The sequence below is a fragment of the Chiloscyllium plagiosum genome, unplaced genomic scaffold (assembly GCF_037043375.1).
Source record: "Chiloscyllium plagiosum isolate Xiang-an unplaced genomic scaffold, Cpla_swu_hap1 HiC_scaffold_33, whole genome shotgun sequence".
Taxonomy (NCBI): Eukaryota; Metazoa; Chordata; class Chondrichthyes; order Orectolobiformes; family Hemiscylliidae; genus Chiloscyllium; species Chiloscyllium plagiosum.
In genome coordinates, this window is record NW_028270171.1 from 19,544,937 (window position 1) to 19,612,042 (window position 67,106).

Genomic DNA, 67,106 nt, shown 5'->3' on the forward strand with positions numbered 1-67,106 from the left:
CTAATCCTCCATCCATGAGAATATCTTGTCTCCAACGCCTTGGCTGTTTATTTTGTGGGCATCATTTACTGTCCATGCGTAATTGCCCTCAAGAGGGGACAGATGGAACACCTTCTTACACCACAGCAGTCCATAAAGTGTAGATATACTCACTGGACAGTGAAGAAAGGAAGATTGAACTGGGGGTGCGTCCACACCAAGAGGCTGTGTGAGTCTCCATGGTTGCGGGAAATGAAGGAGCACATTCAGGTACTCATTAAATATGGGACCAGGGTCTTCAACCCTATAATAGCAGGGCATTGATTTCCTGCTTGCTCTCAGCACAAGGTACCTCCACATATAATGAGATTTCAACCTTGTAGTTTCATGAGAAAAGCTGATCTGCACCCAAGTGGAACTGATGCCAGCCACTGACCCTAGACTGCATCACAGGAGACCCTGTCCAGTGAGTGTATCTACACTTTATGGACTGCTGTGGTGTAAGAAGGTGTTCCATCTGTCCCCTCTTGAGGGCAATTATGCTGAGGAAACGCGCATTGTAGCAGAATGACCAGTATTTGGGTTGACATGAAAGGGGATATTGGATGACATCTGTCAGGTTAAATGATGCATCAGAGGAACCCAATTTTGAATCCATGCGTTTTTCTACAGTGGTGAAATGGAATTCACAAGGTTCCTTCTCCTTCCTTTCCCACGCCATCGTTGCGTCTTGGTGTATGAGGAGGTGCCATGCTGAGTGGTCAGGCAGCTTTGCCTCCAGTGGTGTCAATGCCTCTATGCTTCAGGGTCGCCTTAAGTCTGTCCTTGTACCTTTTCCTTTGGCCATCCTCTGAACATCGAACAATGAAGCGCTGGTGGAAGCAAACTTCTTTTGGAGCAGCACTTTGATGCTGATGGATGGAGTTTCATGGCGGACATTTATGTTGCTCAAGCCATCCTCCCATTTCACTCTCAGGATTCAACATAGGCAAAGCTGTCAAGGATCTTACCGTAACCTTAGCAGACAGTCCAGATTTTACTGATGAAGGGCTTATGCCCAAAACATCGATTCTCCTGTTCCTCGGATGCTGCCTGACCTGCTGTGCTTTCCCAGCAACACACTCTCGACTCAGATTTCACTAGTCAACACAAGACCTTCATAGGCCAGTAACATTGTTGACCTCCTGAGGTCCCTGTTGTCAAAGACCCCTCACATCTTGTCGAAGACCGTGCTGTCACAATCACTTTGCTGCTGAACTTCTCCATCAGTGGTGATCCAGCCTGTGACACCCAAATCAAACAAAAAAGTTCCTGGAAGTGATGGTCACCAACAATCTGTCCTGGTCCACCCCACATCAACACAACACTCAAGGAAGCCCAACAACATCTCTAATTCCTCAGCAAGCTGAGGAAATTCGGCATGTCCACAATGACTCTTACCAATTTTTAACAATGCACAATAGAAAGCATCCTATTTGGATCCATCACAGCTTGGTATGGTAACTGGTCTTCCCAAGACTGCAAGAAACCACAGAGAGTGAACACAGCCCAGTCGATCATACCAACCAGCCTTCTATCCATTGACTCCATCTATACTTCCCACTCCCCAGTTCTACCTGCTCTCCTCATTGCCTCCGGTGATATCTCCTCCACTGCCTCCAATTTTATAAACCCCCACCCTGCCCTGCCTGGTTCTACCTGCTCCCCTCATTGCCCTCAGGAAAGCAACCAGCATCACCGAAGACCCCTCACAACCCAGTTATACTCTCTTCCACCCTCTTCCATCAGACCAAAGATGCAAAAGCCTAAACACATGTGCTATCAGATTTAAGAACAGCTTCTTCCCCGCTGTTATTAGACTTCTGAATGAATGGACCTCTCAAATTTTAAATTTAATGTTGGATTTCGCTCTCTACGCATCTTCTCTGCAGCCACAACATTGCATTCCTCGCTCTGTTCTATTACCCGTATGCCGTATGCCCTTTGCATAGTATATCCTCCCTATACTGCTCGTAAAACAAATCTTTTCACTGTACCAAGTACATGTGACAATAATACATCAAATCAAATCAAAAAGCCCTTTGGGAACAATTGGCTGAAGAGACATGGAAAGTGCTGCACGGAAGTCCAAGCCATTCTATCTACATAGACAGAGTGGGAGATGCTCCATTGGCCAAGAGGAATGTCAGTAGACAACCTTCCAATCCACACCATATTGCTTGCTGACACAAGCTGGTAGGTCAGCTCGGATGAGGTGGACACATGGATAGATGCTGAACAAGTTAGGGGTGATCACACAGCTTTGTTTTACCCCAGTTTGAATGGAAAAGGTATCAGAGTCAAAAGGTGTGGTGCTGGAAAAGCACAGCCAGTCAGGCAGCATTCGAGGTGCAGGAGAGTCGACATTTTGAGCATAAGCTCTTCATCAGACAGTCCTGCTCCTCGGATGCTGCCTGACTGGCTGTGCTTTTCCAGCATCACACCTTTTGACTCTGATCTCCAGCATCTGCTGTCCACACTTCCCCCCAGAAAAGGTATCAGTTTCAGATCCTCCGCTCAGGATGTGGCTGGTCACATTGCCATGCAGGAGCCTCGTGATAGCGACAAATGCCAACAGGCATCTGAAGGGCTGGGGATAGTCCATACACAGGGCCTCACCAGTTTCAACGGCAGGGATGGTTATCCCACAGGATCTAGGCTCTCGGCCAGGAAAGAGGTAGGGCAACCTATTTTCAGTGCACACTTCCTTGGCCCCTCCCCATTCTGGGTTGTGTAGAGGCTTTCCTGTCTTGATGCAGCTGTCAATAGACCTCGCTGCCTTGACAACTGTCACACCCCCGCCATCCATCTGCGGAATCCTGTCTTGGGGTGGAGGAGGGCCTACCACTGTTGCCATGGAGCTTTGCCTGTTGGAGGCCCGAGCACTTTGTTCATAGAATCAGAGAGCACAGAAGAGGCCCTTCAGCCCATCGAGTCTATACCATGAAAAAATATATTACAACTGACGCTGATCCCACTTTCCCACACTAGGCCCACAGCCTTGAATATCATGGCACTTTTTAAAGGTTGTGTGGTTTCCAACCTCAACCAGCCCCCCAGTGCATTCCAGAGTCCCACCACTCTCTGGATGAAAACATTTTCCTCAAATCCCCTTTAAACCTCCTGCTTTTCACTTTAAAATGATGCCCACTCGTTATGGGGAACAACTGTTTCCTATCCACCATGTCCATGCCCCTCATGATCGCAGATACCTCAGTCAGGACCGCCTCCACCCCAGCGGTCTCTGCTCCAAAGAAATCCCCCACCCAAGATTCTCCAGACTGTTTTCATCGCTGAATTGCTCCATCCCTGGCAAACATCTTGGTGAATGTCCTCTGTACCCCCTCCAGTGCAAATCTTCCTACAGCATGGGGACCAGAACTACACACTGTACTCCAGCTGTGGTCTAGCCAAGTTGTTTAACATGGGGACGCAAGTGCGGTCAGTTCCACACAATCTTTTTTTTAGATTAGATTACTTACAGTGTGGAAACAGGCCCTTCGGCCCAACAAGTCCACACCGCCCCGCCGAAGCGCAACCCACCCATACCCCTACATGTACCCCTTGCCTAACACTACGGGCAATTTAGCATGGCCAATTCACCTGACCTGCACATCTTTGGACTGTGGGAGGAAACCGGAGCACCCGGAGGAAACCCACGCAGACACGGGGAGAACGTGCAAACTCCACACAGTCAGTCGCCTGAGGCGGGAATTGAACCCGGGTCTCTGGCGCTGTGAGGCAGCAGTGCTAACCACTGTGCCACCGTGCCGCCCACGGTAGGTGTTGACCAAGTTCAGTCACATGGCAAACCGTGATGAGTAGGCCACTTCCCATCTTCAGCCTTTGGAGCCATGGCCCTCATCATCCTGCTCTTCCCTTGAGGAATTCTTGGGCTGTTTTTAACCAGAACCCCATCCACTTGACTGTACCACCATGGGATAGCCTAACAGGAGTGTGAGGTCTGTATGGTAACACTCTCTGTGTCATTGACACACACAAATCTCTCCACCACATCAAGGTAATGGAAGTCCGAGCCATCCTGTCTATGTAGGCAGACTGGAGATGCTCCACTGGCCCAGAGGAATGTCAGTGGGCAATCTTCCAATCCACACCATATTGGATGCTGACATGGGCTGGTAGGTCAGCTCAGATGCTGAGCAAGTTGGGGGATGATTTATCAGTTTCAGATGCTCTGCTCAGGGCATGAGTGGTCATATTATCATGCAGGAGTCTCATTCAGAGAGATACTGAAGATTGTAATGAGGTCAGCTAGATGCATCTCATAGAATATGAGTTCCCTGATTGGGGCTGTTAACTTGGTCCAGTCAGAGAGCCCTGGTTGACAGATATAAACAGGCATGTCAGAAGTTCTGTTCACTCTGAGGAAGCCAGATTAGCGTCATATATATGCCTGTGTAAATAAAGGGTGGCTTGGTGACAGGATAACGGCCTTTGTGGAGTTATTTCAGCTACAATTGACACAAGACAACATGCAGAAGTTGGCAGCTGCTAGTTCCTCACCACCCCCCAGTCTTTCCCCAGCAGTTACTTGTTTCTGCTCCCACCTCCTATGCCATGTGGCCACTCCCAGCCAATCCTGTTCACCCACAAATTGGCTGCTCCCCCTCCACCCCACAGGCTACTCGCTTATTTGTGGTTTCCTCCAATCAGGGGCTAGTTGCTTCCTGGACTTGTTGTTGATAGGCTGACTGATGAACGAATCAGCAGGAAACATGGGGCTATATCAGCTTGTGATTAGGTGATCAGCTCCTTTCTAAACCTCTCCATCTCAAGTAATCCAGAGACTCATGTAATGTTCTGGGGATCCAGGGTTGAGTCCCACCATGGCAGATGGTAGAATTTGAATTCAATTTGTTAAAAAACTCCAAGTAAAATTTAGAATGCAGAACAGGCCCTTCAGCCCTCGATGTTGTGCCGATCTGTGGAACCAATCTGAAGCCTACCTATCCTGCACTATTCCATTTTCATCCACGTTTATCCAATGACTATTGAAATGCCCTCAAAGTTGGCGAATCTACTACTGTTGCAGGCAAAGCATTCCATACCCTTACGACTCTCTAAGTAAAGAAACTATCTCTGACACCTGCCCTATATCTATCTACCCCCAGTTTAAAGCTATGTCCTCTTGTGCTATCCATCACCATCTGAGGAAAAAGGCTCTCACTGTCCACCCTATCTAACCCTCTGTAAGAGGTAATTTCGGTTTAAACTTTAAGATGTGCCTGGACCACAGACTGATCTATAATAAAAGACAAAACCTTTGTTTCTTTTCTAACAACCATTTTATATACTCAAAAGTAGAGTAGTTTAAATTGTGCAGAATGCTGACAATTTGTGAGCTATAGTGAAAGCGAGCAGGCTCTTGATTAATGAAGCCATTCACACAGCAGAGAAGGATGAGTCCTTCGCTGATAAGACTCCAGGATGGGAGTGCGACTTGAGACATCTGTTTCAAGATTAAAGCTTTTGACTGATAAGACTACAGGGTGAGAAAAACAACAAACTTTGGAGACTCTGGAGCCTTTTGTTGCAGACTTTGTGATAAAAATAATGATGTTTTTAAGAATGTGAACCTCATGGCTTGTTGGAGCCAAGGAGAGGAGGGACTTGTCCTATAAATAATGGAGACTTTGTAAGCCTCAGCGCGCCTTTTCTTTAAGGGTGCCCGACTCTGCAGACTTGACTTGTTAATAAAACTTTGTTTTCCTGAATTTGTCTAGAGCGATTATTGAGAAGCGATTTTCGTTTCTAACAACTTGGGGGCTCGTCATCCGGGATCAACACTCCGGCCGCAAGGAGAGTTGAGGAAGGATATCGGAGAAGGTGCACCCTGCTGAGTTCAGCAGTCCCTGATTCCTTGCTTGTCGCCCCGCGCGGCTTGAGCGAGTGATATCCGGGAGGCTCAGGAAAACAAAGGAGGGGTGTACCCGAGGCAGTGGGGACGGTTAACGATCGAGTAATTTCGGTGCACCGAACCCAGGTAAGAAAAAACTTGCGGGGACCGTGTTTCCGGAGGACTGGGTACCTACGGGGTGCCTGTGGATTTTTTTTTCTACAGAGACGTGGGACTCAGGAATCTGGAGACCGGGGCTCGCCTGTGAGGGATTTTGCAGAGACCGTGTTTGAGGAGGAACGTGTACCTACGGGGTGCCTGTGATTTGTGTCACAGAGACGTAGGACACAGGAATCCAAAGACCGGGGGTGCCTGCAAAGGAACCTGGGCGATCACGGGACTGAAGGTCCGGGAATTGGCTACGTTGTGATAGATTATCACGGGAAAAATACGAAGTCCTCGGAAATGGGAAATAAGGGATCTAAGGTGATTAAGGGAAAGGTAGGCTTAAACAGGGACAATGACACATACCCCGGGGTACCTGACGATAGTCCGTTAGGGAGAATGCTAAATAATTGGGATCAGGCTGGAAGAAAGGGAAAATCTAAAAGGAAGATGGTAAAATACTGTCAAAAGTGGTCCCAGAAACCTATTCAGGGCGACTCAGTGTGGTGGCCTAGATTCGGTACTGACGAAGACTGGGTCCGGCAAGCCCTCATTTTATATGTCAATTCAAAACCTGATGTTAATCTGGAAGAAAGTGATTATGCCCTTTGTTGGCTGCCGGTTACGATATCTTGTCAAATGCAGGTAACTAATAAAGACTCGAAAGGGCAGAAAGAATGGGACCCTTTAGATCACTTACCGCCGCCCTACGTGACCCGGTCTGCCCCACAGAATGTTCCTTCGGGTGACGAAGATTCAGGGGAAGGGGAAGAAGATGGGGAGGAATCACAAACTACCTCAGGGGTACAGACCAGATCTCAAGCTGAAAAGGGTCACAGACAAAACCCTGTCTCGATTGCAAGAATGAATCCACTCCGGGAAGTGCCCATGGGGGGCGAGGAAGGAAGGACGGGATATGTGAACGTTCCCTTGACGAGTACTGAAGTACGGAATTTCAGGAGGGAGATGAAGGGTCTACTAGAGGACCCCATGGGACTTGCTGAACAATTGGATCAGTTCCTGGGTCCGAATACTTACACGTGGGAAGAGATGTGTTCCATCATGAAAACATTGTTCTCTAGCCAGGAGCGTCAGATGATACGACAAGCTGCGCTCTTGGTCTGGGAGAGAGAGGGGGGAGAAGGAGGGGAGCAGAAGTTTCCCCTCACCGACCCCGAGTGGGATAAGAACACGGAGGGAGGACGGCGCAACATGAGAGACATGCGGGAATATTGGATAAAAGGAATAAGACACGCAGCCCCAAAGGGGCACAATTTTACCAAGGCCTTTGGTAATCATCAAAACCCGGAGGAAACCCCTACGGACTTCCTAGACAGGATTAGGAAGAATGTGCAGCAGTTTGCTGGGGTGGACCCTGAGACGGACGTGGGGCAACAACTCATACGGGTAGAGTTTGTATCAAAGGCCTGGCCGGACATACGAAAGAAGTTAGAGAAAATGGATGATTGGGATAGTAAATCTTTAAGTGAATTACTACGAGAGGCGCAAAAGGTGTTTGTGAGAAGGGACGATGAGAAGCAAAGGAAGGCGACAAAGATAATGATGCAAACGGTGCAACAAATGACAGCTGGAAGAAAGGAAAAGGGAGAGCCGTGGCAGAAACAGGAAAGGGGAGAGTCGTAGCAAGAGCAGAGGAAAAGAGAACCATGGCCGGAACAAAGGAAGAGTGGAGGAACGCGAGACCGCGACAGGGAAACGAAGAGGACACTCAGATGTTACTATTGTAATGAAGAGGGACATTTTAAACGGGAGTGCTCCCGCTACAAGCGGGAGGTGAGGTCGTACGCCCTGATGGAGGAAGATTAGGGAGGTCGGGGGTTCCTACCCTTGGGGCAAAAGGACTATCGACAGGAACCCCTGGTAAACTTGAAAGTAGGGCCCCTAGGATCGGAGATCACATTTATGGTGGACTCGGGAGCCGAAAGATCAAGTATAATCCAAATACCCCCCGGCACCCGAGCAGGAGGAAAAGTTATGGGGGTATCTGGAATTGGAGGACAGAAATTACAAGTCCCAGTGGTAGAGGACGTGGAAATTGGATATGAAAACAGAACTACTAAACGAGACCTCCTTCTACTGCCATCGGCGGGATTTAATTTGTTAGGAAGAGACTTGCAGGTCAAACTAGGGATCGGAACGGTACCAAGTAACGGGGAAATGGTGGTAAGGTTGTTCGCCCTCACCGAAGATGATGATCAACAAATAGACCCGGAAGTTTGGTACCGAGAGGGGAATAGAGGGGGTCTAAACATCAAACCTCTCCAAATCACCATGTTACCAGGAAGAGGCCCGGTAAGAAGGAAACAATACCCGATTGCTATGGAAGGACGGGAGGGGTTACAACCTGTGATAGAAAGATTAATCACAGATGGACTACTGGAGGAATGCATGTCCCCTTTCAATACTCCAATACTCCCTGTGAGGAAGCCGGACGGGACATATAGGCTGGTGCAAGACCTGCGGGGGTTGAATGAAGTAGTCCAGGCTAGATACCCGGTGGTACCTAATCCCTACACGTTAATGAGTAAAATTCCCCCCGAACATGAATGGTTCAGCGTAATAGATCTGAAGGATGCTTTTTGGAGTTGCCCCCTTGACGAAGAAAGTCGGAACCTTTTTGCCTTTGAATGGGAGAATCCCTTCACAGGACGAAAGCGACAGTTAAGATGGACGGTCTTGCCGCAGGGATTCACGGAGTCACCCAATTTGTTTGGACAAATACTGGAGCAGATCTTAGAAGGATTTCAGTGTAACGCGGAGAATCAATTGCTCCAATATGTCGATGATCTCTTACTCTCAGGACCAAGAGACGAGGAGGTACGAGCAGACACCATTGCCCTGTTGATCTTCCTGGGGAAACAGGGTCTACGCGTCTCCAGGACAAAACTCCAGTTTGTGGAGCGAGAAGTAAGATATCTGGGCCATCAAGTCAGTAAGGGGCACCGCCGTATCACGCCAGAACGAATATCAGGAATTACGGGTATGCCAATACCCAGGACGAAGAAGGAAGTCAGGCAATTCCTGGGACTAGTAGGGTATTGCCGGATATGGATTGAAAGTTACACCACTTTAGTAAAATTTTTGTACGACAAACTGGGACAAGAAGGACAAAAGGTGGACTGGTCAGATGAGGAGGAGCAGCGATTTAATATTATTAAAAATAAACTGATTCGAGCTCCGGTATTGGCTTTACCCACCCTGAAGGAACCGTTCCAGTTATATGTTAATAGCGCCGGCGGAATTGCCCAGGGTGTGCTCACTCAGCTGCGGGCAGGGAAACGTCAGCCGGTTGCATTTTTGTCAAAAATGTTAGACCCTGTGTCACGTGGATGGCCGACCTGTATACAGGCAGTGGCAGCTACGGCAATGTTAGTAGAAGAGGCCCGAAAACTTACCTTTGGAGGAAGGATCACAGTATACTCCCCACATTCGGTTAGTGCCATACTGGCTCAGAAGGCTCACCGCTGGTTAACAGACTCTCGCATCCTAAAGTATGAGACGATTTTGATGACCGGGAACGATCTCAATTTTGCAAAAGATCTCAGTTGCAACCCAGCCCAGTTTCTGTACGGACGTCCTGCAGACGGGGAACAGGAGCATGATTGTGTGGAATTTGTGGACTTGCAGACCAAAAGCCGAGAGGACCTGCAAGAAGCCCCGCTGGGTGAGGGACAGGAACTGTATATCGACGGGTCCTCCCGGTGCATCAGTGGAGTACGATACAGTGGCTATGCTGTTATAGATGGTGCAACGAAACGGACGATTGAGTCTGGACGACTGCCCGGGAAGTGGTCAGCCCAATCCTGTGAGTTGTACGCCCTCCAGAGGGCCCTGAAGCTGTTGGAAGGGAAAGTGGGGACCATATATACTGACTCAAAGTATGCATACGGAGTCGTTCATACTTTCGGGAAAATCTGGAAAGAGCGAGGATTGATAACTTCCCGGGGAAAGGAATTAGCTCACGAACAAATGATCAGCCTAACGTTGGAAGCCCTGGCGTTACCTACGGAACTTGCAGTAGTCCATGTACCCGGTCACCAGAAGGGGTCGACACCGGAAGCGGTGGGAAACCGGCTGGCAGACGAGGAAGCCAAGCGGGCAGCGGTCGAAAAATCCGTCCAATTGTTAACGTTAATACCGTTGAGGGAAGGGCTCGCTAAACAACCCGTCTTCACCCAGGGGGAGATTGATAAAATGGATCAATTGGGTGCCCGGCTAGATACTAACGGGAAGTGGACGGTTCCTGATGGGAGACAAGTACTGAACAAACAGATCACCCGGGGTATTCTGCACCGATTACACCATCAGACCCACTGGGGGGTGCAAGCCATGTGTGACACAATCCTGAGAGACTATGTATGCAGGGGGATATACACATTAGCCCAACAAGAAGTAGTCGGATGCCCCACTTGCCGGCGTATTAATCAGAAAACCATGCGTTCTATGCCAGCTGGTGGTCAGCCCCTAGCGATTAGGCCATTTCAGAGGATCCAAGTTGACTTTACAGAATTACCCCCAGTACAGAGATGGAAATATCTGCTAGTAATAGTAGACCATTTCACTCACTGGGTAGAGGCTTTCCCAACTGCCAAAGACGATGCACCAACCGTGGCCCGACTGTTGTTAGAGAACATAATCCCGAGATATGGCATAATGGAATCTATCGACTCCGACTGTGGGACGCATTTTATTTCTAAGCTACACCATTTGATCTGTAATGCCCTGGGCATCCAATGGAAATTCCACACACCCTGGCATCCTCAGAGTTCGGGTCAAGTTGAGAGAATGAATGGCACGCTCAAGACCCAATTGACTAAGCTGATGTTAGAAACTAAGTTACCCTGGCCAAAGTGCCTGCCCATTGCCCTAATGAGGATACGTACGGCACCTCGCCGAGATGTCGGGGTTTCCCCCTATGAAATGCTCTTCGGATTACCGTATTGGAGTAAGGTTGATGGATGTCCCACTCTACAAGGGGGGGATGTATTTATCCGAACCTATTTACTGGCCTTATCCCGTTCTTTTGCAGAACTCCGAAGGAAAGGTCTCCTGGCTCAGACTCCGCCGCTCGACTTCCTCCTGCATAAGGTGGAGCCCGGAGATTGGATACTTGTTAAGACCTGGAAGGCCGAAAAGCTCCAGCCGCGGTGGGAAGGACCGTTCCTGGTTCTGTTAACAACTGAGGCAGCTGTTCGAACGAAAGAAAAAGGGTGGGTCCACGCACCAAGGATAAAGGGGCCCGTTCCGCCTGAAGAAGAAAGCACCTGGACATGCGAACAAGGGGACAAGCCGTTGTCGGTAAAACTGAAAAGACAGCAATAATGAACTCTACTTGGACTGTATTGGTGGGGATATTGATCAGTTTACTCCTGTATGTGGGGGAGGGTGAGAGGAGATGTGACAAATGTCGAACTACAGTAAGACTTGGGATTCGAATCTATTCGGGATCATTTGTGTCCCATTCCTATGTGGACGATAGGTGTTACGATGTGAGTGCACGCCATGAATGTTGGGAGGATGGGAGACCCTATTATCAGGTATATAATAAAGGATACGGTGGCAAAATCCATGGATGCCCTATAAATGACCGCTGGGTGTGTATTAGCAAAACTGGGAGGCGGGACCTATCCTCCGTGTTGCTCAGGGAGCAGGTTGACAGAGTCAAGGAGACCAAGATACAGATCCCTGATCGGGGGTTGGGGAAAGAGCAAGACCGACAGGGAACGGTCGTGCTCCCTAAAGTGCCATCTGTATACGAAGAGGTAGAAGGACAGATTAAACTCCCTGATGTTACACAAAACCTGTTTATTGATCTCACCTCTAGAATAGCCACTGTTTTAAATGTTAGCAATTGCTGGGTCTGTGGGGGGCCGCATATGTCGGAACAATGGCCGTGGACTGGTCAAAGCTTAGACATAGGGGAATTGCTGCAAACCACTTGGACTCGTGACAACGACAGAAAAAGCCAGGGGTGGAGACTGACAAACAGCCCTGAGGGCCAGTTCTGTATTGAAGGCAAGGGGACCGTGAAGGTAGGGATTAGCCCCTGTCAGAATATATTGGATGCAACCACGCGAGTATGGTGGCCTGAGAATATTGCTTGGTACATTGCAAACCGAGATCATCAAAATTGCATTCGGTTACGTTCTGATTCCTCCTCTTACGAGCTAAGTGCTGACCCTTCCGATGGCATGAAAAGAGTGTGGAGCGGTGGTTGTCAGGGGAATCAATGCTGGAATAATCCTGTCCAGACTCTGCCACGGGGTCAACAATCCGAATACTGGAATTGCAGTGGTCCTGGTCCTTATGAGGGCGTCCCTGGGGTAAAGGAGTTGTGGGATGACGTTGTGAGGCAGGGAGGGCCTGCTCCAGATGGCCTATTTTGGATATGCGGTAATCAGGCATACTCCAAACTGCCCATGGGATGGGCTGGGGTATGCTTCCTGGGTCTAATACGACCTGCGTTCTTCCTATTACCCCGGGAGGAAGGCGATGATTTGGGAGTTAAACTCTTTGACTCCCTGCGTAGGTCGCCAAGGGATATCCAAGTCGGTGATTGGGGGGATGAGTGGCCACCGGCCGGATTATTGAATACTATGGGCCGGCTACTTGGGCACAGGACGGATCATGGGGATATCGTACTCCTATCTATATGCTAAATCGAATTATCAGGCTCCAAGCAGTCGTAGAGGTCATTACTAACCGGACTGCCCTGGCCCTAGAGCTGTTGGCTCAGCAGCAGGATCAGATGAGGGCTGCTATATATCAAAACCGACTTGCCTTGGATTATCTGTTGGCCTCGGAGGGGGGTGTGTGCGGGAAATTTAACCTGACAAACTGCTGTCTAGAAATTGACGATAATGGTAAAGCGGTTTTGAAAATTTCCGATGAAATTCGGAGATTGGCCCATGTGCCAGTACAATCTTGGCGTCCTCTTAGTGGCATCGGATGGTGGGATGGTCTCCTAGGTGGTAGCTGGTGGCGCACGGCGTTGCTGGTGGTTGGGGGCGGCATGATTCTTCTTCTCGTATTACCCTGCCTAACTCCCTGTATTCAGTTTTTAATTCAGAAAAATATTTCCCGACTCCAGGCAGTGGTGGTTCCACAACATGGGACACGGGAACTTAAAGTGATGTTGCTGCAAAAGACCAAGGATTTCCCGGGCCCTTGAGGGAAGGGGGGGGGCTTATCTTGGTCAGGCACATCTTAAAGAAAGAAAAGGGTGGAATTGTAAGAGGTAATTTCGGTTTAAACTTTAAGATGTGCCTGGGCCACAGACTGATCTATAATAAAAGACAAAACCTTTGTTTCTTTTCTAACAACCATTTTATATACTCAAAAGTAGAGTAGTTTAAATTGTGCAGAATGCTGACAATTTGTGAGCTATAGTGAAAGCGAGCAGGCTCTTGATTAATGAAGCCATTCACACAGCAGAGAAGGATGAGTCCTTCGCTGATAAGACTCCAGGATGGGAGTGCGACTTGAGACATCTGTTTCAAGATTAAAGCTTTTGACTGATAAGACTACAGGGTGAGAAAAACAACAAACTTTGGAGACTCTGGAGCCTTTTGTTGCAGACTTTGTGATAAAAATAATGATGTTTTTAAGAATGTGAACCTCATGGCTTGTTGGAGCCAAGGAGAGGAGGGACTTGTCCTATAAATAATGGAGACTTTGTAAGCCTCAGCGCGCCTTTTCTTTAAGGGTGCCCGACTCTGCAGACTTGACTTGTTAATAAAACTTTGTTTTCCTGAATTTGTCTAGAGCGATTATTGAGAAGCGATTTTCGTTTCTAACACCCTCTGATTATCTTATATGTCTCAATTAAGTCACCTCTCAACTTTCTTCTCTCTATCGGAAACAAGTCCCTCAGCCTTTCCTCATAAGACCTTCCTTTCATACCAGGCAACATCCGAGTAAATCTCCTCTAAACCCTCTCCAAAGCTTACACATCCATCATATAATATGGTGACCAGAATTGTACGCAATACTCCATGGAATTAAGAGTTGAATGATGACCATGAATCCATTGTGGATTGTTGGAAAAACCCATCTGGTTTACTAATGTCCTTTAGAGAAGGATGCTGCCATCTTCACCTGTTCTGGCCTATATGTGACTCCAGACCCACAGCAATGTGGTTGACTCTTAATTGCCCTCTGGGCAATTAGAGTTGGGCAATAAATGCTGATCTAGCCAGTGACTCCCTCATCCTGTGAATGAATCGAGAAATAAAGAGTGGTGATGATTGGTTCCGTCACCACCACCTTAAATTGGTTGGAGGGGAAATTTTGCTCGCATCTTACATTTTGAGCATTGCTCCAAAGTTGCCCAGTATTGAACTCTGCCTGCTGCACCCTTCTTATAGCACAGTGGCTCACTGGTTAGCACTGCTGCCTTACAGCGCCAGGGACCTGGGTCCGATTCCAGCCTTGGGCAACTGTCTGTGTGGAGTTTGTACGTTCTCCCTGTGTCTGCATGGGTTTCCCCTGGGTCCTCTGGTTTCCTCCTACAGTCCAAAGATGTCAAGAGTAGGGTGGATTGGCTATGCTAAATTACCCATAGTGTCCAGGGATGTGTAGGTTAGCTGGATTGGCGAGGTTAAATGCAGGGTTATTAAGATGGTGTGGGTCTGGGTGGGAAGCTCTTTGGAGGGTCAGTCAGACTCGATGGACTGAATGGCCTGCTGCTGCACTTTGGGATCTTATGATTCTATATGCTGGGAATTTGAAGCTTGCTTGCACAGAACTTAATTAGCAGGGAAAGCATAGTTCTAATTTTACTGAGCGAATGCATGCAAGTCTTTCTGGTGTCTGCCACCAGGAAGCTCAACCCACCTTTAACAGTTGGGGAAATTAAATGCAAATTTGCATCCCATCATTGGAAACCTGAGCTTTGACTGGGAGCAGTGCAACATTCCACTCGTTGTTTGAACAGGCAATGAAGGGACAGCAACATATTTCCAAGTCAGGTTGGTGAGTGGCTTCAAGAGAAACTTGCAGGTAATGATAATCCTTGCATATGTCCCCCTATTCCTTCTAGATGGTACAGGGTTCAGGTTTGGAAGGTTTTTATTGCAGGAGTCTTGGTGAATTTCTGCAGTGCACCTTGTATAAGTCTGTAGAACATTGCTGTGTGTCGATGGTGAAAGGACTGAATGCTGGATAGATTACCAGTTAAGACAGTTGCTTTGTCCTGGATGGTGTGGAGCCTCGTGAGGAACACTAAAACTGCATTTGTCCAAACAAGCTGAGGGCATACCATCCCACTCCTGACTTGTGCCTCGTTGATCATGGACAGGCTTCTGAGAGGTAGCAGGTGAGTTCCTCACTGTATACTCCCAGCTTCTGACCTGTTCTTCTTGCCACCGTATTTAAATGTTCTGGTCAATGGTAAATGTTCAGATATTGACAGTGGGAGATTCTGTGATGTTAATGCCATTGAATCACAGATGGAATCATAGAATCCCTACAGTGTGGACTCAGGCCATTCGGCCCATCAGGTCCACGCCACCCCTCTGAAAAGCATCCCACACAGACCTCCCCCCTCAACCTATCCCTGCATTTCCCATGACTAATCTATCTAACCACATGATTGTGGCTGATCATCCAACTCAGTCCCCTGTTCCCGCCTCCAACGTTTGATCCTTTACCCTTAACATCTATATCTAACCCTCGGATGCTGCCTGACCTGCTGTGCTTTTCCAGCACCACTCTAATCTAGACTCTGGTTTCCAGCATCTGCAGTCCTTGTTTTTACCTATCTATATCTAACTCCTTCTTGTAAACGTTCAACGTTTTGCCCTCAACCACTTTCTGTTGCAGAGAATTCCACAAGCTCTCCAGTCTCTGGGTGAAGACATTTCTCCTCACCTCAGTTCCAAAAGGGATACCCCGTATCCTTAAACTGTGACTTTGCTTCAGTTTCTGGGTTTACCCTGTCTAGTCCTGTTAGGCTTCTTTGAGATGCCCCCTGAATAAACTCCACAGAGGCCAGTATCCCATTACTAAGTCACCTTTTATTTACACGTGAATATTACTGGCCCAGTTTTCCAGAGACAGCTCTCAGAGTGAACAGATCTCCTGTTTATTTTTTTTTCTTTTCCTTTTTTTGCGACAGTGCTCTTTTTTTCCCAGCACCCATGTTGTGTGTGTGCAGGTGTGAGACACAGTGAAAGACACAAGGTGCATGAATCTTTATTCAGTTTCCACCACCAGGAAGAAAGGAAAACACCCAAGTGGCCAGTGACAAGCACTGCCCTTCACATCAAAGAGCTCCTTTTTATTATCTTTTTGTTTATTTTTGCCAGAAAAAGGTTTCTGATGAACATCAGAAATTCAGTAGAACACCAGGAACGTGATAAAGGATGTTACATGAGTAAAGAAAAGCATAAAAGATTAGCAAGTCATCTAAAAACAATCCAATGGCCTTTGAAATAACTCCAGAGGCCGGTTTCCTGTCACTGAGTTACCCTTTATTTCCATGTGGAGAGTCTTTGTCAATGATCCAACTCCCTCAGAGCCAGCTCTTAGAGTGACCAGGGTGTCTGACACTCTTGTTTATCTTTTTTTAATCTTTTTTTCTTTTTTGTATCTTTTTGTTTAAAAGCCCCCACACTACCGCCTGACTGCGGTAGTGCTTATTTTTTTCCCCAGCACCCATGTTGCGTGTGTGCAGGTGTGAGACACAGTGAAAGGCAGTGTGCACGAATCTTTATTCAAATTTTCACCACCAGGAAGAAAAGAAACACCCAAGTGGCCAGTGACAAGCAGAGCCCTTCACATCAAAGAGTTCCTGTTTGTTTTTTTTCTTTTTTTTTCTTCTTTTCTTCTTATTCTATTTCCACCACTAGGAAGATAGGAAAACACCCGAGTGTCTCCTGTTTACTTATTTTTTAATATTTTATTTCTTTTTCTTTAACCCCCACACTACCGCCTAACTGCGGTAGTGCTTATTTTTCCCCAGCACCCATGGTATGTGTGTGTAGGTGTGAGACACAGTGAGAGACACAAGGTGCACAAATCTTTATTCGATTTCCACCACCAGGAAGAAAAGAAACACCCAAGTGGTCAGTGACAAGCAGTGCCCTTCACATCAAAGAGCTCCTGTTTATATCTGTCAGCCTGGGCTCCCTGATTGGACCAGATTAACAACCCCAATCATGGAACTCAGATTCTACGAGGTCCACCTAGCTGACCTCGTTACAATCACCACACCATCCTTCCATCTTCTAACCTCCAGTTAAAATTGCCCTCTTCAACCTAATTTCTCTTTATGCGTCAGTCCTGCCATTTCAGGAGTCTGTCTTGTAAGCCTTCTGGTATTTGACCTTCTGGTAAGTCATGGTTGCTGTGAATCTACCTCAACTCCACTTGCCTGCCTACCCCAAATTCCTTTGACTCCCTTTGTTAGGCACATTTCAATCTATCGCTGCCTTAAAAATGTTTAAAATCCCACAACACCAGGTTATAGTCCAACAGGTTTATTTGAAAGTACAAGCTTTTGGAACACTGCTCCTTCGTCAGGTAGCTCGTGGGGCAGGGTAATAGGGACACAGAATTTATAGCAAAAGATCATAGCGTTATACAACTGGTGTGATATATTGAACTAACTGACAATGTGACTTGAAAGAAGTTCTGGGATTTACACATTAATGAATCAAAACCTGCAATTGATTCTAAAAGATGAAAGACTTAACAACAATCTAGGTTTGTTCAATATATCGTATCAGATGTATGATACTATGATCTTTTGCTATAAATTCTGTGACTTATGATCCTGACGAAGGAGCAACGCTGTAAAAACTTGTGCTTCCAATTAAACCTGTTGGTCTATAACCTGGTGTTGTATGATTTTTAACTTTGTCCACCTCTGTCCAACACCAGTGCCTCTACATCTTAAAAATATTTAATTGTTCTACCTCAATCAATTTCTTAGGAAGAAAGTTCCCAAGATTCATGAGAGTAAAACACTTATCTTCACCTCCATCTTGAACAGGAGACCTTTATTTTTAAACAGTCTCCATTATTCTCTCTCACAAGAGGAAACAATTGGCATTCATCCTGTCAAGTCTCCTCATGATCTTTTATGTTTCAATAAGATCACATCTCATTCTTTTGAACTGCAATGGATACAGGCTGGGCCTGTCCAAATTTTCCTCATAAGACAATCCCCACGCCCCTACTCCCCCAACCCCTCACCATCCCAGGTGTCAGCCAAGTGGAAATGTGTTTGCCTTCCTTCTGAAACAAGCAATAAAAGTTCTTCTCTGATTTATACCAGTTCTCCACCCACCATTCCTCCTGTTCCTTGGTGCCATTTTCCAACAGTCTCGAATGTTCAGATGACCACATCTGTTTACTCCTTTCAAATCGGAAAAAACATGGGGCCAAAGCAGGGCAGAGGAAGTCAGGGGCTGTTGTGCAGCATCATCTTTCCCTGAAGCTGAAAGTATCTCACGCTCCCAGAAAGGGAGTTTCCTCAGAATTGCGTACGTGATGCAGACCGTACTCACCAGAATGTCGAGCCCGATACTGAAGCAAAGCCTCTCCACTGTGACGTGGGTAAATGCCAGGAATTATTAACACACGCTTGACTTTCTATAGAAATCTGTCATGTATGAAATGAACAATTAATGAGCTTGGGGTTAAGTTTGGTCCAGATTTTAATACCTGCCTTATTTTACCCCCACTGCCTCACAATTTACATGGAATAGTTATCATGGCAGAAACCAGCATCTATGAAGAGCCTTGCACATCCTCAGTATTAAGTTTTATTTCTACGAAAGCTGGCCCCAACAATTTTACTTGAATTCATTCATTGGATGAAGGCATCGCTGACTACGCCAGTATTTATTACCCAAAATAAGAGTCATGCATCAGCCAGAGTTTGGCAGTTTCCTTCCCGAAAAGGCATTAGTGAACCAGATGGGCTCTTCCCAACAATTGACACATTGTCATCATTAGTCCCTTAATTCCAGGTAGTATTTTTTCCATTGAAAATAAATTCGACAAATCACTACAGCAGGATTCTAACCTATAGTCCCCAGGATCAATAGCCCAGTGATAACACCACTAGGCCATTCCAAACTCCCATAATGCTGGGCTGGAGCATCAATCTAGACTTTGTGGTCAAATTTCTAGAATTAGAGTTTAGCACCTGTGTTCCCTCCAACTCAGATATGGTGAGGCTCACCCAATGAACCAGAGTCAAAGAAAGTTGCGGAATTTTTACCAGATTGTCATGATCTTATTGAATGGCAGAGCAGGCTCGAAGGAGCCAATTGGCCTTGTTCGTCGTTCATATGTTCGTAGTGCAGTGTAATGAGTACTGCGCTTCCCTGGGACCTGCAACGCAATCTCAGTCAGCAACATCTGAAACTGGATATGGTATAAACGCACAGAGCGCCCAATTCAGTTTGGGTTTCAAGGTTAACAGATGATGATTGCCCCAATCATTAGCACATACGCAATCTAGTCCTTTCCCCTTCTTATACACCACAATAAAATCACTCCAAGTCTATCATTAGAGGAATGTAAAAGCAAAATGAGGCCATTCAGCCCCGGAAGACTGTTCTGATGTTCAATGAAATATCGGTTGATCTCCAAACTAATTCCTTATATTCCCTGCTACCCTAACTTTATTAATACTTCTGAATAACCAAACAAAATCTCCAAATTAAAATTGACCATTGATCTAGCTGTTTGTGCATGAAAGTTCCAAATTTCTATAATGCTTTGTTAAAAAGGTTCCTAATTTCATGCTTGAAGTGACTAATTTTTAGATTGTATTTCCGAGTCCAGCTCTCCCCAACCAGTGGAAATAAATATTTCTCTCTCTCTCTCTCTTTCCTATCTGTTCAACTGAATATCTCCAAAACTTTGATCAAGTCACCCCATAACCTTCCAAATTCCAAACAATAGAAGTCTGGTTTGTGCAATCTCTTCTTGCAATGCAACTTTAGGAACTCAGGCATCATTCTGACAAACCTACATGACTAATTGGTCCACTCAAAGTTAATACCTCTTTCTCAAATGCACTGCACAGTAACTCTGAGTGTGGTCTAACCAGGGCCTTGTACAACTAAAACATCATGTTCCTTGCCTTGTGTTACAGTTGTCTACCATTCATAGAGTCATAAGGTCATAGAGATGTACAGCACGGAAACAGACCCTTCGGTCCAACCCATCCATGCCGACCAGATATCCAAACCTAATCTAATCCTATTTGCCACCATTGGGCCCATATCCCTCTAAACCCTTCCTGGTCATATATCTATCCAGCTGCCTTGTAAATGCTGTAATTGTACCAACCTCCTCCACTTCCTTTGGCAGCTCATTCCATACACATACCACCCTCTGCGTGAAAACATTGCCCCTTAGGTCTCTTTTATATCTTTCCCCTCTCACCCTAAACCTATACCCTCTAGTTCTGGACTCCCCTATCCCAGGGGAAAGACCTTGTCTATTACTCTATCCATACACCTCACCAGTAATAGCAAAGTCCACCCTGGAACCACAGTAGACAACGTTATCACTGCGGGGAAGTCTACTATCAACTTATCGGACCACAGCCTTTGACCGGAAGAGATTGAAGTCCTGAGTAGTGGTCTCAACTTCTGCCCCACCACTAAGATGGACCCGTTAGTTCTGGCAGCAGACATAGAGGAGTTCATCAGACGAATGAGATCCGGGAATTCTTTCAAGGTGCCAGCAGTGATCCTAATGAGTTCACTGAGGAACTGGAACAGTCATCACAGGGATCTGTAGAGGAGCGACCAAAGAAGGTGTCAAATTGGACCCCACCGGAGGGCCGCTGCCCTGGGCTTGACATGTATGCTCAAATCGTTAGGAAATATATAAATGCCAGATTCATCAGCCGTACCCACAAGGTAGAGCAAAATATCACCCGTTCACAACGCAATGCCATCCAGGCTCTCAAAACCAATCACAACATTGTCATCAAACCAGCAGATAAAGGAGGAGCCGTTGTCATTCAGAATAGAACAGATTACTGCAAGGAAGTGTACCGACAACTGAACAACCAGGAACACTACAGGCAACTACTGGCTGATCCGACCAAAGAATACACCCGAGAATTAAACACTCTGATCAGAACTTTGGATCCAGTCCTTCAGAGTTCCCTACGTGCCCTCATCCCACGTACTTCTCGTGTAGGCGACTTCTACTGCCTTCCAAAGGTACACGAAGCCAACACACCAGGACATCCCATCGTGTCGGGCAATGGGATCCTATGTGAGAATCTCTCTGGCTTTGTGGAAGGCATCTTGAAACCTATTGTACAGGGGATCTCCAGCTTCTGTCGCGACACTACGGATTTCTTACAGAAACCCAGCATCCATGGACCAGTCGAACCGGGAACATTCCTCGTCACAATGGACGTTTCCACACTCTACACCAGCATCCCCCACATCGCGGCAACAGCCTCAGTACTCAACACCAACAACTGCCAATCTCCAAACACCATCCTACAACTCATCCGCTTTATCCTTGATCACAACGTCTTCAACTTTGACAACCAGTTCTTCATCCAGACACACGGAACAGCCATGGGGACCAAATTTGCACCGCAATATGCCAACATCTTCATGCACAGGTTCGAACAAGACTTCTTCTCTATGCAGGATCTCCAACCAACATTATACACCAGGTACATTGACGACATTTTCTTCCTCTGGACCCAGGGCGAGGAGTCACTGATAAAACTACACAGTGACATCAACAAGTTTCATCCCACCATCAAACTCATCATGGACTACTCTCGACTATCTGTCTCATTCTTGGACACATCATCTCCATCAGGGATGCACATCTCAGCACCATACTCTACCACAGACAACCTCACAATGCTACACTTCTCCAGCTTCCACCCAAAACATATTAAAACAGCCATCCCCTATGGACAAGCCCTACACATACACCGGATCTGCTCAGATGAGGAGGAACGTGACAGACACCTGGAAATACTCAGGGATGCCCTCACAAGAATGGGGTACGATGCCCAACTCATCGAGTGCCAGTTCCGACGTGCCACAGCAAGGAACTGTAATGACCTCCTCAGGGGACAGACACGTGCTGCAACCAACAGGGTACCCTTCGTTGTTCAGTACTCCCCAGGAGCTGAAAAACTACTCCATGTTCTTCGTGACCAGCAACACATTATCAATGAGGATGAGCACCTCACCAAGACCTTCCCCACACCTCCACTACAGGTTTGCCTTTAAACAACCACCAAACCTTAAACAGATCGTTGTTCGTAGCAAGCTGCCCGGCTCTCAGGATAACTCCATGCAACCCTGTCACGGTGGATGCTGCAAGACGTGTCAGAGTGTGGACATAGATACCACCATTACGCGTGGAAACACCTCCCACCTTGTACATGGCAGGTACTCATGTGACTCAGCCAACGTTATCTACCTTATACATTGCAGGCAGGGATGCCCGGAGGCATGGTACATTGGGGAAACCGAGCAAAGGCTACGGCAACGGATGAATGGGCACCGCACAACAATCAACAGACAGGAGAGTTCCCTCCCAGTTGGGGAACACTTCAGCGGTCCAGGACATTCAGCCTCGGACCTTAAAGTGACCATTCTCCAAGGTGGACTTTGGGACAGGCAGCAGCGAAAGGTGTCCGAGCAGAGGCTGATAGCTAAGTTCGGTACGCACAGTGAGGGCCTCAACTGGGACCTTGGGTTTATGTCACATTACAGGTGATCACCATTGCACTATACACACACACAGATACTCCTACGCACACACACTCTCTCACACACACAGGCTCTCCTAATCACACATACACACACACATCCTTACAGATACACACACTCCCACACTCACACATGCACCCCCACACAGACTTAAGACACTCTGCACTCACTACACACACACACATACACTTTCTCACACTCACAACCCCCAACCCAGACAGACACACACACACACACAGACCCAAATGCACACATATATTTTGTGGGGTGAATTTGTACTTTCAGGGTTACATTGTACTTTGCTCAAAAACTGCATGCATTCATGTAAAACTCCGTTATCTCACTTTTTAGATTAGAATCAACCTAAACATCATGGCATAGACAGAGAACACAGGGGGCTAACACCTTCAACATATTGTCTAGCTATCACCATTGTTAACAGCTAACCTGAGAATGCAACATTTTAAAAAAAGGTTTTGTGATTTACACATGAAAGAAGTGAAACTATCATGGCATTCTAACAGATGAAAGACTTAACAGACAACCAATTTTTCAATGTATAATTTCAGTTACGTCACACTGTAAATTTTTGCTATATATTCTGTGTGTTAGGATTGAGCCCTCCACTACCACCTGATGAAGGAGCGTCGCTCCGAAAGCTAGTGTGCTTCCAATTAAACCTGTTTCCTGATGAAGGGCTTTTGCCCGAAGCGTCGATTTCGCTGCTCCTCAGATGCTGCCTGAACTGCTGTGCTCTCCCAGCACCACTAATCCAGAATCTGGTTTCCAGCATCTGCAGTCATTGTTTTTACCTGTTGGACTATAACCTGGTGTTGTGTGATTTTTAACTTTGTACACCCCAGTCCAACACTGGCATCTCCAAATCATGATTTTATAAACCTCTATAAAGTCACCCCTCAGCCTTCGACACTCCAGGGAAAATAGCCCCAGCCTATTCAGCCTCTCCCTATAGCTCAAGTCTTCCAACCCTGGCAACATCCTTGTAAATCTTTCCTGAACCCTTTCAAGTTTCACAACAGCCTTCCGACATGAGCGAGACCAGAATTGCACACAATATTCCAACATTGGCCTAATTAATGTCCTTTACAACCTCAACATGACCGCCCAACTCCTGTATTCAATGCTCTGACCAATAAAGGAAAGCATACCTTTGTGGGCGGCACGGTGGCACAGTGGTTAGCACTGCTGCCTCACAGCGCCAGAGACCCGGGTTCAATTCCCGACTCAGGCGACTGACTGTGTGGAGTTTGCACACTCTCCCCGTGTCTGCGTGGGTTTCCTCCGGGTGCTCCGGTTTCCTCCCACAGTCCAAAAGATGTGCGGGTCAGGTGAATTGGCCATGCTAAATTGCCCATAGTGTTAGGTTAAAGGGGTAAATGTAGGGGTATGGGTGGGTTGCGCTTCGGCGGGTCGGTGTGGACTTGTTGGGCCGAAGGGCCTGTTTCCACACTGTAAGTAATCTAATGTAAGTAATCTAATACCAAACACCTTCTTCACTATCCTATCTACCTGTGGCTCTACTTTCAAGGAGCTATGAACCTGCACTCCAAGGTCTCTTTGTTCAGGAACGCTTCCTAGGACCTTACCATTATGTGTATAAGTCCTGCTTTGATTTGCTTTCCCAGCATGCAGCACCTCACATTTATCTAAATTAAATTCCATCTGCCACCCCTCAATCCATTGGCCCATCTGGTCAAGATCCAGTTGTAATCTGAGGTAACCTACTTTGCTGTCCACTACACCTCCAATTTTGGAATCATCTGCAAATTTGCTAACTATACCTCCTATGGTCACATCCAAATCATTTATATAAATGATAAAAATTAGTGGTTGCATTAGGCTTTTTGAATATTTTCTGTGACTGCTTTTTAATCATCTATTCGCATGAATTCCTGCATCTGCAAAGCATCTTGTGATGTCTTGTGGCTGTGAAAGGAACAGATTATGTCTTTATTTTTGCCTTGCCTGCACTTTTGACCTCGACATCACCCACCGATAAAAGCATAGGGTTCCAACTGAGGCCATGTGTTATCTGACTTTGGCTTTAATCATATCTGGTTGCTTTTTTGGGAATTTCAAGGTGAAACATGTTTCAGAAGGATGCACAGGGTCAGACTGCTTCTTAGTGCTCAGCTCTGGTCACTGACACTCAGGGAGAATGTGGAAATAGGAGAAGCAGTCGGCCCCAAAGTCAACTTGCTGCTCCTTTTCAACACAATCATGGGAAACTTTCAACTTTCAATTCATGGCAGGCATGGAGGGCTATGGGGAGTGACCACTATCACAGAGGGAGCATGTAGAGGATCAGGGAGAATATCATTAAGGTATAATTTCAGGGGGCAGGGGCTGGAAGCAAAGCTCAATATAGAGGGTCTCCACATGGGGGCGATAGGTGGCAATGGACTGTTGGAGCTGAAAATGTGTTGCTGGAAAAGTGCAGCAGGTCAGGCAGCATCCAGGGAACAGGAGAATCGATGTTTCGGGCATAAGCCCTTCTTCAGGAATGAGGAAAGTGTGTCAGCAGGCAAAGGTAAAAGGTAGGGAGGAGGGACTTGGGGGCGGGGCGTCGGAAATGCAATAGGTGCGAGTCTGTTTGAGAATGTGGCTGAAGAGCTTCTGTGCAGAGGAGATGACCTGGAGGGTGCAGTGAGAGAGGGACTCACTGAAATCTTTGTAGAGGGAAGAAGAGAGCTTCTTCAAGGAAGGCATCCTTGTAAGAGGATTTGCAGTGGGTTAAAATCTTTGAGGAGAAAGTGAGGTCTGCAGAGCTGATCTCTGATCTCCAGCATCTGCTGACCTCACTTTCTCCTCAACATTCACCTAACATCTTTGGACTGTGGGAGGAAACCAGAGCACCTGGGGGGGGGGGGGGGGGGGGGGGGCAATGCAGACCTAGGGAGAATCTGCAAACTCCGCACAGACAGTCACCCGAGGCTGGAATTGAACCCCAGTCCCTGGCGCTGTGAGGCAGCAGTGCTAACCACTGAGCCACCTTGCCATACTGTATGTATGAAAATGGACTTTAATAAATACAACGGAAAGTGAAAAGGTGGATGTAGGAAAGGAGGAGGGTCAGAGTATATCACATTCTCTCTCTTTTTGATGTAATGTGTTAGGTATTCAGCAGACGGGGTTCCTTCACCAAAGTTTTGCAAATGATGCGACCAGGGCTATGGTGGAATAGACAATGGTGGCTACTGAAAGTCTGGGTCCCTAGCTTGGGTTGTTCTGGGAGGGGGTAATACACCTCCAGTAAAGTCCAGACAGAAATGTTTAAAATTCGTTTGTGGGTTGCTGACTGGCCCGGCATTTATTGCCTGTCCCTAGTTGTCCCTTGAGAAGATGGGGGTGAGCTGCTTTCTGGAGCCTCTTCAGTCCACCTGCTGTGGGTTGACCCACAATTCTCTTTGGGAGGGAATTAAAGTCTGCCACTTTATTCTGCCATGCAGTGCCCTGCACACTTACAGCAGGCAGCAAGGCGATGTGCTGGATGCTGAGAAACTGGGGACTCTGCTCCAAGGAGGGGGATGAGGACACTGAGATGGAGGAAGCTGTCCTTGTGGATGATCGAGCCCAGCTCCACTTGGTGCTGTAAGGCAGACAGGACATGATGGACACCCGGTTTCTAGTAGATGTGAGCTGGGTGCAGAAGACCATGATCAGCTAACAAGGTCAAGATGCCAGCATTTGACTTGCATTGTGGGTGCAGACTGCAGTTTGGATTCATACCCTTTGCTTTTCCTTTTACTGTCAAAAAAGGATTATGTTTGGACTTGTCTAATTGCTTGCTTGTGTATGATGTTCCCGTATTGGGCAATGAGAATAAAATTAGAATTTCTTTTATTGTCATGTATACTCACATATGGTGAAAACTTTACAATTCGCCTCTTATGGCGCCATCTTAGGTACAAAGTACCGAGGTCCAAATCTTAGAAACAAAAAGAGGAATAAAAAAGAAAAGTAGTTGCATTCGTTTTCAGTGATTCCCAGTACAAATTAGAAATAAGACATAGTTAAAACGATAGACATCACAGTCAGATAAACTAATCACACATGAACATTACGTTGCAGTATCTCAGCGGAGGGGCCACTCCACATGATCTGACCGCCCGCGCCAGACCCCACTCCAACATCCGTCCTCACTGTCCATTGTCTGTCCCAAACCAGCTCTTACCTGTTCCAAGGTATTCACCTCCCCCTCATCGGCCTCTGCCCTGGGACTCACCTCCCCCTCATCAGCCTCTGCCCCAGGACACACCTCCCCCTCACTGGCCTCTGCCCCAGGACTCACTTCCCCCTCACTGGCCTCTGCCCCAGGACTCACCTCCCCCTCAATGGCCTCTGCCCCGGGACTCACTTCCCCCTCACTGGCCTCTGCCCCAGGACTCACTTCTCCCTCATTGGCCTCTGCCCCAGGACTCACTTCCCCCTCACTGGCCTCTGCCCCAGGACACACCTCCCCCTCATCAGCCTCTGCCCCAGGACTCACTTCCCCCTCACTGGCCTCTGCCCGAGGACTCACCTCCCCCTCACTGGCCTCTGCCCCAGGACTCACTTCCCCCTCACTGGCCTCTGCCCCAGGACTCACCTCCCCCTCACTGGCCTCTGCCCCAGGACTCACCTCCCCCTCACTGGCCTCTGCCCCAGGACTCACCTTCCCCTCATCGGCCTCTGCCCAAGGACTCACCTCCCCCTCATTGGCCTCTGCCACAGGACTCACCTCCCCCTCACTGGCCTCTGCCCCAGGACTCAACTGCCCCTCACTGGCCTCTGCCCCAGGACTCACTTCCCCCTCACTGGCCACTGCCCAAGGACTCACTTCCCCCTCACTGGCCTCTGCCCAGGACTCACCTCCCCCTCACTGGCCTCTGCCCCAGGACTCACCTCCCCCTCATCGGCCTCTGCCCCAGGACTCACCTTCCCCTCATCGGCCTCTGCCCCAGGACTCACCTCCCCCTCACTGGCCTCTGCCCCAGGACTCACCTCCCCCTCACTGGCCTCTGCCCCAGGACTCACTTCCCCTTCACTGGCCTCCACTCTAGGACTTACTTCCCATCACTTGCTTCTGCACTGCGACTCACTTCCCCCTCACCAGCCTCCACTCCGGGACTCACTACCCCTCGCCCGCCTCCACTCCGAGACTCACTTCCCCCTCACCCGCCTCCACTCCGGGACTCACTTCCCCCTCACCCGCCTCCACTCTGGGACTCACTTCCCTCTCACCCGCCTCCGCTCTGGGACTCACTTCCCTCTCACCCGCCTCCACTCCGAGACTCACTTCCCCCTCACCCGCCTCCACTCCGGGACTCACTTCCCGCTCACCCGCCTCCACTCTGGGACTCACTTCCCCCTCACCCGCCTCCGCTCTGGGACTCACTTCCCCCTCACCCGCCTCCACTCCGGGACTCACTTCCCTCTCACCCGCCTCCACTCCGGGACTCACTTGCCCCTCATCAGCCTCCACTCTGCGACTTACTTCCCCCTCACCCGCCTCCACTCTGGGACTCACTTCCTCCTCACCTGCCTCCGCTCTGGGACTCACTTCCCCTTCACCCGCCTCCACTCCGGTACTCACTTCCACCTCACTGGCCTCTGCCCAAGGACTCACCTCCCCCTCATCGGCCTCTGCCCTGGGACTCACCTCCCCCTCACTGGCCTCTGCCCCAGGACTCACCTCCCCCTCACTGGCCTCTGCCCTGGGACTCACCTCCCCCTCACTGGCCTCTGCCCCAGGACTCACCTCCCCCTCATCGGCCTCTGCCCCAGGACTCACCTCCCCCTCACTGGCCTCTGCCCAGGACTCACCTCCCCCTCACTGGCCTCTGCTCCTTGACTCACCTCCCCCTCACTGGCCTCTGCCCCAGGACACACTTCCCCCTCACTGGCCTCTGCCCCAGGACTCACCTCCCCCTCACTGGCCTCTGCCCCAGGACTCACCTCCCCCCTCATCGGCCTCTGCCCCAGGACTTACCTTCCCCTCATCGGCCTCTGCCCCAGGACTCACCTTCCCCTCATCGGCCTCTGCCCCAGGACTCACCTCCCCCTCACTGGCCTCTGCCCCAGGACTCACCTCCCCCTCACTGGCCTCTGCCCCAGGACTCACTTCCCCCTCACTGGCCTCTGCCCCAGGACTCACCTCCCCCTCATCGGCCTCTGCCCCAGGACTTACCTTCCCCTCATCGGCCTCTGCCCCAGGACTCACCTTCCCCTCATCGGCCTCTGCCCCAGGACTCACCTCCCCCTCACCCGCCTCCACTCCGGGACTCACTTCCCCCTCACCCGCCTCCACTCCGGGACTCACTTCCCCCTCACCCGTCTCCACTCCGGGACTCATTTCCCCCTCACCCGCCTCCGCTCTGGGACTCACTTCCCCCTCACCAGCCTCCGCTCTGGGACTCACTTCCCCCTCACCCGTCTCCACTCCGGGACTCATTTCCCCCTCACCCGCCTCCGCTCTGGGACTCACTTCCCCCTCACCAGCCTCCACTCCGGGACTCATTTCCCCCTCACCCGCCTCCACTCCGGGACTCACTTCCCCCTCACCAGCCTCCACTCCGGGACTCACTTCCCCCTCACCCGCCTCCACTCCGGGACCCATTTCCCCCTCACCCGCCTCCACTCCGGGACTCACTTCCCCCTCACCCGCCTCCACTCCGGGACTCACTTCCCCCTCACCCGCCTCCACTCTGAAACTGCTTCCCTGCGCCAACATTTGTTCCAGGATGTGGCTCTGAGCTTGCTAGCTCCTCCATTCCCATTGCTAGCTCCTCCATTCCCATTGCTAGCTCCTCCAATCCCCTTCGGGTAAGTCCAAGTCAAAGGTTGAAAATAAAATGCAGAAAATGAGGAAACAGATGAGAAAAGAAAAACAAAAATTGGGGGGAGCTGAGGATCTCCTGCTGAAGCATCTTACTCTGTCGCCATCTTGCTATCGATGTTGCTATAAGGACAAGATGCAGGTGTCCATTAGACATTGGGGACAATATAATGGGGTCTCAGAGAGAGTCTTCAGATGGGTCTTCAGTCGTTAAAGAGTGATCAAGCTGGGAGAATAGTGTTGTATATGCACAAGCAAGTCAGCCATGCCACCTTTGTGAAGTGGGCAGCATTGATATCCTGGTAAATGTCTACAGCAGATTGCCAACACTAACCTGGCGCACAACTATAGTGAGGGCAGAAGAGATGTCAGTCGTCTGGTGGATATCCGCGAAGGCACAAGTGGTTCTGGGAACAGCACGTGGTAAGATGAGGCATGAGGCATGGAATGGGTTGGTGGTTAACAATGAATATTGATAAAGAATCTTGCTGGGGCTCACACCAAGAATCTCTCCAAACAAACTTGCAATTAGCCTCAAGAAAACAGTAAGGTGCCGATGGAGTAGGGCTTCTGAGCCCAGGGCCCGTCCACTCTAACCACTTTTCTTTTCATTTCTTTTGTTTCCTTTCTCTTTTTTTCTCTCTTTCTCATTCCTATATTTTACTTTCCTCTTGTTGAAGAGCTCAGGAACTCACAGTGACAGCACGGCAGCAAGTACATCCATTGCAGATTCATGGTGGTCAGGAAATAGCCCAGGTGGACTTGCGGTGGTCAGTAATTAGGCCCCGCGTGGACTCATTGTGGTTAGTAAATAGGCCCAGTGTAGACTCATGGTGGTCAGTAAATAGGCCCAGTGTGGACTCATGGTGGTCAGTAAATAGGCCCAGTGTAGACTCATGATGGTCAGTAAATAGACCCAGTGTGGATCCATGGTGGTTAGTAAATAGGCCCAGCGTGGACTCATTGTGGTTAGTAAATAGGCACAGTGTGGACTCATGGTTGTCAGTAAATAGGCCCAGCGTGGACTCATGGTGGTCAGTAAATAGGCCCAGCGTGGACTCACGGTGGTCAGTAAATAGGCCCAGTGTAGACTCATGATGGTCAGTAAATAGACCCAGTGTGGATCCATGGTGGTTAGTAAATAGGCCCAGCGTGGACTCATTGTGGTTAGTAAATAGGCACAGTGTGGACTCATGGTTGTCAGTAAATAGGCACAGTGTGGACTCATGGTTGTCAGTAAATAGGCCCAGCGTGGACTCACGGTGGTCAGTAAATAGGCCCAGTGTAGACTCATGATGGTCAGTAAATAGACCCAGTGTGGACTCATGGTGGTCAGTAAATAGGCCCAGCGTGGACTCATTGTGGTTAGTAAATAGGCCCAGTGTAGACTCATGATGGTCAGTAAATAGACCCAGTGTGGACTCATGGTGGTCAGTAAATAGGCCCAGTGTGAACTCATGGTGGTCAGTAAATAGGCCCAGTGTAGACTCATGATGGTCAGTAAATAGACCCAGTGTGGATCCATGGTGGTTAGTAAATAGGCCCAGCATGGACTCATTGTGGTTAGTAAATAGGCACAGTGTGGACTCATGGTTGTCAGTAAATAGGCCCAGCGTGGACTCATGGTGGTCAGTAAATAGGCCCAGCGTGGACTCATTGTGGTTAGTAAATAGGCCCAGTGTGGACTTGTAGTGGTCAGTAAATAGGCCAAGACGGACTCGTGGTGGTCAGTAAATAGGCCCAGAACAGACTCGCTACCATAGTGTCCAAGAGAGTTGGATTCCCAGCGGTGTCTGCATCCAGTGCAGATTTGTGAAGTCAGTGGCGGATTTGAGTTTGTGTCGGTAAGGTACCTGGCGGCATTAATGACATCTGTATTGGTGAGGTCCATTGGTGAGGGCGTCCATGGAGCTGAGATGGACTTTAATTCCAGCGGCAATGGCATGGCGAAGAGGACTGCACTGGGCCACATCCAGTGACAGAGCCCATAACAAGAAGGAATTTAAAACTGGACACTTTTTCTGTATTTCTTTATTTTTCTGCCTTTATATTCTATGTTTTGGTTTATTTTTCTGTGTTTTAAGATGGCGCCAGAGAGTGGCAACACCATACAACACCTTTCATTGTATTTTTGTAACAAAATATACATGACAATAAATAAATCAAATAAATAAAACATGAGGTTCAGCCCAATAATTTGATGACAGATGAAATTAGATGGTGAGAGTCGAGCCCCTGGTTCCATGTTTCAGATTGAGAGCTGCAGGCCCTATTCAGGGCCAGCATGGTGGCTCAGTGGTTAGCACTGCTGCCTCACACTGCTGCCTCAGGGTTCGATTCCAGTCTTGGCTGACTGTCTGTGTGGAGTTTGCATGTTCTACCAGTGTCTGTGTGGGTTTCCTCCCACAATCCACAGATGTGTTGGTTAGGCAGATTAACGGTAGGGAGGTGGGTCTGGGTGCGACCATCTACTGGCGGGTCGGTGTGGACTTGATGGGCTGAATGGCCTGTTTCTGCACTGTAGGGATTCTACATTAGCAAAGAACCAACCTTAAAGCAGATTACTTCCATCAACCTGCACCCCCATCAGGAGGAAGAGTAGAGAGAGGAAAATCCTGGTATTTAACAGCCAAATTGGGCACTGCATGCGGAGAACTTTAGGATTATATTCTGGATGTGTGACCCAAGAAAAGACAAAAGGCTTCCTTCTTTGAGAAGTGTAAAACACCTCCTTTGATGAAAACACAGGTCAACAGTGATCACAAGCAGGACAGTGGGGAAGAATTCTACTTAAGACCTTCCTGATTCTGTAAATGCATCAACTTAAACTTTTACAATGAGAGATGCCCCTTCCCATCTTAACTGACTTTGTCACTGAGCCTGGAAGCACAGTGGAGCTGAATGGTCACACTGGCGGACAATATAATCCCCTATTTAACAACTTAAGTTAACAACAGCTAGTAAATATTACAGTTCGGGTAAAGAATCCCCAGTGAAAGGTTCCAAGAAAACAGCGGGACAAAATAAATTAATACCGGGAAGCAGTTGACTTCACTTTTGACCTCAAGAACTTGTGCCGCTAAGCCCCACTTAACTCCTCTCCTCTGTTAGTGCTGGTACAAGCATTGCAACATCATCTGCAACATATTGAAGTAATTTTAGTCAAAAGCAAAAATTTGCAAGAAGAATCTGAAACTCAGTTTCTTGAACGTAGATCAACCACATCAGTTTCTACATTTCGGCAATGGGAGGGACAGTTAGAGAGAAGCAAATGAAGTGACATACCTAAAGAGTACTACTCCCCTGGGCTTTAGGTCCAACTTTAAACTAAAATGGAACTTGTTTTTTCTCATGGCAATCATAAAGTGGCTCTACATTTGGTTTTGTTCCTCCTGAGTTCTATATCCAGGCACAGGTTCATCCCTATCTCACAGAACAAGGAGGCAGGTCCCCAATCCAAAACCAGCCAGAGGGAAGATTGAACCCCCACAGCTGTTGGCATCAATACCAACCCTCCAACCATCCGGCCTCAACCAGGCTTCTGCCAAAGAATCTGCGGTGGCTCAGCAGTTAGCACTGCTGCCTCACATTGCCAAGGACTCAGGTTCGATTCCAGTCTCAGGTGACTGTCTGTGTGGAGTTTGTCCCCGTGTCTGCGTGGGTTTCCTTCCAGTGCTCTGGTTTCTTCTCGCCGTCCAAAGATGTGCAGCTAGTGTGGGTCGGCCATGGGAAATTGCCCATAGTATTCAGGGACGTGCAAACTATGTCTATTGGCAGCGCTAAATTGCCCTGTTAGTGTACAGGCTAGATAGATTGGCCACGGTAAATGTGGGGTTATAGTAATACAATGGATGGGATGCTCTTTCACTGCATCCTATAGATGGTGATAGCCCAGGGTCCAAGCTCCTTCATAGGGTCACAGCGGCTACCCACTCTGCTTTAATATAAAGCCTTTGGTGATACCAATACTTGATCACTTGTATGCACTTATGATCTACTGACTTAAAGACAAAATATATTTACTGCAGAGGCAATACAACAGAGAATCAGAGAATCCCTACAGCATGGAAGCTGGCCATTCAGCCCATTGATCCACACTGACCCTCCAAAGAACATTCCACCCAGACACAACTCCCTAACCGTGTAACTCTACATTTCCCATGGTTAACCCTCCTCGCCTGCACAGCCATGGACAATTTAGCATGGCCAATCCACCTAGCTTGCACATCTTTGGATTGTAGCAGGAAAGCAGAGTACCAGGGGGAGACCTGCACAGACACGGGAGAATGTGCAAACTCCACACAGACAGTCACATGGGGGTGGAATCAAACCTAGGTCCCTGGCTCCATGGGGCAGTAATGCTAACCACTGAGCCACCTCAAGTTCACTAACTCCTGTATGGAGGGATTGGAAAGATTAAGTAATTCAAAATATCAATGCACTTACAGGGCTCAACTGGGTAGATATGGGAGGATTATTTGCCCTGGCTGAGGGCATCCAGAAGCAGGGAGCACAATCTCAGAATAATGGACAGGTCCATTTAGGGTTAAAATGAGGAAACATTTCTTCTCTCAGAGGGCACTGAATTGTTGGAATTATCTGCCCCAGAGAGCAGTGTAGGGTCAGCCACTGAGTGAGTATGCCTAAGACAGAGATTGATAACTTTCTAGATATAGAGTCATAGGGATGTACAGCATGGAAACAGACCCTTTGGTCCAACTTGTCCATGCCGACCAGATATCTTGAGCTAATCTTGTCCCATTTGCCAGCACTTGGCCCATATCCCTCTAAACCCTCCCATTCATATCCCCATCCAGATGCCTTTTAAATGCTGCAATTGTACCAGCCTCTTCCACTTCCTGTGGCAGGTCATTCCATACACGTACCACCCTATGTGTGAAAAAGTTGCGTCTTATATATCTTTACCCTCTCACCCTAAACGAATGCCTTCTAATTCTGGACTCCCCCCACCCCTGGGAAAAGACTTTGTCTATTTACCCTATCCATATCCCTCAGGATTTTATAAGCCTCTATAAGAAGAATGAACAAAGAACAAAAGATAATTACAGCACAGGATAGACCTTCCGCCCTCCAAGCCTGCGATGATCCAGATCCTCTATCTAAACCTGCAGTCTATTTTCTAAGGGTCTGTATCCCTTTGTTCCCTGCCCATTCATGTATCTGTCTAGATACATCTTAAACAATGCTATCATGCCTACCTCTACCACCTCCCTTGGCAACGCATTCCAGGCACCCACCACCTCTGCATGAAGAACTTTCTGTCCAGAGGGCGGCATGGTGGCACAGTGCTGTCTCACAGCGCCAGAGGCCTGGATTCAATTCCTGCCTCAGGCAACTGTCTGTGTTGAGTTTGCACATTCTCTCCAGGCCTGCGTGAGTGTGCTCCGGTTTCCTCCCACAGTCCAAAAATGTGCAGGTTAGGTGAATTGGCCATGCTAAATTGCCTGTAGTGTTAGGTGAAGGGGTAAATGTAGGGGAATGGGTCTGGGTGGGTTGCTCTTCGGAGGGTCGATGTGGACCTGCTGGGCCAAAGGGCCTATTTCCACACTGTAAGTAATCTAATCTCCCCTAAACTTTTCCCCTCTCACTTTGAACTCGTGACCCCTAGTAATTGAATCCCCACTCTGGGAGAAAGCTTCTTGCTATCCACTCTGTCTACACCTCTCATGATTGTGTAGACCTCAACCTGGTACCCCCCTCAACCTTTATCTTTCCAATGAAAATAATCCTAATCTACTCAACCTCTCTTCATAACTAGCACATACCAGGCAACATCCCGGTGAACCTCCTCTGCATCCTCAATAAAGAATCCACATTCTTTTGGTAACGTGGCGACCAGATCTGTATGCAGTATTCCAAATATGGCTGAACCAAAGTCCTATACAAATGTAACATGACCTGCCAACTCTTGCACTCAATACCCAGTCCAATGAAGGAAAGCATAGCGTATGCCTTTTTGACCACTCAACTGACCTGTGTTGCCACCTTCAGGGAACAATGGTCGAGAACACCCAGATCTCTCTGTACATCAATTTTCCCCAGGACTTCCATTTACTGTACAGTTCGCCCATGAATTGGATCTTCCAAAATGCATCACCTCACATTTTCCCGGATTGAATTCCATCTGCCATTTCTCTGCCCATCTCTCCAGTCTATCTTTATTCTGCTGTATCCTCTGATGGTCCCCTTCACTATCTGCTACTCCACCAATCTTAGTGTCATCTGCAAATTTGCTAATCAGACCACCTATACCTTCGTCCAGATCATTTATATATATCACAAACAACAGTGGTCGCAACACAGATGCCTGTGGAACACTACTGGTCACATTTCTCCATTTTGAGAACTCCCTTCCACTACTACTCTCTGTCTCCTGTTGCCCAGCCAGTTCTCTATCCACCTAGCTAGTGCACCCTGGACCCCAAGCAAAGTCACTTTCTCCATCAGCCTATCATGGGGAACCATCATATCCCTCTCCTCAGTAAATACCGATGGAAAGTATTCATTAAGTATCTCACCCATTTTCTCTGACTCCATGTATAACTTTCCTCCTTTGTCCTTGAGTGGGCCAACCCTTTCTCTGATTACCCTCTTGCTCCTTATACATGAATAAAAGGCTTTGGGATTTTTCTTAACTTTAACACTGTTTTCTAAGGTCACCCCTCAGCCTCCGACGCTCCATGGAAAACAGCCCTAGCCTATTCAGCCTCTCCCTATCGCTCAAATCCTCCAACCTTGGCAACATCCTTGTAAATCTTTTCTGAACCCTTTCAGGTTTCACTAACATCCTTCCAATTGGAGGGAGACCAGAATTGCACATAATATTAAAAATGTCAAGGGATTGACTGTAACAGTAGGAAGAAGGTGTTGAAGTAAATGATTGGTCATGATCTGATGGAACCAACAACTTTCTCCAGCTCCTATTCCCTATGTTCTTATTAGGCAGTTCTTGATATATTGGGAGTCTATTAGGTACCCTTTGAAAAATAATGTGTCTTACCATGACAGAAAGTTAAAATAGGTCCCATTTCAGGTTGCCAGCTCTAGTGAAATGATTTGATTAGATTAGATTCCCTACAGTATGGAAACAGGCCCTTCAGCCCAACAAGTCCACACTGACCCTCCAAAGAGTAACCCACCCCCTTACCCTATATTTACCCCTGACTAATGCACTTAACACTATGGGCAATTTAGCCTGGCCAATTCACCTGACCTGCACATCTTTGGACTGTGGGGGAAAAACAGAGCACCCGGAGGAAACCTGCACAGACACAGGGAGAACATGCAAACACCACTCAGACAGTCACCCAAGGTGGGAATCTATGGGGTTGGAAGTGTGGCCGAGTGGTCTAAGGCGTAGGACTCAGGTTCCAGTCTCAGTTGAGGCGTGGGTTCCAATCCTGCCAGTGATCGCATCGTTCTGGCAGCCCATCCCTTCGCTGCTTTATATTTGTGGGCGGCATGGTGGCTCAGTGGTTAGCACTGCTGCCTCACAGTGCCAGAGACCCGGGTTCAATTCCCGCCTCAGGCAACTGTCTGTGTGGAGTTTACACATTCTCCCTGTGTCTGCGTGGATTTCCTCTAGGTGCTCTGGTTTCCTCCCACAGTCCAAAAATGTGCAGGTCAGGCGAATTGGCCATTCTAAATTGCCCGTAGTGGTAGGTAAATGTAGGGGAATGGGTCTGGGTGGGTTGCTCTTCGGAGGGGTCGGTGTGGACTTGTTGGGCCGAAGGGCCTGTTTCCACACTGTAAGTAATCTAATCTAAACCCAGGTCCCTGGCACTGTGAGGCACCAGTGCTAACCACTGAGTCACCATGCCGCCTTCTGGAAGTTTCATCCAACCAACCTGCCCAGTCAAACAATGTTTTTGTCATCTCTGGTGTGTTTCTAATTAACAAACAGGCACTTCCAAAGAAAACAGCGCACGATTATATTAAAAGCATGATGAAGGTTCGATCAGCAGCTGATCCTGATTGCCCTGTCCTAGGGGGCTGATCTTCAATTCAGGACGAACAGTCTCAGCTTCACTGTGTCCGGTCAAGTGCTTCTGTTGTACACTATCTGGCTTGCTGTGTTCTTCCAGCTTCCTGCCTGTCCACTTTGGTTTCCAGCATCTGCAGTTTTTTTTTGTCTCTATTGTATGGACAAGCAGTCATCCTGATCAGAGGAACAAGCCACTAGCCAGTGTCATTGCAGTTAGTTTAACTGATTTTAGCATCTTCGGGCCAGGGAGGGTACAAATTTGTCAGAGATTCCTGGTCTGTGCAGATCCCAGGACCAAGCTCACCTAATACTGACCACTCCCAACCAACGTATCGCTGACAAAGTGCCAATGCAGAGTGAGCCATGCACCAATATGGCCCCGACACCTTCAGGATTCATAGACTAGGATCCCTACCCATTCAGCCCCTTGAGTCCACAACAACCCTTGAAGAGCATCCCACCCACATCCCTGCCCACCCCCCCCCGCCCCCCATTCTATTCCCATAATCCTGCATTTCGCATGGCTAACCCGCACATCCCTGGACATTCTAGCATGGCCAATCCACCCTAACCAGCACACCTTTGGACTCCGGGAGCACCCGGAGAAAACCTATGCAGACACAGGGAGAATGTGCCAACTCTGCAAAGACAGTCGCCCGAGGGTGGAATCGTACCAGGGTCGCTGGTGCTGTGAGGCAGCAGTGCTAACCACTGAGTCAGGGTGCAGCCCCTAAAAGAGGACTAACGCAGTTGGTAAAGCTCTTGTTTCTGAGTATGAGGGTTGGGAGGCTCAACACTATTTTCAGACACGAGCACGCAGAAACTAAACCAAGGCAACATTGCCAGTTTACCAAGGACTTTTAACACTGTTGGTTCGCGGTGGCAGTCTTTCAGATGAACTGTGGAGTTAGCTGTAAAAGATTGCACAGCAATATTTCAAAGAAGAGTGGGCATTTATAAAGCAGAGAATATGTCATTTCTTTCACATCTGTTGTCAGTACCTTCCAAAAATGTGCCCTCGACAACAGCAAAGGACAAGGGCACTGAACACATGGGAGACCCAACAACCTGCAAGTTCGCTTTCCCAGCCACGCTTAATCCCGTTTTGGGAAAACAAAATCCCTGCTCCTTCACTGTCGCCAGGTTAGACTCCTGAAACTGCCTCCCAAACAGCGCTGTGAGTTTACCTCACAACAAACAGTCCAGAAAAACAGCCCACCACCACCTTCTCGCTGGTAATTAAGATTGGGAAATAAATGTAGACTCAGCCAGTGATGTTGACATCCCATGAACGCATGAAAATAAAATCACATGCCCTGAAGAAAGATGAAAGATATGCATTCGCATAGCACCTTTCACGACCTCCGGATATTCAAAGCAGCCAATTAGGTAATTGCTTTAAGTTACAGTCACTGTTGTAATGCCAGAAACTGAGCTGTCAATTTGTACTTAGTAATCTCTTGAAAACATCAGGATAATTAACAAATGATAATTAACAAAATAGCCTGTTTTAATGACATTACTTGAGGGATGAATATATGCCAGGGACTTGGAAAGTATTCCCCGCTACTATTCTTTGAAAAGCTAAGACTAACAGAGTAAATACATAGCGGGGGAGATTTACCACACAAGCTCTGATTCCAGGAATAGTAACCTTGATGTTATTAATGATATTGAAGTTTGCAGATGGGAAACATCTCAGACTCAATTTGAGGTTTATCCTTGGTCTCAACCAGGCTACTTGTGGTGAAGAGGAAGGGAGGAAAGCCCAGGTGGCCTCAGGCCTCCTGGTTTAGAGACCGATGTATCAGGCAGAGATCCAGCTGCCAATTGCGCCCGTCTTTGACAACCCCATGAAGAGCAGGTAAGATGGGGGTCTGTGTTACCTTGGAGGTGATGCCACAAATGGCTGAGTAGCCTGTTGATGCTCATCGTAAAAAAGTTGGAGATTGTGTGCATCTGTGCAGAAGGGGGTGAGAAAGGATAGGCTATTGGAGTTCCTTTATCTCCAGGTCTCAAACTATTCCCATTCTTCATCAACCTGGAGTCCCCATACCTTGACCTATTCTGGATGGGGGAGGGTTTCGAGGGATATGGGCCTAACGCTGGCAAATGGGACTAGATTAATTCAGGATATCTGGTCTGCACGGACGAGTTGGACCAAGGGTTCTGTTTCCGTGCTGCACAGCTCTCTGACTCTAATTATTAGTCCCGCGTGACATACCAAAACAGACAGTCACAGGCTGTGACAATTTGTGGTCGCTGATTGCTCTGTGCTCAAATAGCACAATTTATTTATGTAGGGGAAGCAAATAAAACTGAGGTCTGATATTGGAGGGAATATCTTTTAACGACTTATATTCTGTTCACAAACTCTTGCCTTGGACTGTGACATTGTCTAGCCTCCCATCAAGTGGCAGCTTCTCATCGAACTAACAAGTTTCAGTTGCTATGGTGTTTCTGTGTGTCTTTGATTGGCTATTCAAATTAACTTCCAAACATGGCTAGGTTCTCATGTACTGTAATTGGCCCTTTGTAAATAATCAGACTCGAACTGCTTAATATTTCATATAGTTTCTAACACTAGCAAGGAAGGAAAATTAACAAAGCAAAGAGAGGGAGGAGAACTCATTAATACAAGTTATTCTGACTAATTTTTAATTGCATATTGATTTATAAAGCAAAATTAATTTTCTCAGCTTAAGACTGTAGTGCAAACTCCTGTCTCATATTCTTACTCCCTGTGTTTCACATTCCTGCCTCATCTTGGGAGCAAAGTTAAAAGTGCGATGCTGGAAATGCACAGCCAGTCAGGCAGCATCCGAAGAACAGGAAAATTGACATTTCGGGCATAAGCCCTTCGTCAGAAAGCATCTTGGGAGCAATTCAGAGTAGACAGGGTTTAAGCTCAACCACCTCTACTACAACTTGCATTTACATGGCGTCTTTAGTGCAGTAAAGTTTCACAAGGTGTTCCATAGAAGAGTTGTCAAGTAAGATTGAACACCAAACCAAATATGGCAGTGATAGGACAGGTAACCAACAGCTCAGTCAAAGTGGCCTTATTAAATGAGGGAGAAAGAGATGGATATGCAGACACATTTGAGGGAAACATGATCCTTCATCAGCTGAAGACCTCACCACCAGGTGGTGGGAGTATGAAATTCACAGTTGCATTACAGGCTCCAATGACAGGAACTCAGAGATCTCAGAGAGTTGTCACTTTGCAGCAAAGAGAAGGGACCAGGAATACCTAGATTTCCATTACAAGACCATCCCTTCTCCATTCCAGTTATGCCTTAAATGCAGCTTAAATGTTACAGGTCTGAAATGTTAGTGTTGGCATTAATGTGCCATATCGGTTGGGTTCCTAGACAAGTCTCAAAGTGCTAAAGTCAGGTTCCCAAGATATTACGGCTCCAGTCAGATACCAGAATCATTAATATCCCGGGTGAGGAGGGATTAAGTGGCCACCCTCTTTTAAATATGTGCCTCTTTCGTTGGCCACAACAAGGTCAGTTTAAAAAGGACTCCTCCCTTGTGGATATCTTTCCCTGAAACCAAACGAATAAGATTGAAAAGAGACCAAGTTAGCCAGGTTTTCTTGAGTTAATAGAAAAGTGAGTTATTAAATGCAAAGGGAAAAATAACACAACACACACACAGATGGACACAGACACACAAATACACAGACAGACAGACAGACACATACACATAAAAACTGACACACAGAAACACACTTGTACACACACATAAACACTGACACACACAGAAACACACACATAGACAAACATTCTCTCTCTCACACACTGACACACACTGACACGCACACACACACATAAATACACACTAAAATAGAAGGTAAAAGATAGTTTCTCTGGATAGTTTGTGAAAAGTAAATAGTCAAACATTGATAGTTGAACAGTTAATTTCAGGATTTTTAGTTTTGCAGTTCATTGAAATCCTTTTGCCCAAGTGCTTTTGGCAGTCATTGACTGGCTGTACCCAGAGTGAGAGTCTTTCTGTTGCCCTCTTCCTTTTGACTGGGATGTGCCAGTGTTGGGCTGGGATAAATTAAGTCAGAGGTTACAAGACACCAGGTTAAGTGTCTTCACTTAATGAAGAAGCAGCGCTCAAAAAGCTTGTGATTTCAAATAAACCTGTTGGACTTGAACCTGGTGTTGTGTGACTTCTATTTCCTGTAGTGCAGGTTTGACTAGTGGCTGGTTCTTCAACTGTGTCCTCGCACTCAGACTTACCACATCTTCCTTCACTGGTGCACCTTCTTCCACCTGCACAGACAGACCAGCTTTTAACACCTTTTTTTATATATTCCTAGAAGAGTAAACCACAGGTAATTGCTGCAGGAGGTGGTTTTGACTGAGAGGGAAGATAATCACCCTTCTTAACGTCTCTTCCTGTTATGTCTCTGTCTGCTTGAAGGTTCCCTGGCACTTTGCAAGTGCAACATTCCATGGGTCCCACACAGGATTTTGCTGGACAGCACTGGATTCACAACTGCAGGACATTTTTTTTTGTCTGTAGCAGCCTTTTATTAAAAAGCACATTTCAGAAACACAAGATAAAAATTGCCTACATTATTTCAGAATTCTGATCCATCTTCCTGCAATGGTTGTAGTAACATTGTAGCTGACTACTCTAACCTGAGACCAAAAGAGAAAATGCTGGAAAATCTCAGCAGGTCTGGCAGCATCTGTAAGGAGAGAAAAGAGCTGATGTTTCGAGTCTAACTGACCCTTTGTCAAAGCTCTTATTTTACTCTAACCTGAGGACTGATGGAATGGTCATCTCACACCCACTGACCAAGGTTTTTAGGGCAGAATAAATGAGAGAGTTTTGAAAGAAAGAGCGATGGAGTGGCATGGTGGCTCAGTGGTTAGCACTGCTGCCTCACAGCACCAGGGACCCGTGTTCAATTCCTCTCTTGGGCAACTGTCTGTGTGGAGTTTGCACATTCTCCCCGTGCCTGCATGGGTTTCCTCTGGGTGCTCTGGTTTCCTCCCACAGTCCAAAAATTAGGTTAGGTGAATTGGCCATGCTGAATTGCCCATAGCATTAGATGCATTAGTCAGGGGTAAATGTAGGGGAATGGGTCTGGGTGGGTTGCTCTTGTTAATGTAGGAAGTGCTGCATTTTGCACAGCAGACTCCTTGAAGCAGAAATGAGATAAGTAACCAGATTATCCTTTCTAATGATGTTGGCTGAGTACCAAGATTTCATCCGAATGCACCTCAGATTTATTTTTCAAGTGGAACCTAGAGAATGGAGTTTCTGCTGTTTCATATATCAGATTTGATACACAACTATAATGTTACCATGTGTCACAGAAAACACAACTGATTAAATTTTCCAGTTGACGCCCAGTCATGTGGGAAATCTTCCACCTTCAATTGAATCGATCTAAATGCAATCCATCACCAGCCTTCAATCCACCATTGGTCCAACAATTAAGTTTCAAGTTGCGAGTTTTTCTCACTCACATCCCATGTCCTTCTCTGTGGTAAATTTATTTTTCAATGCATTGCTCTCTTTCCACTTCGCGTTCTCGTGGGATCTTGCTATGTCCAAAGTGGATTTTGCCAAACCACAACATAGACAGTGGCCGCACTTCCAAAAATACTCTACTGGGCTGTGAAGTACTTTGGAGCATCTTGAGAAGATGCCTGTTGTTTTCTTCTCGTTCCTCATGTTCAGATGGTAGCAAGCCGTGATAGCTCACCTGACTGCTCAGTTAATGTTAGTAGAGTGCACAGGGAGGAGGCCATTATAGCCAACCTCACAGGACTTTGAAGTACTTTGGAGGGTTGGGGTTCAGGGGTCACTTAATATGGTCAATTCCACTTCCTATCCTGTGGCTGAATGGAACCAGCCAACTTAATGTCAGCCGAACATCACGCCTGTAATTTTGCGGTATAATAATGACTGGGGAGGATTTAAAAATAAAATCATTACTGTCTCCTCCTTCAAGACTCTCCTTAAACACTTTCACATTGACCATGACTTTTAGTCATGGCTCTGTGTCAAAAGTTGTTCAGTAAAACTTCTGTGAAGTGCCTGGGGATATTTTACAATGGTAACAGCGCTACAGAAATGTAAGTTGTTGTTGTTGTCACCCACCCATTGTTTCAAATCATCCAGCTCTAGCTCCTCATTTGGATTTGTAGTGTGAGGCTGAGGAGGGGGAGCCAATCCAACGTCACTGGATCAGCAATCAAAAATCCTCAGGCAAATGCCCTGGGGTCTTGAGTTCAAATCCGACCATGGCAGAGGTTTAAAAATTTGAATGTAATTTTTTTTCTAAAAAATGGAATAAAAAGCCTATCTAATGGTGACCGTGTAACCACAGTCAATTGTTGTATAAACCAACTTGTTCACTAATGTGCATCCTCACTCAGTCAGGCCTACATTTCACTCCAGACCTGCAGTGACGGGCTTGCCCTTAACTGCTTCCTGGACAACTAGGGATGGTCTAGTCAGAGATGCACAATAGCCATGAACGAACACCAGAAAAAAATTTGTGGCAGCCTGGTAAAGCAGTGAGGGTTTGCTGTGACGTATCCCTGCCCTCGGCCCATGTGGATTCTCACTGTTAAGAGATTAAGAATATTATCAGGTAGGTTCAGCTGCTTTCTATCAATGTTCACAAGACATGTCAGAGCGATTGAGTGAAGGATGTTGTCAAATTCTGCATCCCTTTTTGGCTTATCAAAAAAGCATCCCAATCTTGACAGGGAGATAAGGCAGGATGAGTTGATATTCTGGGTTTTATTGACCAGTGTTCCTCTGCCTTCTTGGCAGGACGCTGAGAACAATAATTTTGATATTAAAGGGGCACCATCTTGACGAGAAATTATCTGCTAAACATTCACATTTGTTTACAAAAGCAGGGCTCTGGTACACTCTGTGTAAAGGTCAAGAAGCTGGAGTTTGACCTCAGTGTGATAAAAGTATGCATGGAACTTCCAAGAGCTGCCGAATTTTCCCAAACACAGATTCTCCAGTTGCAGCGTCCCCCACCCACAATGTCTACTATCCAAAGTGGGACCTGCAACTGGCATCTTCAAAAGAGGGAGAGAGACCTCTGTGGGTGCCATGGTAGCTCACTGGTTAGCACTGCTGCCTCACAACTTCAGGGTTGGGACCAGGGTTCAATTGCAGCCTCGGGCAACTGTCCATGTGGAGGTTGCGTGTTCTCCCCATGTCTGCGTGGGTTTCCTTGGGGTGCTCCAGTTTCCTCCCACAGCCGAAAAATGTGCAGGTTAGGTGGATTGGCCATGCTCAATTGCCAATAGTGTCCAGGGGGTGTAGATTAGATAGACTGGCCATGCTAAATTGCCTGTAGTGTCCAAGGATGTGCAGGCTAGGTGGATTGGCCATGCTAAATTACCTGTCATGTCCAGGGATGTGTGGGTTAGGTTGATTGACTATGCTAAATTACCCAAAATGTCCAGAGATTATGTGGATTGGCTATGGGAAATTACCTACAGTGTCCAGGGATGTGTAGATTAGGTGGATGGGCCATGTAAATTACCCATTATATCCAGGGATAGGCAGGCTGGATGGATTGGCCATGGGAAATGCAGGGTTACAGGGATTGGTAGGATGCTGTCTGGAGGGTCAGTGTGGACCCAGTCAGCTGAATGGCCTCTTTCCACAGTGTGCGGATTCTGAAGAGGAGACGGCAATGCATTAGGGACACACAAACAGAAGTTGCTGGAAAAGCTCAGCAGGTCTGGCAGTACCTGTGGAGGGAAATCAGAGTTAACGTTTTGGGTTGAGTGACCTTGCATCAGGAAGCTTGGGAGAAGACACTCTCATTTTGTTGCAGGTATCATTGGTGTCCGCGACACTGATAGTTTCTCCTGCTTTTTGATCCAGCCCAGACCAAAGGGATGCAATAAATCCCCAGTGAAGAGAGTCAGACACCATCTCAGAGTATTTGATACCAGGTTGACAACTTCAGGGAGGAAGGCCTTGATGTCCAATAGCTGGCAAAACATAGTGAGGCTGGAGATTCTGACACATTATTTGCTGGGAGGGGGATGGTGAGGTAGAAAAATGAGGTGCATCCAACATCAGGACCAGATTGGACCTGCTCAAAGACATTACATGAAAACCTCTGTATCCAAATGATAAATGCTGAGACAGACAAATACATTTTTTTTTCAATTAAAAATGTCTGAATGTTAGGCACCAAAGGGTTAATCTCAATATTTGGACAGAAGTTGGCTCTCATTATTTCAGACACTTCTGAGAAATCTACAGGAAGGAAAGTCTTTAAGTGATCCCAATTCCAGGAATCTGGGCTCACTGCCTAGTTGCTATTTTTTGTGGTGCCTTTTGTGGCTTTTGCAGGCCTAACGCAGCCCTCCCCCCACGTGATATGCAAACTTTATCTGACCACATTGAGTTTAGAAAATAAATTTGCATCCAAGAGCTGATGTCACGTGAGGTTTGTGGCCTCCAAGACGGTCCATCTGCTGAGCGTGAAAGCCCACAGTTAAAGCTAGCCCTGAAGTCTAGGAAGTCCCTGGGTTCAGTAGTCTCATTATTTAAGCTGAGGACAGGCACTTGTAATGGACAGCCCCATAAGGCTTTTCTGCAGTAGATGCACGATCAAATAGCCCATCGAAGTCCATGACAATTCAGAGGGTGAGGTAATAGAGCCAGCCCACAGTTAAGTCATTGCCAGATTTTTCACCTTGAAAAGTGTGATATCACCCCCTGAACTCAATGGGAAGTAACAAACATGAGCAGGAATAAATGTTGGAGCCAGCTAAATGGGCTAATGATGGACAAGGTCCAAAGGGCTGAGGAATGGCAGATGGAGTTTAATTTAGGCTAATGTAGTGTGTTGCACTTTAACAAGGCAAATCAGGACAGGGCTAGTACACTTAATGGTAGGATCCTGGGGAGTGTTGCCTTGTGGGTGCAGTTCATAGTTCATTGAAGGTGGAATCACAGGTAGACAGAGTAGTGAAGAAGATGAAAGTGAGGACTGCAGATGCTGGAGATTACAGTCAAGAGCGTGGTGCTGGAAAAGCACAGCAGCATCTGTGGAGCAGGAGGGTCAAGATTTCAGGCAAAAGCAGTATAGGGGCAATATTGGAGTTATTGTGCAGGAAAAGAGTTGAGATATCATGTTGCAGTTGTATAGAACATTGGTTAGGCCACTTTTGGAATACTGCGTTCAATTCTGGTCTCCCTGCAAGAGGAAAGATGTTGTTAAACCTGAAAGGATGCAGAAAAGATTTACAAGGTTGGAGGGTTTAACTACAGAGAGAGGTTCAATAAAGTCAGAGTCATACTGAAGTACAGTATGGAAACAGTCCCTTCAGTCCATGTCGACCAGATATCCTAAATTAATGTAGTCCCATTTGCCAGCACTTGACCCATATCCCTCTCAACCCTTTCTATTCTAGACTCATCCAAATGCCTTTTAAATGTTGTAATTGTACCAGCCTCCACCACTTCCTCTGGCAGCTCATTCTACACACACACCAGTCTCTGAGTGAAAACGTTGTCCCTTAGGTCCCTTTTAAATCTTTCCCCTCTCCTCTTAAACCCATGCCCTCTAGTTCTGGATTCCCCCACCCGAAGAAAAAGACCTTGTCTATTTACCCTATCCTGGCCCCTCATGATTTTATAAACCTCTACAAGGTCACCCCTCAGCGTTCGATGCTCCAAGGGAAAACAGCCCCAGCCTGTTCAGCCTCTCCCTACAGTTCAAATCCTCCAACCCTGGCAACATCTTTGTAAATCTTTTCTGAACCCTTTCAAGTTTCACAACATCTTTCCTATAAAAGGCAAACCAGCATTCCTCACCATATTCCAAAGGTGGCCTAACCAATGTCCTGTACTGCTGCAACATGACCTCCCAACTCCAATGACCAATAAAGGAAAGCATACCAAATGCCTTCTTCACCATCCTATCTACCTGCGATTCCACTTTCAAAGGAGTATGAGCCTTCACTCAAGGGTGTCTTTGCTCATCAACACTCTCCAGCACCTTACCATTACGTGTATAAGTCATGCCCTGAATTGCCTTTCCAAAATGCAGCACTTCACATTTATCTAAATTAAACTCCATCGGCCACTCTTCAGCCCATAGGCCTACTTGATCAAGATCCCATTTTTCTCTGAGGTAACCTTCTTCACCGTCCGCTACACCTCCAATTTTGGTGTCATCTTCAAACTTATTAACTATACCTCCTATTATTAATCAAAATAATTTATGTAAATGACGAAAAGCAGTGGACCCAGCACTGATCCTTGTGGCACAGCACTGGTCACAGGCCTCCAATCTGAAAAGCAACCCTCCACTACCACCCTCTGTCTTCTATGTTAAGTCAGTTCTGCATCTGAATAGCTAGTGATCTAACCTTACTAACCAGTCTACCCTGAGGAACTCTGTTGAACTCTGGAGCTATTTTCCTGGACCGTCAGGCACTGAGAGGTGACCTTATAAAAGTTTATAAAATCGAAAGGGGCATTTTCTCAGAGTAGGGGAGTCCAAAGCCGGAGGGCATAGTTTTACCTTGACAGGGGAATGATTTAAAAGGGACCTTAGGGGCAACCTTTTCATGCAGAGGGTGGTGCGTGTATGAAATGATTTGCCAGAGGAAGTGGTGGAGATTGGTACAATTACGACATCTAAAAGGCATCTGGATAGGTAGATGATAGGAAGGGTTTAGAGGGATATGTGCCAAATGTTGAGAAATGGGACTAGATTAATTTAGGATATTTGGTCGGCATGGACTGGTTGGACCGAAGGACCTGTATCCATGCTGTACAACTCTATGATCCTATGACACACCGGATCAGATTGGGAAATGCCAGTTTCCTGCTCCTCAATAATCCTTCATGCCCAAAACTATGCCCTACATAGCACATGAATATGTTCAATGATTCATTCTCCACTGTCCTCTGGAGTAGAGAATTCTAATTTTGGGACTGCCTCCTTGGATTTCATAGGTGAAGCATGTCAATCACATACTTACATTTGATTTGATTCCCTACAGTGTGGAAATAGGTCCTTCGGCCCCACAAGTTCACTCCCAGTCCCATCTCCCTCTGACTAATGCACCTAACACTATGGGCAATTTAGCATGGCTAATTCACCTGACCTGCACACCTTTGGACTGTGGGAGGAAACCAGAGCACCTGGAGGAAACCCACGCAGACATGAGGAGAATGTGCAAACTCCACACAGACAGTTGCCCAAGGCTGGAATTGAACCTGGGTCCCTGGTGCTGTGAGGCAGCAGTGCTAACCACTGAGCCACCATGCCACCCCTTCACATTTTGATAAAGCAAAAGGAATCCCCTTGGATGCAATGCAGGATCAAATACATTCACTCAGAACCATCCTATTACTCACTGCCTTGTGTTCCATCATTATATTGAAGGCCTTGTACAATGTTTGGGGCACATCTCTCCTCAGAACATGAGAAGATCATACAACACCCCAAGCCTGATCCACGATTCAATCAGACCACAGCTCCAATTTCCAACTCAACTCCATTTACATGTCTTTGGACCAAATCCCCTATGCCCTTACTCAATTACCTGTCAATTCCTGTGAGTTCCAGTTACTTTCACCAATGCACCATCTTCAACATTCACTCCCATTGCCACCAGTGCCAGTGGCAATAGTTTGTACCATCTACAAGCTGTCCATAGCGTCTTACCAAGGCTCCTCTGACAGCACCTTCCAAATCCAGGAGCTTTGCCATCTCAAAAAACAAGGGCAATAGATACATAGGAATGCCACCATCTTTCAGTTCCCCTCCAAGCCACACATCATCCTGACTTGGAAAAATATCACCATTCTTTCAACATCGCTGGGTTAAAAATCTTGGAATTCCTTCCCTCAGGGCACTGTGGAACTGAAGAAGTTCGAGAAGTCAGCTCAACACTATCTCTTCCAGAGAAATTGGAGATGGGCAATAAATGCCGGCCCAGCCAGTAGCATTCACATACCATGAACAACCCAGCCTTCTACAATTCGGCAAGTTCAAATAGATTGATGGGTGAGTTGTACAAGAGCAGCAGAGAGGGCCTAGAACAGAAATAGTATTTTGAGAAAACACACCTGGTATTTCAATGGTATTAACCTTTCAAACTCAAGGTGCTTCAAGGAAAGACAAATAAAACAGATGTCAAATACAAGAAGATTGGCAAGTTTTCATTTATATGTCAACAAGATGTGGGCACTGTTGATAGAACCTTCATTTATTGTCTTTTTTTAACTAACTGTCTCCTGAGGGGATGGTGTTGAGCCAAGTCCCTTTAACCACTGCACTCTGTACAATGAGTGTACTCCCCTCAGGGTAACCAGGTGGGGATTTCCAGGATTTTGACCCAGTGGCAATTAGGGTGGCATGGTGGCTCAGTGGTGTGCACTGCTGCCTCACAGCACCAGAGACCTCCATTTGATTCCAGCTTCGGGCAACTGTCTGTGTGGAGTTTGCACATTCTCCCCGTGTCTGCATGGGTTTCCTTCCAAATTCCAAAAGATGTGCAGGTCAGGTGAATTGACCATGCAAAATTGCCCATAGTATTAGTTGCATTAGTTGGGAGGGAAAGGTGGGTTACTCTTCAGAGGGTTGGTGTGGAAGTTTTGGGCTGAAGGGCCTGTTTCCACACTGTTGGGAATCTAATCTAGTGTTTGCCAGTGTGAATAATATTCTTGGATGTTGCATCACATGACTTCCCAGCCATGAGTTGGCCAAGCACGTCCATTCTTGTAATGCCCTGCCTTCTTACACTGATCGAAACGCAAAAGGACCCATTAATCAATTGATGTCAGTCAAACAGTCATTTTGTTGTCAAACCCCAACCTTCTCGACATTTTTTTGAGATGATAAGGAAAAGTGATGAAAGAAAATAACAAACATAAACTTTTTCAGTGTCCCTGTGACCTTCCTCTGGCGTGACACACAGTAATGTCTTAGGGGTTCTCATTCAATTCACAGAGAATCCCAGGGAGTTGACAACCCCAGCAATGATGAGAGGATGTGGATATATTTCTGAGTCAGGATTGTCTTTGGGGATGGAAGCTTGGAAGAGATGATGTTCTCATAGCTTTTCTGGTTAGGTCAGCATTTGAAGAAAGCTTGGTGGGTTGCTGTAATACATAGAGTGATAAAGAGCATGGAAACAGATCCATCCAGATTTCCTAAATTAATCTAGTCCCATTTGCCAGCACTTGGTTCATATCCCTCCAAAACCCTTCCTATACCCATCCAGTTGCCTTTTAAATGTTGTAATTGTACCCACCTCCACCACTTCCTCTGGCAGCTCATTCCATACATGCACCACCCTCTATGTGAAAAAGCCACCCCTTAGGTCCCTTTTAAATCTTTCTCCTTTCACCTTAAACCTATGCCCTCTAGTTTTTGGACTCCCCCACCCCAGGCAAAATACCTTGGTTATTTACCCTATCCATGCCCCTCATGATTTTATAAACTCTATAAGGTCACCCCTCAGCCTCCAATGCTCCAGGGAAAATAACCCCAGCCCATTCAGGCTCTCCTTTGAAAGTCAAACCCTCCAACCTGGCAACATCCTTGTAAATCTTTTTTGAACGCTTTCAAGTTTCATAACACCCTTCCTATAGTAAGGAATCCCAGAATTGCATGTGGTACGCCAAAAGTGGCCTAACCAATGTCCTGTACAGCCACAACAGGCCTCCCAACTCCTATACTCAATACTCTGACCAATAAAGGAAAGCATACCAAATGTCTTCTTCACTATCCTATCTACCTGCAATTCCACTTTCAAGGAACAATGAACCTGCACACTAAGCTCTCTTTGTTCAGCAACACTTCCCATGACCTCACCATTAAGTGTATATGTTCTGCCCTGATTTGCTTTTCCAAAATGCATTTTTTAGTGTGAGCTGTAAACCTGGACAAAAACCATGAGACCTGAGAAAATTCTTAATACTGGAGAGAGACTTGGGGTGACTTTGAAGCTAAGGTAGAGATTTTAAGTAGTAGGGTTGGTGCAACTGAATGAACTACATCCATGTTAGGAGGAAAAGATGGAACAAGCCAATGTCACAGGAATATTGAGTTTAGGATGTCAAGAGGAGATTTCACAGGTTCATGAGAAGAAATTGGCTACAATTGTTGACAGGGGAATGGATTTGGTGTAATGTGTGTCAAACTGGAAGTCAGGGTAGGTCACTGAGAATGCAAGGGCTAGGTCAGCAATACCCTGGAGTGTGGTGCTACATGTTTTTATTTTAATTTGTTTATGGGATGTAAGTGTAACTGGCTAAGCCAACATTAATTGCCCATCCCTAATTGCTTCGAGTGAAGTTAAAAGTCAACCGTGTTGCTGGAGTCACACGTAGACCGTACCAGGTAAGGATGGACACATTTCCTTTCCCTAAAGGACTGAGCCAAATACATTTTCATAACAATCGACAGTGGTCATTATTAGATCAACCTTTTATCATTCTAGAATTTTTTCTTTAAAAGTCGAATTCAAATACCATGGGGGATTCAAACCCATCTTTCCCAGAACATAATTATCGGGCTCTGGATTACTAATCTAGTGACATTACCACTACATTATTACCTCCTCTCAAACTGGCTCAGTGGTCACTGAGCCTCAGAGCACCCAGGGAACCAGGTTCAATTCCACCTTGGGGTGACTTCCTGTGTGGAGTTTGCACATTCTCCCCGTGTCTGTTTGGGTTTGCTCCGGTTTCCTTCCACAATCCAAAGATGTGCAGGTTAGGTGGTTTAGCCATGCCAAATTGCCCCATAGTGTCCATGGATGTATGGGCTAGTTGGATTAGCCATAAGGAAATGCAAGGTTACAGAGAGAGATGGTTCTTTGGAAGGCTGGTGTGGACTCGGGTTGAATGGCCTGCTTCCACACTGTAGTGCATTTAGGATTCTAATATATGTGCAGTTGCTTCAAGGGCAGTTTTGGAGTCAATGACAGAAATGGAAAGGAGGTCAAGACCTGGATTTGTTCCTTCCCTGTTATTTTCTCCTCAAAGACATTCTGTAAAAGTTGCCAAATGATTTAGATTTCAAAAGCCTGGAGTTGTTAACTGTTTACCATTTTTCCAATAGCCCTTCCTACCATCTGATGGTGAATTGGCCAATGTCACAGCCAATATTTGACTGGTGAATCCATTAACTGCATATCCACAGTTGGAGAAATCTGTTTTGAATCAAAATTAAGATCTTTTGAGGGTACAAAACGGTTCATGGTGGTTTCTGTTGATCGTTTTATACTGGAACCTTGTGCTCGCACCTTGTGCTACTGAGACTTTGTAAAGCTCTGGTTAGGCCCCATTTGGACGACTGTGTCCAGTTTTGGTCCCCACACCTCAGGAAGGACATTCTGGCACTGGAGTGTGTCCAGCGGAGATTCACACGATGATCTCTGGAATGGTAGGTCTAACATACGAGGAACGGCTGAGGATCCTGAGATTGTATTCATTGCAGTTTAGAAGATTAAGGGGAGATCTAATAGAAACTTACAAGATAATACATGGCTTGGAGAGGGTGGACGCTAGGAAATTGTTTCCGTTAGGCGAGGCGACTAGGACCCATGGGCACAGCCTTAGAATTAGAGGGGGTAAATTCAGAACAGAAATGCAGAGACATTTCTTTAGCCAGAGAGTGGTGGGCCTGTGGAATTCATTGCCGCAGAGTGCAGTGGAGGCCGGGACGCTAAATGTCTTCAAGGCAGAGATTGATAAATTCTTGATGTCACAAGGAATTAAGGGCTACGGGGAGAATGCGGGTAAGTGGAGTTGAAATGCCCATCAGCCATGATTGAATGGCGGAGTGGACTCGATGGGCCGAATGGCCTTACTTCCACTCCTATGTCTTATGGTCTTAACATAGGAGCAGGAGTTGACCATTCAGCCCCTTAAGCCTGGTCAGTTACTCCAGATCATGGCTGATCATCTACGTCAACACCAATTTCCCACATTATCCCCCCATCCCTTCATGTCATTAGTTTCTCGAAAATGATCAATATCACTATTGAATATATTCAATGACTGAGCTTCCATGGTCCTCTGTGGTAAATAATTCTAAAGCTGCCACTATAAAATCACACAATATTGCAGTGGATTATTCCCAAAGTCAACTGATTTTCTTCCCCATTCCATACAACGTGTCTTTGAAATATTATACAATATAATGCAATACAAAGGGGAAAGCAATGGCCTAGTGGTATTGACACCAGACTGTTAATCCAATTTACCGGGTTCAAATCTGACTATGGCAGATAGAGTCATAGAGTCAGAGAGATATACAGCATGGAAACAGACCCTTCGGTCCAACCCGTCCATGCCAACCAGATATCCCAACCCAATCTAGTCCCACCTGCCAGCACCCGGCCCATATCCCTCCAAACCCTTCCTATTCATAAACCCTCTTAAATATTGCAATTGTACCAGACTCCACCACTTCCTCTGGCAGCTCATTTCATACATGTACCACCCTCTGTGCCCTGTAGGTCTCTTTTATATCTTTCTCCTCTCATCCTAAACCCATGCCTTCTAGTTCTGGACTCCCCCAACCCAGGGAAAAGACTTTGCCTATTTACCCTATCCATGCCCCTCATAATTTTGTAAACCTCTATAAGGTCACCCCTCAGCCTCCAAAGCTCCATGGAAAACAGCCCCAGCCTGTTCAGCCTCTCCCTATAGCTCAAATCCTCCAACCCTGGCAACATCCTTGTAAATCTTTCCTGAACCCTTTCAAGTTTCACAACATCTTTCCGATAGGAAGGAAACCAGAATTGCACGCAATATTCCAACAGTGGCCTAACCAATGTCCTGTACAGCCGCAACATGACCTCCCAACTCCTGTACTCGGTACTCTGACCAATAAAGGAAAGCATACCAAACGCCTTCTTCACTATCCTATCTACCTGCGACTCCACTTTCAAGAGCACTTCAAGGTCTCTTTGTTCAGCAACACTCCCTAGGATCTAGATGGTTGAATTTGAATTAAATAAATATCTGAAGTTAAGAGTCTAATAATGACAGTGAATCCATTGTTGATTGTCAGGAAAAAAATATCTGGTCCACGAATGTCCTTTGGGGAGGAAAGCTGCCATCCTTACCTGGTCTGGCCTGTATGTGATTTCAGACCCACAACAATATGGTTGACTCTTAATTGCCCTCTGGGCAATTAGGGATGGGTAATCTTGTAAAGGAAACAAAACAGGCCCTTCAGCCCATTCCTGAAGAAAGGATTATGCCCGAAACGTCGATTCTCCTGTTCCTTGGATGCTGCCTGACCTGCTGTGCTTTTCCAGCAACACATTTTCAGCTTCACCCCATCAAGCCTATGCCAATTCCTAATTCTTATTTAGACCCACTATTTATTGCCCATATGCAGTTTCTATCCCTCTGTTCACCTCCTGTTCATATGTTTATCAAGATACACCTTAAAAGTTGCTAATGTGCCTGCTTTCATCACCTCCACTGACAGTACATTACAGAAACCCACCAACCTCTGTGTGAAAAATTCTCCCTGAAACTTTCCCCCTCTCACCTTGAACCTCTGCCCTCTTGTAGTTGACCTTCTGATATTTCACCAGGGGCTGCAGTCAAAGAAAGATCATAATAAAATTCTGCGATTATCTCGATGTTTAATTACGGAGTCAGCTATTTCCGTGTGAATTCTTGATTACTTAGAGCTGCCCAACACACTGTGACAAACAGGTCACTTGCATCACAGGATGTGACTGTGTTCTGTGGAATGCCTTGCAGTTATAATTGTGCCAACAGCCTTGGCTTATACTATCCAAATTAAAAAAGAAGAAATAAAATGTAGATCCCCTCTGCACAATGCTCATCGACAGCATTATGTAACTGGGGGTGTGGAGGAGAAGATTTTTAAGCACAAAATACTGAAGTTAGACTCTGTCTTTATTGTTAATAGTTCTGGTTACATACCCACATCCTGTTTTCTCTACAAGCTCTCACCACTCTATAGGCCGCAGGCTGCATTGGTGGCCGATTTGTTCCAGACCGAAAGATTTTTGTTCTTTTTCCACCCCCCCCCCAGACCTTTATTACCAAAATGTTTGAATTTTATATTAAGTAGTAGCAGCACTAACTAATAAATGCTTGGTTGGTGAGGAGCAAAACATTTGGTAAAATCCTAAAGTATTTCTTTCCAAACAAAGATTATAGTCATGTAACACGAAGAGAATTGGTGTCAAGATCGCTCAGAGAAATTTCTCTGTCTTTGAACTTTCCTGAGCTCTCATTGAATGAAATTTGAGACTGCTTAGCTGTCAAAAGGTCAAAGAGGTTAGGAATAAAATTATTAAATGTGTTAAATGTCTTTTAATACTTTGAGACTTACTAATGAGAGATTCACCAAAGCTACCTGAGGGTTGAATGGACTTGGACTGGTATAACATGCTGTACTTTCTAAATGGATGGTCCTGAAGCAAACTCAGGGCTGGGTAATTCCAACCCTCAAGTCATTTCTGGAATTCCATGATTTAGACCTCAACTTCATTATTCTGATGTAGAAACAGAGGATCAGCCTTAATCATATTGAATGTGGAGCCCCCTATTCCTGATGAAGGGCTTTTGCCCGAAACGTCGATTTTCCTGCTCCTCGGATGCTGCCTGACCTGCTGTGCTTTTCCAGCACCACTCTGATACAAAAAAAATTATTAAAGCATTGTTGTATTAATCAAAGGTACAGTAGGAAAGCTAATAGAAATTCATCATTTATTGCAAGGTAAGTTGACTATGAAAGTAGCGAGTTTATGTTTCGGTTACACAGGGTACTGGTGAGACCACATCTGGAGTTATGTGCATAGTAGTGGTCTCCTTTCTGAAGAAGGAAGTAAGTGCACTGGCAGCAGTTCAGAGAAGATTTGCCAGACTAATACCTGGAGTGGGCGGTTATTTTATGAGGTGAAGTTGGACAAGGTAGGCTTACTCTGAGGAAGGGTCACCTGACCCAAAATGTTAACTTTGATTTCTCTCCAAAGATGCTGCCACACCTGCTCAGCTTTTCCAGAAACTTCTGTTTTTGTTTCTGATTTAGAGCATTCAAAGTTCTTTCAGTTTTCATTGAGGCTAGGCTTGTATCTGCTTGAATTTAGAAGAGTTTAAAAAACAGCTTAATTGAAGCGCATAAAATCCTGAGGAGCTTTAACAAAGTGCAGGTGAAAAGGGCGTTGAGAGATTATGAAAGATTGTTTTAAATAGGAGGTGAGACAGAGGTAAGAATTGTTTTTCTCTCGCAAAACAGTTGTTTTCAAAGGCAGCTTTGAAACTGCCTTTCTCTAAAGGCAGTGGAAATAAATAATATTTTTTAATGTGATGTGGAGGTGCCAGTGTTGGACAGGGGCGGAAAGAGTTAGAAGTCACATGACACCAGGTTACAGTCCAACAGGTTTATTTGAAATCACAAGCTTTTGGAGCGCTGCTCCTTCATCAGGTGACTTTGGGCCCTGGTGTCATGTGACATCTGACTTTATCTTTTAATGGAGAGGTAGAGAGATGCTTGAAAAGCAAGAAGTGAAAGGTTTTTGACCGTAAATGAGAATGTGGAGCAATTAGATAAAACGTGATCTTATTGAATGTCAGAGCAGGCTGGAGAGGCTAAATATCTAATGCTTTCCCCTAATTTGTATGCCTATGGGTAAGGTGCACAGATGCACTGTCTCTGAGCGACAGTGTGGTATTTAGAGTGGATGCTCATAATTATGAGGTTAAAAATGTCCTAAATAATCCAATAATCGGATCACACAACAAAAACAACAGATAAATGAATCAGTTAATGCAAAGAGGGTGGATTATTTCAATTAAACAACTTAAAATCAATCATAGCCTGCACTGCAATGGCATAATGAAGTAGCATTCTATAAGGTTTTCATTGTTTTGTTACCTGCAGACTTGATTTTTCTCTCCAAACCTCCCAGCTTTCACCTTATAAAAAAAGTCTTCCAAAACACTTGCAGCTGTTTCCTAACTCAGAGCAGATCTTGTTCATCAATTGCCCCTGTAATCATTGACCAGCATTATCCAACGATGCCTCAAATTTATAGCTCTCACTCCAGTGTTCCCTCAGTGGCCTCACTACTTTCCATCTTGATAACCTTCTGCAATGCTTTGAGAACTCTCCATCCTCCAATTCTGGCCTCTTATATCTCTTCACCTTCCTTCGCATACATGGTGGCTGTGCTTTTAACCAGCTAAATCTGAAGTCTGAGGGCTATGTCTTCCTTAGCCCTCTACATCCTCCGCCTATTTCTCCTCCTTCAAGATGCTTCTTAAACTCTTTGACCAGGTTTTTCATCCTCTGTTCTAATGTTTTGCTCTCAATTTAATTTGACCAGATCATATTGCTGAGAAGATTCTTGGGACATTTTGCTATCATAGAAGCCCTACAGTGTGGAAACAGGCCCTTCGGCCCAGCAAGCCCACACCAACCCTCCAAAGAGTATCCCACCCAGACACTTGCCCTATTACTCTGTATTTACTCCTGACTAATGCATCTAACCTACACGTCCCTGTACACTGTGGGCAATTTAGCATGGCCAATTCACCTAACCTGCACATCTTTGGATTGCGGGAGGAAACCGGAGCACCCAGAGGAAACCCATGCAGACACGGGAGAATATGCAAACTCCACACAGACAGTCACCGAGGCTGAAATCGAACCCGGGTCCCTGGCGCTGTGCTAACCACTGAGCCACTGTGCTGCCCTCTATGTTGCGGTGGGGAGGGGAGGGGTGTACATATATGTGTACATTGTTGTTGTCTTTTAATACTTTGAGACTACTTATGAGAGATTTGCCAAAGTTGCGTGAGGGTCGAGTGGAGTTCGGTGCTACTCTACACTAATGGACTTGGACTGGTATAACATGCTGTACTTTCTAAATGGATGGTCCTGGAGCAAACTCAGGGCTAGGTAATTCCAACCCTCAAGTCATTCCTGGAATTCCATGATTTAGACCTCAACTTCATTATTCTGATGGAGAAACAGAGGATCAGACTGAACAGTCCATCCAGATTGACTAGTGCCTTTATCACCAGACTGACCAGTACCCATATGTCCAGACTGACCAGTACCCATATGTCCAGGCTGACCAGTACATCCAGACTAACCAGTACCTATATACAGGGCAGACGTGGATACTGCAGATGCTGGAGATTAGAGTCAAGATTAGAGTGGTGCTGGAAAAGCACAGCAGGTCAGGCAGCAGCCGAGGTACAGGAAAATCGACGTTTCGGGCAAAAGCCCTTCATCAGCACCTATATACGCACAGACTGAACAGTAACTGCGTCCGGTATCTGTACGTTTAAACTATCCAGACTGACCAGTAACTATGTGTCCAGACTAATCATTTTCAGGTATCCTGATTGGTTCAAACTTAACTGATGTGTTAAATAGTCTCATATTTCAGCCCATACCCGCAGTTATACAAAGATCTGTGCTTAAAAATGTACATTTTCAATTCAGACACCATAATAATGTGTAACTATGTTAAATTGGTTCATAATGCTAAAATAAAAATCACACAATACCAGGTTATAGTCCAACAAGTTGGTTTGGAGGCAGTAGCTTTCGAAGCACTGCTTCTTCATCAGGTGGTTGGGGAGCAGAATCCAGTTCACAATGTATTGTTACTAATTCAAAACTTGGTTTATGAGTAGCAGGAGGAATAGACTTCAGTTTTTTACAACAAGGACAAACTTGCTTTCTATTTAAAGATCAGATAGCCCTTTTGTAGATTGAGTTCAAAACAACATTTGCAAGAAGTCATGTGATTTCTGCTAAATGACCAGGGAGCTGCAGGAGAGGGGGGAGGAGGAATGATGGTTGCTAAGGTGTTTGCTGACCCCAGAGAGGGAGGAGAAAGGGGATTGTATGCAGGAGCTGTGTGTGTTAAGAGAGTGAGGTGAGTGAATGTCAACAGTGTGCCAACAAACAGTCTGTGTCCTGGATGGTAAAAACAATGACTGCAGATGCTGGAAACCAGATTCTGGATTAGTGGTGCTGGAAGAGCACAGCAGTTCAGGCAGCATCCAGGAGCTTTGAAATCGACGTTTTGGGCAAAAGCCCTTCATCAGGAATGTGTCCTGGATAGTGTTGAATCTCTTGAGTGTTGTTGGAGCTGCACTTATCCAGCCAAGTACAGCTTAGTGGCTTGCTTGGCCATTTCGAGGAATAAGTAAGAGTCAATTGGTTTTGGGTCTGGAGTCACACAACTCATGATCAGGAACCAAATGTTTCATTGGGTGGTATGGTGGCTCAGTGGTTAGTACTGCTACCTCGTAGCGCCAGGGACCTGGGCTTGATTCCAGCCTCAGGGGACTGTCTGTATGGAGTTTGCACACTCTCCTCATGTCTGCGTGGGTTTCCACCCACAGCCCAAAGTTGTGCAGGTGGATTGGCTGTCTAAAGTGTCCACAGACGTCGAGATTTAGTGGTTTGGCCATGGGAAGTGCAGGGATAAGGTAGGGGGTGGGATGCTCTTCGAAGGGTCAGTGTGGACTTGATAGGCCGAATGGCTATACACTGTAGGAATTCTATGTTTTCCCTAAAGGGCATTAGTGAACCAAATGGGCTACTTCAACAATGATTATGTGGTTGCCTTTAGGCTGGTTATTTAAATTCAATTTAAATTTAAGGTAGGTTTGAATCCTATGTCCCAGAACATCAGCTTGAGGTTCTTAATTATTAGTCTGGAGATGTTACCATGGCACTACTACCTCTCTCCTAACTTAATGAGATTCATATTCATTGCTAATTAATCAGGTGAATTTAAATTCCACCAGTTATGGTGAGTATTAACAGTTAGTAAGTTTGCAGATGACACCAAAATTGGGGGTGTAGTGGACAATGAAGAGCATTACCTCAGATTACAACGGGATCTGGACCAGATGGGCCAATGGGCTGAGAAGTGGCAGCTGGAGTTTAATTCAGATAAATGCGAGGTGCTGCATTTTGGGAAAGCAAATCTTAGCAGGACTTATACATTTAATGGTAAGGTCCTAGGGAGTGTTGCTGAACAAAGAGACCTTGGAGTGCAGGTTCATAGCTCCTTGAAAGTGGAGTTGCAGGTGGATAGGATAGTGAAGAAGGCGTTTGGTATGCTTTCCTTTATTGGTCAGAATATTGAGTACAGGAGTTGGGAGGTTATGTTGTGGCTGTACAGGACATTGGTTAGGCCACTGTTGGAATATTGCGTGCAATTCTGGTCTCCTTCCTATCAGAAAGATGTTGTGAAACTTGAAAGGGTTCAGGAAAGATTTACAAGGATGTTGCCAGGGTTGGAGGATCTTAGCTACAGGGAGAGGCTCAACAGGCTGGGGCTGTTTTTCCCTGGAGCGTCGGAGGCTCCTTATAGAGGTTTACAAAATTATGAGGGGCATGGATAGGATAAATAGACAAAGTCTTTTTCCTGGGGTCAGGGAGTCCAGAACTAGAGGGCATGGGTTTAGGGTGAGAGGAGAAAGATATAAAAGAGACCTAAGGGGCAACCTTTTCACATAGAGGGTGGTACATGTATGGAATGAGCTGCCAGAGGATGTGGTGGAGGCTGGTACAATTGTAACATTTAAGAGACATTTGGATGGGTATATGAATAGGAAGAGTTTGGAGGGATATGGGCTGGGTGCTGGCAGGTGGTATTTGATTGGGTTGGGATATCTGGTTGGCATGGACGGGTTGGACCGAAGGGTCTGTTTATATGCTGTACATCTCTATGACTCTATTAGCCTAGGTCTCTGAATTAGTAATCGACTGATATTACTTGTGCACTACTGTATCCCTCAACACGCACACGCACACACATAAAGAGTAAAGTATAAGACCATAAAATATAGGAGCAAAATTAGGCCGTTTGGCCCATTAAATCTGCTCCGCTATTTGATCATAGTTGATATGTTGAGATTCTTCTGCCTTCTCCCTGTAACCATCGATCCCCTTACTAATCAAGAATCTTATATATCTCTGTCTTAAATACACTCAGTAACTTGGCCTCCCCAGCCCTCTGAGGCAATGTGTTCCACAGATTCACAACCCTCTGGCTGAAGAAATCCCTCCTCATCTCAGTTCTGAAGGGTCATCCTTTCCCTTCACTCTGAGACTGTGCCCTCAGTTCCTAGTCTCTCTTACTAGCAGAAACATCTTGTCCATGTCCACGCTGAGGGAACAGCAAAATGCATCAGTAAATTCACACATGACAACAGGAGAAATGTCAGGATAAACCACAAAATATATGTACTGTATCATCAGGCTCACCAAATTGGAAATGCAGGGCTGAATTACCAATAGTAATAAACTTGGCCTTTTGTGGAGTTTCATAGGGGTTTTTTCTCAGTGAGTCCTAGTGAGTTGTCTCACACAATTCTCCGCAGCCCAACTCACAGTCAAGATTAGAGTGGCAATGAAGGGTTCCTGCCCGAAACGTCAATTCTCCTGCTCCTCAGATGCTGCCTGACCTGCTGTGCTTTTTCAGCACCACTCTAATCTTGACTCTGATCTCCAGCATCTGCAATCCTCACCTTCACCTAGTCATTATGCACGTACCATGGCCTCCATGGGGTAACACATGTCTATGGGGCCTGCCTGTGCTGTTGTGCTCTTGCCAGCAGCTGGAATTCCTGGCGCCAGTACTATATTTAAAGTGAAGCATTGGCTGTGAGGAGCTGCCCTGCACAGTGCACATCATGACAAGGGAATAGAAAGGGAACATTTCTCAGGGCACACTGCTGACACACTTCATTGCAAACATAAGTTGGCAATCGTCAATGTATTGCTATCTTACATCATCGCTTGTTGAATGGAGCACAATTACAAGAATCGAGCTACACAGGTTATCCACTCTTAGTGCAGCACCATCTTAGAACCCCGACTAAGGGAGTGCTGTTCTTTCCCTGACCCTGAGTGGAGCTAAACATTTACTTACTGGGGAAGTACCACGTGCTGGAAAACTTCAAACTGGTTGAACTCATTGAATTCTATTGAACAACAGCAAAAGTGAAGAAAATAAATCTATGTTTGCCTCCTGGGTTAAACAGGGACTTAGAGCCATGATGAAGGATCACTGTAGCCAGCTCACCTCCGTTTGGACCAGCTCTCCATTAAAACCTGCCTGACATGCTGCGCCGCACACCAAAGCACTCTGTCAAGCCGAAAATGTTGCTTCTGCTCAATATCTTCATCTTCCTTCTCTGCCAGCTTCTCAGTGTCCATCGCCTCCCCTCTTCACTTGCTCCAATTGTGCTAGGCACATGTCAACTTCAGAGTGTGGACATGTCTGCCCTCAGTTCAATCTAAGCATCACAAGCTTGTCTTCTTGGGTGGCACGGTGGCTTAGTGGTTAGCATTGCTGCCTCACAGTGCCAGGGACCTGGGTTTGATTCCACCCTCAGGTGACAGTCTGTGTGGAGTTTGCAGGTTCACCCCACATCTGCGTGGGCTTCCCTTCAGTCCAAGGATGTATGGATTAGCCATGCTAAATTATCCAGAGATATTTCTGATGAAGGGCTTATGCCTGAAATGTCGACTTTCCTGCTCCTCAAATGCTTCCTGACCTGCTGTGCTTTTCCAGTGCCACCCTCTTCCATTCTACACTCCTCACTTTCTCCCAGTGTCCAGAGATATGCAGGCGAGATGGGATAGCCATGGGAAATGCAGGGATACGATAGGGGGGTAGGTTGCTCTTGGAAGGTTCAGTGTGGACATAATGGGCCGAATGACCTGCTTGCACCCTGTAGGGGTTCTTTGGTTCAGCTTATTGTGAGTCCACCCACACCCTTGGGTGAAATTTGGGCTGCATTGTATCTCTCCTCGGTCTCACTCAGGGGACTGAGAACAGAGTCATCAGCAATTGCAGAGGGTAGCCCTTGTTTTTCAGTAACCAGCCTTGAAATGTAGCAGGAAGTTCTCAAGGGTATAGGTATCAGGCAAGGACTTCTGAGCTGTGGTACCAATGATCATAGATGACTACATTGATGGAATGGAACCCTTTTTCTATTGTTGTAATCTGCTGCTCTTTAGTTTGACCCACTCAGCACAAAATACATACTGTTCGTAGTAGTGCCCTTTACTGGGTGAAGCTATGTTGGCTATGACACTGACCTTGTCACAGGGAAGTGATGCAATCTGGCACAAACCATATCGGTAAAAGCCTTGATAGATTTGTGGGTCGAGGATTGGGAGAGGCCACACCGGTCCCTTGTGGATCCTTGGAAACAGCCAGTTCCAGGAAAATGCAGTGCCACTCTCATCTTGATGGCTACTGGGAAGAATGGCCACGTAATCCTTCAGGTCACATGTCACATTGCAACAGTTGGCTCGGTTTTGTAGCAGAATCATGGGTCATCATCAGTCTGCACCGATACAGCACCTCACTCACTGTGGGGGGGAGTGGCATCAAGGACCAGACTCTGGGGTCTCCTCTGCACCCTGAGAGGTCCATCAGCAGCAACTGCTTCAATGGATGCTGTTCAACAGTCCCTGCTAGGACTGCATCCATTGAACATGCTTGCAATTATCCTATGGGAAGAAATTCCGAGACAAAAGTAGGCTCTTATCAGGCTTCCTGGCTTGGCACGGCAGTCTCTCCGCCTGGCATAGCATCCTCTCAGCCTGGTGTGGTGGTTTTTCAGTGAAGTGTGGTAGTGTTTTGGTGGTGCGCGGTGTCCTCATGGCCATCTCCCAGCCGAACATGGCGGTTTTTCAACCGCCCATGGAGGCCTTTCTGCCTAGTGTGGCTTTAACATGATTTCCGGTCTCAAATTGATTCGAGAGTGGTCTCCAGGCTTCAAGAGCCTCAAGGTGAGAGCTGGACTGGAGTTAAGACTCAGCGCAGAGTGGAGTCAAGACCTGTTATGGACTGGAGTCAAGACCCAATACTGACTGGTGTCAAGATGTGGTGCAGACTGGAGTCAAGACCCGGCACAGAGTAGAGTCAAGACCCAGCGCTTACTGGAATTGAGACTCGGTGTGGACTGGAGGCAGGTACAAGCCTGTTCTGGGAATAAGGAACTAGAGGGCATAGGTTTAGGTGAGAGCGGAAAAATTTATAAGGGACTTAGGAGGAAACTTTTTCACGCAGAGGGTGGTGCATGTATGGAATGAGCTGCCAGAGGAAGTGGTGGAGGCTGGTACAATTACAACATATAAAAGGCATCTGGATGGGAACAGCAGGGGTTTAGAGGGATATGGGCCAAATGCTGGCAAATGGGATTAGATTAATTTAGAAAATCTGGTTGGCATGGATGAAGAGTTTGTTTCTGTGCTGTTTAGCTCTATGACTCTAGGACTGTTACTGTGAACCTTATAGTTCACTATTTCTAATTTAGTCCTACAATCTGCAATGCTGGATTTTTTTAAAATTTTATTATTTTCTCCTTTTTTCCCTGAGGAACTCATACTGAAGAATGGTACCTAGGTACCTTTGTACCTAAAACAGCGCTGTTAAGTGACAACTTGTAAACCTTTCACTGGACTCGTGAGTACCTGTGACAATGAAACTAGTTCTGTTCAATTCAATTCAATATGAGCAGTCAGCATTCGCATCACGCACGATTCCTGGTTCAGCATAGTCCTCAATACACTGGGACATGGAGGATTCTGACAAGGAGATTCATCTATGAACTTGGGTCTGATTTGGAACTGGATAAGATTTTGATCAAGCCATTGCTTGGTTCTGAAAATTGATTGAAGGCTGCAGTACAATAGAATTACATCCCAGGGCACCAACATTTCTGCAAATTGACAGAACTTTAGCGTACATTATAACCTGTTGTTTGATCCAGTCATTTGCACTTCAATATCTTTAATTAAACAATCAATGCAAATATTATCAGAAGCACCGCGAGATGGTAGATGCGATCAGTGATGGAGCGGAGTTAACAGCATGGGGACTTTCAACAGATACCTGTATATCGTCACACGTTGTACAAACATTCAAAATATGACCAGAAGTAGGCCATTCAATCTCTCTCGTGTACTCTTCCATTCAGTAAGATCACAGCTGATCTGTCTAAGTGTGGCAATCCAAATTCTGCCCTACTCTCAATATCCTTTGATTGCCTCGTCTAAGAATCTACTTCTGTCTTGAAGAATACTCAACGACCCTATTTCTACCACCATCTGATGCAGGTAATTTTACTTAATGTTTGTTATGTTATGTCACACTTCTTCTGCATAAACATTCTGAAACTTTCAGAACTGCTTGTTTCTCGATATTCTGTGCAAAACATTGATAACCCTTTCAAGGGAAATGTGTGATTTCCTGAGTGAAGCAGCGGGTGGAAACTTCGACCTACAAAAGAATAAATGCTCGTTGAGTTATGGTTGTGAAGGGTTTTGGAGTCATTGCAGAATCAAAGAGAAATGTCACAAAAGTGTTGTCCTTTTGTCATCTGGGTTTTTGATCACAAGGGACTACAAGGGTGTGACTATCCGGACCATATCACAGAGCTCAGTGCTCACCTCCCATCACAAGCCATTCTGCCTAAAAGAATTGGATTTTGGATGTTAATCTGTCAGATTTTTCACTGTGACAGTAAATCTCTGAGCTCTCAGTTTAACTTGGTGAGTGAATAGTCCTGGAGAGGGTCTACATTCATGTAATCACCTGAGTTAAAAGGTTCAAATGTGACCAGTTCGGATTGGAGAGGGATCTTACCATTTTCCTTATTTTGCTCCGCATACATGTTGATCTGCTAATGTAGTCCATTCCATGTGGGTCTGTGACGAAACTACAGTTTTAAGAGGTGTATTTTTTCCTAGTTTTGTTTTTAATGACGGAAGGGTTGAGGCAGAGGTGCTGATTGGTATGCTCAAGCCAATAAAGTAAACAGCTTGTGAGGCCTGGCTTTTTGTTTTAAACTGGAACTATAGAAGCAGCCTGAATGGGTGGGTCAAACTCTCACAGAAGCAGGATTTTTAGTTTTAGCTTGCAGCAATTGCTGGGGTCTTGAAACCAGATGTGCAAGCTTTTAATCCTCTCTCTGTTACAGCTAAAAGCTGGTGTTCTCTTTCTGCTGCTGGAATTATATGTGAGACAATCTATATTACTGAATTTGCCTTTGCCAAGGGTGTGTTAATGGAATGTTGCCATATTGGACCAGTTACTGTTTAGTAGTTAAATAATCTATTATTTTGTTAAGTTTTCAGATTTAGTTAAGTTACTCCACTTTCTTCTTTCTTTTGTTGTTTTTTAACGCTAGTGTATGAACAAAGTGTGTTTTGGTAGTTTGACCAATCGAATTGCATCTGGAACACAACACCTGGCAATTGCCTTTAGAATAAGGAAAAGTTAGGGTCATGGCTATCTTCTTAATATATTTTGAGAGAATTTGGTCTGGTCTATAACAGGTGTCTGCCCGATTCTCAACCTCTGGGCGACTGAAATTAAACAGCAGTGTTGTCCATTAATTTCTGCTGTCAGAGGTGTTCACTTGCAGACT

The 67,106-nt window shown here is 46.3% G+C and overlaps 1 long non-coding RNA gene across 1 annotated transcript; it reads right to left on the reverse strand.

The window, feature by feature from the left end:
* Window positions 1–18,269: 18,269 nt before the first annotated feature.
* Window positions 18,270–59,284, reverse strand: LOC122542274 (uncharacterized). Its single transcript, XR_015752534.1, has 3 exons — window positions 59,202–59,284; window positions 26,670–26,737; window positions 18,270–20,821 (listed from the first exon to the last, which is right to left on the reverse strand). It is a non-coding gene; the product is annotated as an uncharacterized LOC122542274 (long non-coding RNA).
* Between the last annotated feature and the right edge of the window lie 7,822 nt (window positions 59,285–67,106).